Genomic DNA, 72,089 nt, shown 5'->3' on the forward strand with positions numbered 1-72,089 from the left:
CTTGGTACCCTTAAGTGTTTATCCCTCAATCAATATGCCGGTTAACCACACACGCTCCATCGATACTATGATAAACATTAAGTTACCCTTTGCCTACCTTGTTAAATACGAGTTAGTGTGCCGGTTAACCACACACGCTCCACTAACCGACTTAAACAAAGTGCAAAGTGTAATTTCATGGATTAGCACCTTCTTCACATTTTCCTAAGTAACTAAGATTGGGTATTTATAAGAGTTTAGTTACTTAGTATTTATCATTAATACTTTTAATGAAGGGAGAATTATAGTCCTGTCAAACCCGTTCGGCTAACGACCCTCCACCAGTCAAGCAAGCGGTGGGTGAGAGTGGACACCCATTAAGTTGCCATTTTATAGGCAACAACCTTATACCCACCTTATAGACCGGCTTCGTGAATGAGGCGTACTAGCGGTAAGACCGACTTTACTCTTATACATGTATATATTATTAACTTATAATATTATAAAGTATAAGGGTTGAATTTTAACTTTTAAAATTCTAAGGGCTAACTTGGAATTAAAGTATTCATAAGAGAAAACTTTACAAATTCCAAAACTTGAGGGCAAATTTTGAAACTATTCAAAACTAATTAATTCCATAACTTATGTATTTAAAGTAGTTTTAATCTAAAAACTCTTCAAGTTCCATAACTTGAGGACAAATTATGGAAGACTTTAAACTAATAAAGAATTAACTTTTCTTTATTTTATAACTTATGGAATTAATTAAGGTTACATTATTTTTTTTATTTATTATTTAGTGAAGAGACTCTTGGTCCTCCATAACTTGAGGACTGTAACACCGTAAATTTCAAGACAAATTTTTCATTTAAAATAATCATTTTACTCTTAGAAAACCAAGATCCTCCAAAATATGACTCTTTCTCTGGTGTGTACAATCAAGCCGGTGCCGTCCCGTGATACTGAAAGAAACCTGTAAAACATAAAACAAAACACTGTAAGCACGAAGCTTAGTGAGTTCCCCAAAATACCACACATAACACATATTAGCCACTCGAGGCTATAACTCTGTGGGTCCGTGCACCCAAACTCTGTGAACCCTCAGGTTCTAACTCTAGGAACCTTCCGGTTCCAACTCTATAAACATGCACAACATAAATCACATAGAAATAATGCAGTACAACACATCACGTACATATAGCATACAAATACTCTAATCACATAACTCTGGTTACCTACTCAAGGTAAAGTATAGTGAGAAGACTCACCTGGCAAGTAGAAAGCAGATATCCCCACACTTGAATCTCGAACTCGCCACCGCCTAACACGTAAGGCAAATACTCTCATGAATATAACTCTCGAGGCTAGAATAAATCCTCTCATAACACCCTCTTATGGGTAAAAGACTATTTTACCTCTCTCTTGGCCCAAAGGCCACATCGCTGTCCAAACCCTAAAACTCAACGGCCAACCCTTGGTCGAAATCAAAGTCCTCAGTCTAGGTCAACCCTTGACTGACTCTACTCGCCGAGTCAACCCTGTGACTCGTCGAGTTCCCATAATCAGAACTTCCCCATATCGCGACTCAACTCATCGAGTCACCACGAGACTCGCCGAGTCCCACAACTCTGAGTCCACTCACACCCAACTCACCGAGTCATCCCTTGACTCACCGATTCTCGACTCAACCAGGAAATATTTGGGACTCTTCGTCAAGACTCGTCGAGTCCAAGAACAGACTCGCCGAGTCTACGGCAATCTTCAACCTACTCGCCGAGTTGTTCATACAACTCGCCGAGTTCCAGGCCATCTTCATCCAACTCGTCGAGTCCACCCATGTGACTCGCCGAGTACCGCCGGTCTGAATACATTCTGAAGCATTCCAGGCCATGCAACTGCTCCAAAACATAGATCTAGCCTCCTACCACTCATCCATCACGTAAAGTGGCAAACTTTACGTGAATCCAAAGAGATCTAAGCCGTTTGCACATTGCGGCTAGGGTTTGGGACATGCAAGCTTCACTAAACACTCCAACACAGGGACTTTCATGCTCTCTGATTCTTCTCCCTTCCAGATCTGAGGTAGCAACCTCAGATCTAACCTCTAGACTTCCCATTTCATCCATAGACAATTTCTCACAAACCCCAAAATGAAGAAACAACATAATCAACAGGTCAAAAACGAGATACTACCTCTAAGTGATGCCCCAACTGCAATGCAATTCGAATCCAAGCAAAGCCCCTTGCTCCAAGCCTTCAATCTTCCCAAAATTCCTTCAACCATTACTTCTCCAAGCTCCAATCCACTCAAAAATGGTGCTTCTCCGCGATTTAGGGTTTTCTGGGGCTCAAGGGGTGATAAAGAGGCTGGGAGGAAGACATAATGATCATTATATAAGGCTCAACCCCGAGAATTAGGGTTTTCTCCACTCAGCGCCTAATCGTCGAGTCCAATACACTGACTCGCCGAGTCGGCCACTTAACACGCGACCAAGTCGCGACTCTACTCGCCGAGTCCACACATGGACTCGCCGAGTCGCTCTTTCCCAATTTACTCTTTTAGCCCTTCAACTCTACTCTTGATATTTCGGGATGTTACAAGGACAAATTATGGAGTCATAACTCCAATTAATTAGAACTAGACTCTTCATTTTTGTAACCTTTGCCAACTTTATGAGTTTTATGAGTCTTTAATGTGACTCTTCATGTAACTTGAGGATAAGTTACACAAACACATTTTATACTCAACTCTTAGATTAAAATGGATTGAAAACAACTATTTCACTCAACTTTTCTATTAATCTAAGAAACTCATAAGAACAAGATAATTCAAATCAAACTTTTTCATGTAATTAGTCTAACCTTTAAACTAATACAAAACATGAATCTATTGATAATTATCTTTGAAAATGGATTAACATGAACATTACCACATTAAAAAACAAGTTTATAAGTTTAAAAACAACTTAGGGTAATGTTCCTAGTCCATTTCTAGCCAAAAAACTCGAAAATATGCTGTCTGGGATCCAACTCATCGAGTGCATGAACACAACTCGGCGAGTTGGATGCATTTTGCCTTGGACTAGTCGAGTCCCTTCATGGACTCGGCGAGTCTGCTGGGCTGACAGCACCAATTTCGATTTTTCAGCTTCTATTGCAGGTATAACAAGAAAACAAGCCTAGGCTTTGATACCACTGTTGGGTTATGAGCATTCTAACACTACTAAGTGTACATGCAACCCTAAATACCTTGGATCTATGTTTTCTCTATTATACATGCAAATATGAACATCCAAGGTATTATCCTAATCTAGCATACAAAATAATGGATATAACAAGATAGAATACATACCTTTTTCATGTAGAAAGTCTTCATGAAGCTTGAGTGCCTAGTGCCCCAAGTGTGACACCTCAAATGGTTCACACAACACCAAATACACTTGGAATAACTTGAGAGAATTCTACACTTCATAAAATCGGCTAGCCCTCTCTAGAATAATACTAGTGGCCGATTTTCCTCAAGAATAAGATGCTTATATAGTTATACAATTAGGGTAAACCCTAATTGTCATGACTTTCCATTTCCTTGGATCCATAGGTTCAAATACACCATGGAGCATCCATGGAGCATCATATGGGTTTTGGCCCAACTAGATAATCCATAGAGCATTAGCCCACTAAACAAGTATGGATGATTTACACAATCAACCCATATATTTAATTAGTCTTCTTTTGATCACTTAATTAATCCTAGATTAATTCTTGATCAATACTAATTAAATAATCTCATTATTCTTATTATTAATATACTAGAACTTATAATATATTAATAACCGTAAGTGTCTTATTTCTCTCATTATAGTCTATCCAAGTGCATGATGCCATGCAACCCAAATGGACCATGCCGGGTCGGGTCAAGTCTTACCAATTATAGTTATGGACTTAGACATTAATCCAACAGTAACCTGCTACAAGTGTGGAAAGGTTGGACATTTTGCCAATGAATGTTCGAACAACAAAAGGATGTGTTTTGGTTGTAATGAAGAGGGGCACATTTTGAAAGACTATCCGAAGAATAAAGAGGCAGCTAAGCCCAACATTCCACCAAAGCCGAAGGCGAGAGCATTCCAGATGACACTGGAAGCTGCTAAAGATGAAGCTGATGTCGCTTCAGGTACCTTTCTCGTAAACACATTGCCTGCCCAAATTTTATTTGATTCTGGAGCCAACTACTCCTTTATATCGCATGAATTTGGTAGAAAACTAGCTTTGCATGTTGATAGACTAGATAATGCTTTATTAGTCGAAGTTGCTAGTGGCAAGTTTGTACCTGTTAGCCATCGTATGAAAAACATCTTAATCGATCTGAATGGGAATAAGTTCCACGAGGAATTATTGCCTATCGAACTTAACGGTTTCGACATCGTTTTGGGAATGGATTGGCTTAGCGCCAATGACGCCGAGATTTTGTGCAAGAAGAAGATAGTGAAAGTGAACCCACCTGGGAAGGAATCGTTTATGGTTTATGGGGACAAACGCAGAGTGAATTCTGGAATCATTTCCCTAATGAAAGCAAGAAAGTGTTTGACCAAGGGATGTACATCATATTTAGCATTCGTGATTGATGCTAAGAAGGAAAAGAAGGTGATGCAGAGTATTCCAGTTGTGTGTGATTATCCGGAAGTATTTCCCGAAGATCTTCCTGGATTACCACCTGATAGACAAGTGGAATTCCGAATTGACTTGTTGCCCGGAACAACGCCAATTGCAAAAGCACTTTATCGATTAGCACCGACGGAGATGAAGGAGTTGATGATGCAACTTCAGGAGTTATTGGACAAAGGTTTCATTAGACCTAGTTCATCACCCTGGGGAGCTCCGGTGTTATTCGTAAAGAAGAAAGATGGAAGCATGAGGATGTGCATTGATTATCAAGAGCTGAATAAGGCAACAATAAAGAATAGATATCCGTTGCCGAGGATTGATGACCTATTCGATCAACTACAAGGTTCGAGCTATTTCTCGAAGATCAACCTAAGGTCAGGATATCATCAGCTGAAAGTAAGAGAGCAGGATATAGAGAAGACCGCATTCAGAACCCGATATGGACACTACGATTTTTTGGTTATGTCGTTTGGACTAACCCATGCTCCAGCAACATTCATGGATTTAATGAACAGAGTTTGTAATCCGATCCTTGATAAATCTGTGATAGTGTTCATAGATGACATTCTGATTTACTCGAAAAGCCAGGAGGAGCATGGCAGACACTTGCGAGAAGTGTTAGAAGTCTTGAAGAAGGAGAAGTTGTATGCTAAGTTCTCCAAATGTGATTTTTGGATTCGTGAAGTCCAATTCTTGGGTCATGTGGTCAACCAAGAAGGGATAATGGTTGATCCAACAAAGATTGAAGTTGTAATGAAGTGGGAACAACCTAAAAGTCCCACAGAGATCCGAAGCTTTTTAGGATTAGCCGGATATTACTGAAGGTTTATCCAAGGTTTTTCTTTGATTGGTACTCTGTTGACAGCTTTGACCCACAAAGGAGCTACTTATGCTTGGAGTAAGAAGCATAAAGAAGCATTCGAGAAGCTAAAGAAGAAGCTATGCGAGGCACCGATACTTTCTCTACCCGATGGAGTTGAAGACTTCGCTGTTTATAGCGATGCGTCTGGTGTTGGATTGGGTTGTGTTTTAACCCAAAGAGAAAAAGTGATAGCATATGCATCTCAACAGCTGAAGGAGCATGAAAAGAATTACCCGACTCATGATTTGGAGTTGGCGCGATAGTTTTCGCTCTGAAAATATGGAGGCATTACCTCTATGGCACGAAGTGCAAACTTTTCACTGATCATAAGAGTCTCCAATATCTCTTTAATCAGAAGGAATTGAATATGAGGCAACGACGCTGGCTGGAATTACTCAAGGACTACGACTGTGAGATACTTTACTATCCTGGTAAAGCTAATATTGTTGCTGATGCTCTCAGTCGGAAAGTCAATCTTGAAAGGAAAAGGCCAAGAGCGTTGAGAATTGAAGTTGTCTCGACCATTGTGGAAAGTATAAAGAAAGCTCAAGAGGAAGCTTCTGAAAAGAATGACCGAAAGGAGGAACGTTTGGGCAAAACGTTGGTGTTCGGTGTAAACAGTCATGGACTGAAGGTGTTCTAAGATCGGATTTGGATACCTAAGACAGGAGGAATCAGAGATCTTCTGATGGAAGAAGCTCACAAAACCATGTACTCGATTCATCCCGGTAGCACTAAAATGTATAGGGACCTGAAACCCTACTATTGGTGGCCGACGATGAAACTTGATGTTGCAAAGTATGTGGCTAAGTGTGTGTGACTTGTGCAAGAGTCAAGACACAACATCAGAAACCATACGGGAGTTTAGAACCATTGCCTGTGCCTATGGGTAAGTGGGAAGACATTGCTATGGATTTTGTCACTAAACTGCCCAGAACAAAGAATGGTCACGACATGATATGGGTGGTCGTTGATCGATTCACCAAGAGTGCGCATTTCATAGCAGCCAAGGAGAAATGGTCTATGGAAAAGCTTGCAAATTCTTACGTGAAAGAAATTGTGAGGCTTCACGGTGTTCCGTTAACGATTGTATTGGATCGTGATAGCCGTTTCACCTCAAGGTTTTGGAAAAGTCTACAAGAGGAAATGGGTACCAAGTTATGTTTAAGTACAGCTTACCATCCGCAAACTGATGGTCAGAGTGAAAGAACGATACAAACACTTGAAGATATGCTGAGAGCATGTACCTTGGAATTCCTAGGTAAATGGGATGAACATTTACCATTGGTAGAATTTTCCTATAATAATAGTTTTCACTCGAGCATTAAGATGGCACCTTACCAAGCTTTGTATGGACAAAAGTGTCGTACGACGTCTTGTTGGCTTGAGGCTGGGGAAAAGCAGTTTATGGGACCGGAGTTGGTTCATCAAACTGCTGAAAAGTTGAAAATAATTAGGGAAAGAATGTTAGCGGCTCAGGATCGTCAAAAGAGCTATGCTGACAAAAAGCGAAGACCGATGACTTTTGAAGTTGGGGATTCGGTTTTGCTTAAAGTCTCGCCGTGGAAGGGACTTATAAGATTTGGAAAAAGGGGAAAATTAAGTCCAAGGTTTATTGGACCGTTTAAAGTTCTTCAGAGGATTGGGAACCAAGCTTACAAGCTCGAACTACCAGAAGAACTGAATGGAATTCATAACACTTTTCATGTGTGTTATTTACGGAAGTTCAATGGGAAATTCCCGACATGATTCCACTTTCGGAGTTGAGAATTGATGAGAACAAAAGGTTGATTGAAGAACTAGAGGCAATTGTTGACCGAAAGACTAAGAAGTTGCGACGCAAGATGGTCGAGTTAGTGCTTCTCCGATGAAAACACACGAATGGGCCGAATCTCACCTAGGAGACGGAGAGTGACATGATGGGTCGCTATCCGCATTTGTTTGTTGATGTGTGATTCCGGGGACGGAATCATTCTAAGGTGGAGAGAATTGTAACGCCTGTGTTTCTGGGCCTGTCATTAATGATGATATAATAGTCTAGGTTAACCTTTGTAACCCGTTTTGAAAAAATAGAAGTGTATTATTTGAGTATTATGTGTTTTGTGCTTAATTGCTTAATTATGTGGTTTGATTAATTAAGAATAAAAATAAGCGTCAAAATTTAAGTGTAAAATAAACTTGATATCTTTAGATAATGTTGTATTAGTTGAAACAAGGTTTCTGAAGATATAAAGAATGCCGAAATCCGAGTTATAACGAAGAAGTTATGATCTGTCGAAGTTTCGTGACAAAACCGACAATGCTGAATGACGTAAAAAGTGAAATTTACGTTAGAGCGATATTTAGCCTTAGTGATCTAAACGAGAATCGAAGATCTCGTTGTTAGTATCGAAGCGATAAAAAAGTTAGGCGAGAACGGACGTCAAACGAAGAAGTTATGAATTTATAACGAAATTTTCTGTCCCGGTCTATTAAAAATAAATAATAAAAATAAAGTCAAAATTAGCCGACAGAGTCTAAACTAAAGTTATAGAGCGTAGTCTCACCTTCGCGTGGATATAAAGAACGTCGAAAGCGGAGTTCGTATGAAGAAGATATGAATTTTCGAAGTTTATTAAATAATTAATAATTAAATTTAATTAATAAATCCGACATTATCCGAAGAGGAGTCACCGGAGGCATCCGAAGTACGCCCCGCGTACCCAAGGTATGTCGACACTCGCACTCGAGTTCTTCGGATGACGCATGCGCTTACGAACCGAGGCGTACGCCTCGCGTACCCTCGTACGCCCCGCGTAAACCCGAGGCCCAGCCCCTATAAATAGGATGCGAGGGCAGCCAGTTCTTTTGCTATTTTTCTCCCTTCTCTCTCCCGTTTTGCATCGATTTGCGTGCCAGAAGTACCCCGAAGCTCTGGTAATATTCCCGAGTCCCGAAGCAAGTCCCGAGATCCTGAAGATCCCGAGAAGTGCGGTTCCCGAGCCGAAGCTCTGCCCACGAGAAGTTCGATTTTTGTAGAGATCTTCCAGATCTGCTGAGGATTACTACTTCTACGAGCCGTAGTGCTGTCCGATCATCTTCTGATCAAGTGAGTGTGTAATTACTTTCTTCTAACGCATAATTATGAAGTATTTTATACGAAATACGTGTTATGTGTATATTTTGTTGTTATGTGTGTGAATGTATATTCACTTTCTTCTATCTTATAGATCTGATTATTTCTCTATGAAATACGTGTTATGTGGGTGTGCCTCATCTGTTATGTGGAAAATGTATTGATTGAGCATGTTATACAGGTTTTGAAACTATGTATAAAAATGTATGTTTTATCTACTAATATGTTGGGTAGAACATGGGTAGATAGTTGGTGTGTAATAAACAGATGAGAGGCCTCAATTTTGTTTTGATCCAGTCATCTAGCGGAATTTAGATGACGACCACGGACTTTTCTAAACAGTCCCGTGGAACGCTAGCAGGCTCATAACCTGTAGGTGTTAATGAACTTGGGTGTTCATTCGTTGTATTCCATCCCCCTCATGGTTGCCTTATTTGACTTATATTGCTGAGGAACCCCCGAAGCATGTGTTGTCACCCCAATGAAATATTCTTAGGCTAGGTACCTTGTGTTAGTTATTTTAGGGACATAAAGTGAGAATAACGGGAATGGGTAATTGGGTTATTGTTGGTTGATGAAAATTAATTTAATTATTTATTGTGGGTTGAAAACCCTATATGCTCACCAGGCTCCCAAGCCTGACCCACTCAGTTTTATTTGTATTACAGGAAGTGGCGCGAGGGCGTAAGATGGATGAACCATCAAGTTGTTTTGTTTACAAGTCTCTATATGTATATATTTGTTGAATGACTTGTAATGTTATCGTTTATGCTTATTGGTCTGTATCGGAACATGACACCCAGAGTTTTGATTATATAATGAAAATACATTTCTTTTATGAAATGCTTTGGTAAACATTGTTTTATCATGTTTTGTTTTTGGGAAAAAATTCCGCAACTCTTTCAAATCAAAAGGATTTACTCTGAAATTATTTTAAAAGCATAAATGAAATCGGTCTTTTCTGGCCGAGATTTTAGGGATGTCACAGAATGACTATTGTTTTCTATAATTAATATTGCCAACTTGCAATACCTGCCTTAATAATCATACAATCATAACATTTATGCTCCCACTATCATGATGATTATTATAAACATAACACTTATGCTCCCACTAGCTTTGACATGTATTCATAAACATCTTAACTTCCAGAAAAACAATACCTATTGAATTTCTTAAGTCCATGTTTCTAATACTTAATGCTTTGAAAATCTTTTATCAAGGCTTCTTGAACTTATACACCTTTGCCTTAGATAGTTCATATGTGTGTCTAAACAATTAAGACTAATTGCCAAACCTCACAACTCAAATCATGGAAAGGGATACCGTAACCATAATCGAATTTGAGAATGCAATTTTACAATCACTATCTTCTTAAAATCTTTCTTAGTGAAAGCATTTCCTCACAATCATTTTCATGAAGGAGGAAATCTTATGACACTTAGATTTAAATGGTGTATGTGTTCCTATCCATGTGAATTTGTTAAAACCAAAGTTTACGACAAATTCAAACTCATATGGACCAAACTTTCTTAATCTTGATTTCTTGCCTTATGGTAGCACAACTGCCCACCATGTCTTCCAAGTAGTTAAGCAGCTCACCCTTTCCTATCAATGTACCTTTCATTGATTAAGGTGCATTGCCTTTTATGCGTTCAAAATGAGAACTCATAGGACTCACATGCATAATTAACTCAATTGGAACAGCACAGAAACAAAATAATGTCAACATGATAGGTTGTAAACATCAACTCGTGTGCTAGTGATGATCGATAAGGTTTATTTGATTTGTTCTTTAAACTTTTCAAGACCATTAAGACTCCCACTGTCTCCTTGACATATAAGATTCTCTTGTCAATAAACATTTCTTGACAAACTAATATTCAAGAGTTAGTGTAGTTTTTATCAAAACACTTCATAAATTGGTCCTAGTTGGTCTTTGTCTTATCCAAGACATCACAACTTTCCACATTTAATGAATGTCATAAACCTTCTTTATACTTGTCACTTATTGCCACAATCTTAACTTTAAGACTTGTTATTGGAACGAAGTATGATTGACCTATTGATCTAACCATTTCTTCAATTCTTGATTCCTCTTCTTAAACATACAATTGTACTAAGACTCACTTAAAGGATCAATTGAGATATGGTTCTTAAACATACAATTGTACTAATACTCACTTAGAGGATCAATTGAGATATGGTTCTTAATCATTAAGACCTATCATAAAGCATAAACGATACTCTCCCTTCTTCCTAGAATGGAGAACCTTTTATCTTTCTGCCTACTTGATTTTTCTTATTCGTTCTGCCATTGATTTAAACTTTTTCAATCAATTCAGAGTTACACTTAATCTTATAAGTATAATCATATTTACTAAACCTTTAGTAAATCATGATGAATATCTTTGTTACTCTTATGGTGACCTTGATCAACACACAACTTTGTGTGCTCGATCTCCTAGTCCTTCACTTGACACTTTGTCAATGAATTAGTCTAATTTCCAAATATGAAATTTCTCATTCATCATGCAACCAAGTTGCGTGATTCCAAATTTCTGTCCAATTGAAACTTGGGTGATGAGAAACTCTCCCTATTTGGTAAATTCTCGACCTTACCATAAATTAGAATCATATCCATTTGTTGTAGAAATATTCAAACATCAATTTTCATAACGATTTCATTGCAAGGAAGTAAACAAATAAATAAATAAGTCAAACCAAAATTTATTTTATTTATAAAAACAGCGGAAAACATTTGTCCTTACAATGCAAAATCCATTGAAAACTATGTATTTCAAAAGGAAAATTTCTAACAACTCTATCATGACTATCTAAGCTCAAAATCTAATCTTCAAATTCATGCGATCGAGATCCATTTCTTTGTGATTAGACTCATCTTGCTCTATCACCAAGCTTCCTTTCTTTTCATCGATCCTGCAAAAACATTCATTTGCAATCTTATCACATCATGTATTTTGTATCAATGAATGGGAACTTAAAGAAGTTAGATAGTGAATTTTACCTGAAGCGCAGTCATACTCTTTGACTCTCCTATCTTTGGAATTTTCAGGCTCTTGGGGCAGACTTCTATCCAACGCCCTTTCTCTTGGCAGCAAACGCAGGTCGCTTCTCTTAGAACGTCCTCGGAAGCATGGTCGGTTAACTTTCCCAACAAATACGCTCCATTGCTTTGCCAAATCATTTCTGATTCGGCATCAATGAGCATGTAAGTTAGGTCAATGAGGTTGTCGTCATGATCCATCATATAATACTTTCTTTTGAACTCATTATATGATTCAGGAAATGACTGCAAAACCCAATTTACAGCCAACTCATTCGGGAATGACACACCCAACATTATCAACCTATCAATGTGTGATTTCATTCCTAGAACGTGGGCACACATGGGTTTACCATCTTCATGTTTCATTTCCAATAGGGCTTTAGTGATACTGAACCTTTCAATTCTTTGATCTTGTGGGTTAGGGAGAACAATTGGAGGAGGTGGAGGAAGTGAAGCATGATTTCTTGTTCCTCGATCAAATCGTGGAATACCATCTTCATGTGGAATGCTTGTTCCACGGGATTTGGGAAGACCATAGTTGTCGAACTTAGACATCTACAAAACGGGAGAAACAAATTCAAGTTAATTGATTGATTGAGTCCTTAGTAAATCACCCAAATGAGATACTAAGGCTAGGACCCAACACAATATTCTACAACTCGGGAGAGGGATGTCGTAACCCAAATTGCAGAACATTTGAAGGTAAGTGAATGACGATTCACTAATTTCCACCATGAAAGCTGAAAAAGAAATTTAAGTTTTAAATCTATGAAAACTCCTAGAACCTTTGAGATTCATTGAACATTTCAATGGCATGTCTAAATCTCGATATTCCCCTCTTGTTTGTGATTGGGATGCCGAGGATCACAAAGCGGGTGTGAATAACCATGCAAACTTACATGGTGCCCTCACATGTTACAGTCACCTATTCGATGTGCTGGTAAACCACATACGCTCCACCGAACTATGACAAACATTAAGTCACCCTTTGCTACCTTTGCTTAGAACCATTTAGTGTGCTGGTAAACCACACACGCTCCACTAACGTCTTTGTTGGGTTATGAGCATTCTAACACTCCTAAGTGTACATGCAACCCTAAATACCTTGGATCTATGTTTTCTCTATTATACATGCAAATATGAACATCCAAGGTATTATCCTAATATAGCATACAAAATAATGGATATAACAAGATAGAATACATACCTCTTTGATAGTGCTTGTCTTCATGTAGCTTGAGTGCCTAGTGCCCCAAGTGTGACACCTCAAATGGTTCACACAACACCAAATACACTTGGAATAACTTGAGAGAAATTAGAACACTTCATGAAATCGTCTAGCCCTCATACATACACATAGTCACGATTTCTTGAGCCATGGGTTTCTTTTATATGGTGGCTATTAGGGTTACACCATGTAACTCATGACTTTACCCATTCCTTATGCTCCATGGATTTTAACCTCCATGGAGTATCCATGGGTCACCCCATGGACTTAGTCCAACATAAGGAATCTTGGATCACAAGCCCACATATACAAGAATGAATGATTTACACAATCAACCCATATATTTAATTAGTCTCCTTTTGATCACTTAATTAATTCCAAATTAATTCTTGATCAATACTAATTAAATAACCTTATTAATATATTAGAACTTATAATATATTAACAAACCTTAAGTGTTATTTCTCTCATTTTAGTCTATCCAAGTGCATGATGCCATGCAACCCAAATGGACCATGCCGGGTCGGGTCAAGTTTTACCAATTATAGTTATGGACTTAGACATTAATCCAACAGTCTCCCACTTGGATAAGTCTAAAACTATTATTGCAAGTATGACTTCAAAACCCGACTAGCAATTGTAGCTCTCAAAAGCTTCTGTCGAACTCTGATCTTGTAGATGAACTCTGACCTTTGTCAATGACTTGTCCATTAGATAAGGGATCGTATATTCCTCCATTCTAGATATCATAAGGACTGAGACATGAATTATAATCATTCTCTCTGTCCATTTGTTGTTTCCCGATTTCCGATTTATGACGAATGACTAATTGAACAAATCAAATCAGTCTTGGCCCGGCCGAGCACTTCCATTTGTCATCATCAAATCATCGAGGGGCCCACAGATATCGCTTTTATCCCGAAGGTAAAAGGAATGGATAAACTTCGACTCATATGGCTTGTTCTACTACTTGTTGAATCATACACAAAGACACGTTTTAAAACATCGAGTAACCAATGCGTTTCGTGTAATCAATGTACTATCAACTCATAGTAACAACTCATATCTCTAGGTTTGAAGAATATAAGATATTATCGTCTCATGATCACTCGTGATAAAATCCATGAAGTGATTCCAATGAGCGCGGGTTGAATCCAATACTCAGAACTTATGAGCACTCATGAGTGTTGTAGCCATTTGTCCAACACCTTAGACCTCTACAAGCCAACCCATGACAGTCTTAATTCATATCTACTTCCAACATATGACCGACTGTGGATGGTTTGAATAACTTAGTCATTCCGGAAGAATAACCTAGTTTATTCGGGAAGTCAAAACATGCAAAGTGAAACACAATAATAATTGAATCCAATATGGTCTCAGAGCTTATGAATATAAATAAAACACTTTTTATTTATCACCATATGATTACACATTATTTATTGTATATTGTTTCAACTATCAACATTATTCTTGAATTTAAAACAATAGTTGTCCCATGCTCCAAGCATGTACACTATGTTTTCTAAACACTAGTCATGCCATACACCAAGTATGCATACTATGTTTGTCTATGATCTTTACTTTGTGAACTAGATCAATTGAACATAATCTTCAATGATTCTCTTTTCACACTCCCAAATCCTTACTGCAAATGCAAGAATTCCAAATTCATGTCATTTACTGAAATCTGTTAGATTCTAAACTTATATGCATTGATCCTCATGTAATGATTATGCACAAAGTCAGAAAGACTTAACAACAATCATTACAGAGCATTCCAAAGGAGATCAAGTCCTTGGAACCATCCTTCTTGCATTAAGTTTCCTTAATCTTACACAGATTGAAAATTCTAACTTTGAAACATTTCCGAATTCATTTCGACTATCACTTCTGAACAAGAGTTGCCTCCTTACAGATTATGTCAATATGGTCCTTCCAGAATTATCACTATACTTCTAACTGTCCTTGAGCAACCAATCTTTGGTAAACCTTAGATTGTCCTCGACAATTGTTTAATCCTTTTAGTCATATCCAGTTCTAAACCTTTTCCCTTCTTAATGCCCCAGGCATTTGGAAATTTTTAGAAAGGATGAATATAGCACATGTAATCGATCCTATATCCGAAGCATATGGGACACGATTCATGATGTCTCACATAAAGACTAAACCAGTCTTTTGCTATAACATTTCCATTTCAATTTGCCAAGTTCTCATAATTCAGATTATGAAAAGGGATGCCGTAATCATAATCGAATTTAAGAACGCAAATAATGGACCCATATACAGAATTTCCTTATGTTGAGCCATTCCAACATGAAATTCATATATATCCTTGACTAAATGATGAAAACCTCACGATCTAAGCTTATAGATTTGAGATGAAGTATAATTTCCTCTCCCTTAATTATAGCAAAACAACTTTTTCCCAATTGAAACCTTTTGTTTTCTATAATTAACATTGCTAGCTTGCAATACTTATCGTAATTATCATGCTCCCACTAACATGATGATTATTAGCATAACACCTATGCTCCCACTAGCTTTGACATGTACTCAGATAGCTCGACTTCTAGAAATCAATACTTTATTGACTTTCTGACCAAAGTTCAGATTTCTGATACTAGATTGTTTTGATAAGACTTTATCAAAAAACATCCACCTTCCTTTAGATAGCACATTTGTGTGTCTAAACAATTATGAAGAGGGATGCCGTAATCATAATGGTTAGACCTTTTTGCCACTTCTCACAAGTCCAAGTTAGTGTGCCGGTAAACCACACACGCTCCACTAACGACTTTGAGAATGCAAATATCCCAATTGCTATCTAGCTAAAATCTACTTAGTGGAAGTGTTTCCTCACCATCATTTTCATGAATCAGAGAGAAACCTTATGACACTTAGATTTATTGGTGTATGAGTTCCTACCCATATGAATTTGTCAAAACCACAGTCACAAGACAATGACAAATCCAAACTCATATGGACTGAACTCAATCTTAATTTCTTGCCACCTGGTAGCTCAAGGGCCTACCATCGCTTCCAAGTTGTTGTGCAACACATTGAGAACTCTAAGACCTCATATGCAAAGCCAACTTTAACTGGAATGGGCACAGAATATGTCAACACGATAGGTTATAAACCTTAAGTCGTGTGCTAGTGAAGAACTTTAGGTTTCATTCTTGATTAGTTCTTGAGACTTTCAAGACCTTTAAGACTCCCACTGTCCTCTTGACATATAAGACTTCCTTGTCAAACATTCAAGAGATAGTGTGGATTCTAATCAAGACAAACACTTCACATAATTGGCCTAAGTTGATCTTTGTTTTTATCCAAAACATCACAACTTACCAATTTCAAATGTACAAGAGTAGAAAACTTTTACTCTTACATTTGACACGTGTTTTTAAACCTTCTTAAAGACATGTCACTCAAGTTACAATCTTGGAGTATGACTCTAAGACTTGTATTGGAACGAAGTATGACTCATCTTCTTGATTTAACCATTTCAACAATTCAAGATCCCTTCTTCTTAGTCATAAGAATGAACTAAGACTTCCTTAGAGAACTAATTTTGATATGGTTTCTTAATCATTAAGATGATCACAAAACTGATACTAAAGTACTCTCCCATTTTTTCTGATTTGAGAAACTGTTATCCTTCTGCCTAAGTTGATTCTTTTATTCGCTCTGCCTTACATTGGAACCTTTTCCAATGTCTCAGAGTTACACTTAAGCTTGTAAGTATAATCATATTTACTGAGCTTTAGTAAACTATGATGAATAGTCTTATCAATCTTTTGTGGTGGACTTAATCAGTGCACATGACTATGTACTCGATGCCTTAGTCCACTACTTGACGCACACATCCATGTGAATAAGTAATTAGTCTTAATTTTTCCAATACTTGAAAGTTCTCATTCATCATGTTATACAACTTGCATGATTCCAAGTTCCGGTCCAACTGAAACTTGGGTGATGAGAATCTTTCCTTTATTTGATAAATTTAGACATTACCACAAATGAAAGAATCAATTTCATATTTCCACTCTTGCTATTAATGGAATCATATAAGCAACAATTTTTCCTCAAATGCCATTGTAAGGATATTTTAAAATAAATAAAATCAAAAATTTCTTTTATTTTAAAACTATGCGGAAAACTTATCCTTACAATCCATATGAAAACTTGTTGTTATCTATTCCTTAGCAATATCTCATAACTCCTAAGAAGTAGCTCAAGAATCCGATCTTCAAACTACGCGATAGAAATCCATCTATGCGATCAGATTCAGCATATTCTTTCTTTAAGTTCCTTTACTTTTTCTTTGATTCTTAAAACATTACCATGTGACCTAGTCACATCATGTATCAGGAATCTGAAAATAGAAACTTAACAGAGTTAGATTAGTGGACTTTTACCTGAAGTAGAGTCAATCTTATTGACTTTAACATCCTTAGGTAAATCAGGCAGCTTCGCAACCAATGCCCCTTCCTTTGGCAATATAAACATATGGACCCTTTGATAATGGTACACGGGACTATCACAGACTTAGCTTTTCTCTTTACCATTTGTTCAACCGAGTTGACTATGACCGATCCCTTTCCATTGGGAAGAGAATGCTTTTTCTGTATTTCCAGTGTCACCATTGTCAATGTCCATAAAGTTTCAGGAAGTTGATCTTAACAATAGATAAGATCATTAAGGGTCTTGTCATAGTCTATTTCATAGGTGTCCCAAAGGAACTCACTATGTGACTTAGAAAGTGATTGAACCACCAACTTTCTCAAGACTTTAACACCCAACTCTCCCGGCTTGTCAATATGTGACTACATCTCCAAGATGTGACCACACCAAGACCTTGCCTTGCCAATAGGGCTCGAGTGACTTTAAACTTTTAAAGAACTTGTGGGGTAGGGAGAATAATTTGGAGGAGGTGAAAGAAGTATGATTTCCATGGGACATCATCTTCATTTAGGAAAGCTTGTTTCAAGAGATTTGAGAAGATCATAAATGTCTAAACCAGACATCTTTTTGGGAGATATTCAAGATAGTTGATCTAAAGTCCTTAATATGACACCCAATATGAAATATTAAGGCTAGGACCCAACAAACTATTTTATAACTTAGAAGAGGTATGCCGTAATCCAAGCTATAAAACAATTTGAAGGTAGGTGAATGACGATTCACCAATTTCCACCAAGATAAACGAAATGTATTATTAGGTTTTAATTGGTTTTTGAAACTCCTAGATCTTTTGAGATTCATTGAACTGTTCAATGGCATGTTTCAATCTCGAGTGTGCCCTTCAGGTTTTGTGACTGGGATGCCGAGGATCACAAAACAAGGTGTGAAGTAACCATGCAAATTACTTGGTACCCTTAAGTGTTTACCCCTCAATCGATGTGCCGGTTAACCACACACGCTCCATCGATACTATGATAAACATTAAGTTACCCTTTGCCTACCTTGTTAAATACGAGTTAGTGTGCCGGTTAACCACACACGCTCCACTAACCGACTTAAACAAAGTGCAAAGTGTAATTTCATGGATTAGCACCTTATTCACATTTTCCTAAGTAACTAAGATTGGGTATTATTAAGAGTTTAGTTACTTAGTATTTATCATTAATACTTTTAATGAAGGGAGAATTATAGTCATGTCAAACCCGTTCGGCTAACGACCCTCCACCAGTCAAGCAAGCGGTGGGTGAGAGTGGACACCCATTAAGTTGCCATTTTATAGGCAACAACCTTATACCCACCTTATAGACCGGCTTCGTGAATGAGGCGTACTAGCGGTAAGACCGACTTTACTCTTATACATATATATATTATTAACTTATAATATTATAAAGTATAAGGGTTGAATTTTAACTTTTAAAATTCTAAGGGCTAACTTGGAATTAAAGTATTCATAAGAGAAAACTTTACAAATTCCAAAACTTGAGGGCAAGTTTTGAAACTATTCAAAACTAATTAATTCCATAACTTATGTGTTTAAAGTAGTTTTAATCCAAAAACTCTTCAAGTTCCATAACTTGAGGACAAATTATGGAAGACTTTAAATTAATAAAGAATTAACTTTTTCTTTATTTTATAACTTATGAAATTAATTAAGGTTACATTATTATTTTATATATATATATATATATATATATATATATATATATATATTATTTAATGAAGAGACTCTTGGTCCTCCATAACTTGAGGACAAATTATGGAGTCATAACTCCAATTAATTAGAACTAGACTCTTCATTTTTGTAACCTTTGCCAACTTTATGAGTTTTATGAGTCTTTAATGTGACTCTTCATGTAACTTGAGGATAAGTTACACAAACACATTTTATACTCAACTCTTAGATTAAAATGGATTGAAAACAACTATTTCACTCAACTTTTCTATTAATCTAAGAAACTCATAAGAACAAGATAATTCAAATCAAACTTTTTCATGTAATTAGTCTAACCTTTAAACTAATACAAAACATGAATCTATTGACAATTATCTTTGAAAATGGATTAGCATGAACATTACCACATTAAAAACAAGTTTATAAGTTCAAAAACAACTTAGGGTAATGTTCCTAGTCCATTTCTAGCCAAAAACCTCGAAAATATGCTGTCTGGGGTCCAACTCGTCGAGTGCATGAACACAACTCGGCGAGTTGGATGCATTTTGCCTTGGACTCGTCGAGTCCCTTCATGGACTCGGCGAGTCTGCTGGGCTGACAGCACCAATTTCGATTTTTCAGCTTCTATTGCAGGTATAACAAGAAAACAAGCCTAGGCTTTGATACCACTGTTGGGTTATGAGCATTCTAACACTCCTAAGTGTACATGCAACCCTAAATACCTTGGATCTATGTTTTCTCTATTATACATGCAAATATGAACATCCAAGGTATTATCCTAATCTAGCATACAAAATAATGGATATAACAAGATAGAATACATACCTCTTTGATAGTGCTTGTCTTCATGTAGCTTGAGTGCCTAGTGCCCCAAGTGTGACACCTCAAATGGTTCACACAACACCAAATACACTTGGAATAACTTGAGAGAAATTAGAACACTTCATGAAATCGTCTAGCCCTCATACATACACATAGTCACGATTTCTTGAGCCATGGGTTTCTTTTATATGGTGGCTATTAGGGTTACACCATGTAACTCATGACTTTACCCATTCCTTATGCTCCATGGATTTTAACCTCCATGGAGTATCCATGGGTCACCCCATGGACTTAGTCCAACATAAGGAATCTTGGATCACAAACCCACATATACAAGAATGAATGATTTACACAATCAACCCATATATTTAATTAGTCTCCTTTTGATCACTTAATTAATTCCAAATTAATTCTTGATCAATACTAATTAAATAACCTTATTAATATATTAGAACTTATAATATATTAACAAACCTTAAGTGTTATTTCTCTGATTTTAGTCTATCAAAGTGCATGATGCCATGCAACCCAAATGGACCATGCCGGGTCGGGTCAAGTTTTACCAATTATAGTTATGGACTTAGACATTAATCCAACAGTCTTCGCAAGGGCACAAAGTGTAATTTCATGGAATTGCATCAATTCACTTTGCCTAAGTAACTAAGATTGGGAATTTGTAAAAACATTTAGTTACTTTTGTATTTCATTATACTTATAATGGAAGGTTTCGTCCTATCCTACCCGTTTGGCTAACGACCCTCCACTAGTCAAGAGTGCGGTGGGTAAGAGTGGATACCCATTCAATCGCCATATTATAAGCAATTTCCTTAAACACCCCTTATAGACCAGCTTCGTGAATGAGGCCTACTAACGGTAAGACTGACTTTTACTCATACATATATATATATATATATATATATATATATATATATATAATGTTAGACTTTTAATGTTATATATAGTATAGTGTGTATTTTACACTTTTAAAATACTAGGTGGTCTAATTTAACAATTATACTTTTAATTCAATTAAATTGTAAACCTAAACTTTTATGGATTTATTAAATCTCTTTTAATTATACACCTTAACTAATTAATAAAACCATAAGGAGTGATTTGAACTTTTCAAAACATTACTAGGGTTTTAGAATTTAACATTCCTAATTAAACTTTTAATCAACTTTTAAATTCCAAAACTTGAGGGCAAGTTTTGAAACATTTCAAAACATTAGGGTTTAGATTTTAGAATTTAAATATGCATCAAAATTAAACTATTAATTCAAAATTTAAATTCCAAAACTTGAGGACAAGTTTTGAAACATTTTTTTCAAAACATTAGGGTTTTAACTATTTAAATTTCAAAACAACAAACTTTTGGGTTCAAATTTAAACTATAAAACCTAAAGGGGAAAATATTAAACTTTTCATAACAACAAGGATCAAATAACAAATAATCTAAATTAACATTTAATCACATAATTATCCATATTTGATTTATTTAATGATTTCTTGCAAAAAAATTTACTAATTTAATCAAAATAATTAATCAATTATCACATAAGGAAACAAATATTTTTATTAATTGATAAATATCTTCAGTTAGATCAAGAATATACTCATATATATCATAAAATCGGATTTATATTGATCTAATATCATAAAGGCAAGTATCTCAAAGATAAACAACAAGAAATCCCGAAAATAACTCCATCTGACGCTTGAACTCACCGAGTACCCCCATGGACTCACCGAGTCCACAATGAGACTCGCCGAGTCTATGATGCAGAACCACAAAAATCGAATTTTTTTCAACATACAAGGCATCAATATAATAGAAACCAATCTAGGCTTTGATACCACTGATGAGTTTTGGTCATAAGAACATCCTATGTGCTCATACAAACCCTAATGCTTGGATCTAGGTTTCTCTATTGTACATGCAAGTTATCCAAGACTATAAACCCTAATTCTAGCATACAAGTAATCATATTAACATAAGAATGGGTTTAAGACATTACCTTGATTGTTATGTAGCAATAACAATCCAATTCCTCCTTGTATTGACTTTAGAAAGCCTAGAGTCACAAATGGCACTCCTCTAATGGTTTACAAACACCAAGAGCAAGAGGATGAAGAGGAGAGAGAATGGAGGCTGCCCAAAACGTGTTCTAACCCTAGAAGAAGTCTTCCCGACGTTTTTGGGTCATAAGGGGTCTTTATATAGTGAGGTTATTAGGGTTATCTAACAAGGAAACCCTAATTTGGATGCTTAAGCCCTAAGCAACCCATAGACTCCTTTAATTAAGACCTTGGACGATTTCCTTATGGGCTTCCCCATAGAATTCGTCCACTCCTTAATTTAAGACAATCCATAGCCCAAATTGCAATTATCTTACAATTACAATTCCATTCCCTTAAGTTTAATTAATCTCTTTTAGTCACAAAACTATTTACTAATTAATTCTTGACTAATATTAATTAAACAATATGATTTCTCCTTTAATATATTATTCTCATAATATATTAATAAATCATATTTAATCATTTCTCTCCATAATTCATCCTATCAAGTTGCTTGGGTAAAGGCAACCTAAAAGGACCATGCACCATCGGATCAAGTACATACCAAAATAGTTATGGACTTAGACACTAATCCAACAGGTGTCCCATAGTTGTGTTATCTGTTATATGATATACATGTATGGTATGTGGTAGTTTGGGGGAGATCACTAAGCTTCGTGCTTATAGTTTTCAGTTTGGTTTAAGGTACTTCAGCTAGCAAAGGGAAGGGCTCAGGATGATCGCATGACACACATCATAATTTTCTAGCCTAGGAGATTTACTCTGATATTTGATATGAGATTTTGATATAAATACTTAAAAATACATTTATAAATTTAAAATACATAAAAAATGTACATATACACATAAAAACTTAAAATAAATACCTAAATATGTAAAAATAGATATAAATATGTAATACATAAAATATAACAAATAAAAATACATAAAAAAAATATAATACTTAAAAAATACATATAAATACATAAAAAATACGTTTATACATTTAAAATACATAAAAATACGTAAATATATACATATAAAAACTTTAAAAAATACATAATTACGTAAAAGTAAATATAAATGTGTAAAAAATATGTTTATACATTATATACAAGTTTTGATGAAATCTATTATATTGGAAAAATTAATGATTTGGTCTCATAATCTGCTAAACAAGTCAAAAAATATTAAAGTGAATAAATTAGTCGGGTTTTTTGGTTTTTCTATTTACAAAGTTAAAAAAAATTAGAAACTTTTCTGTTAAAAAATAAAATTTAAAACTTTATTAAAACCAGATTGGGAACCCCCGCGTTGCGGAGGTCGGATGCGATAATTTTTTTCGTTGTTTGTTCTTTGAAAATGTTTATAGTTTGAGTTGTTCATTCCTTCCATTTTTAACTGATCTATAAACAAATAAATAAATAAGAAATAAAAAAACATAAATGAATCTGTAAGCAAAACTAATAAAGTGACAAGTAAACGAAAACATAGAAACCTATAATGCCACAAATAACCAACGGAAAGAAAGCAACTTTAAAATAACCCAAATATAGTTGAGGGACCATTCCTGCCAAAAAAATATTAATATGACTAAATACTAATAATATGTAATAAAATGTAAGGGTTATGAAAAATTCAAATGAAAGTAAAAAGATTATTTGTGAACAAAAACATAAAGTTGAAGGGTGAATATTATAACATTAATTGAAAAAAGAAATTTCAACAAATCAAATATATATATATATATATATATATATATATATATATATATATATATATATATATATATATATATATATATGTATAGATCCGGTAAGAAATTTTTGTTGGTAGGAAGGTAAGAAGTTTTTTTTTCTGCATACTTTGATGACGAACAAAAGAAATGAATTACTAGATGAATCAAAAATAACATGATTCACCAAAAAAAAATCTCCAAAAAACACACCGATGATTCATTTATACAATGATTTCGTTGTTATTTATTAAAATTGTCATAAAAGTGAATTTTTTCTTAATTTACTTAAAAATGAATTATGAAGATGTTTGTTTGGAAATTTTTTCTTGTGAATCATCTTAACTTTGAATCATCTAATGATTCATTTTGTATGTTCGCTAAAAAAATATGTAAAAAAAAAACTTCTTACTTTCCTACCGAAAATTTCTTTCTTATTTGATCTTAACTCTCTCTCTCTCTCTCTCTCTCTCTATATATATATATATATATATATATATATATATATATATATATATATATATATATATATATATATATATATATATATATAAAAGATTTCTTAATAATAATAGGCCTAAACAAACTTTTGTTTTTGCTTTATTCTCCTACATTTTTCTTTAACAAAATCATGCAACCGAACACCGCCATTCTTCGCGGAATTAAAAAGAAAAAGGCTACACGTAGCTCCCCCTCGAGGTGCTGACTGATATTTCCCCCTCATTTTACACACCAAAAACCAAAGTACACGAAATCCATATCCGTTATTAGGGTTCAAGATCATGCTTTGCTAGTTACACATTTGTCAATGGAAACTTCTTCTAAGGTATGTAATCTCAACATACTGTCACACGAACTATTACACATGAATCGGTTTACGAAATATATGTTTTTTCTTTTTGATTATGTGCAGAAGGTTGGGGTTTTGGTGCCTCTGAATGCTAATCTAGAGGAAGACACTTCGAATTCAATCCCTAGAGTTGAGATTAGTAAAGGCATTAACTTATTAGGTCGCGATGTTATACCTATCACTGACAAGAGACTAAGCCGTAAACATGTCTCCGTTATCGTCTCTGCTGATGACTCTGCGGAAGTTCTTGTGGTATAACCTTTTTGAGTATTTCTCACACACTTATGTTCACCTCCATATAAGAATGTGTTTGGATTTCGGAAAAAAAAAGTCTTCTCAATATGTGCAAATTTACCCAAACAGATAATGGGATCGATCCTAGTAAACAATTTTGTCATAATGAAACTTCCAGTGATGACGATCAACATGAATATATCATATACCTTCTTCCATTCAAAGAGAAAGTATGAAACTTGTTAGAAACTGAGTTTGATGGAAATAGAACAAACTCTTCACAGCATGATACAATATGCACTTTCAGCTATGAAAGGTTTTGCATTTGACATATATAAACTGAAACAAGACTATTTTTAACTGTCAGACCATAGAATTCGGATATAGCAATGTTAAATGACCAAAATACCCCTCTGTTTGATCCCTTTAACACCTTAACCCTGCCAAAAATGCAACGTCTGTTTGACACAAGGTATGTGCTTGTAGGAAGGAACAAACCCAGTTGTGATTAGATCACAGGATCAAAGGAAGAAGCTCTTATCTGGACAAAAGCTAACAATCAGAGATGGTGATATAATAGAACTAATCCCTGGGCACTACTTATTCAAATATAAAGCTCTTGATGATGTAAGAAAAAAGTCTTCCCCAAACAAACAGAAAAGACCTTTAACTGAAGGAGTTCAAGATGAGCCACTTACTCAAAAGAGATTAAGACAAGTTTCTGAAGATGAGGCCCTTGCTAGAAGATTACAGGTACTTTTGTTACTTATAGTACTGCAGCTTCACTTGTTTAAGTTGTTTTTTTTCTTTTCGACTTAATGGGGACAAAACTTAATCTGGACAAATAAACAGTGGTGTTTCTTTTTGATTTGTTATGACTCATACAATGGTATTTCTAATAGGGAAATTCCTTTTTTTTTTCTGGTTCATTGAATCTATATGAATTATGTTTATGTATTCCACTTTTACATACAGACTGAGCTGAATGAAGATACCCAAGATACAAAGAACTCTGCTGAAGCAATCCGCAATTTCAAGCCCTCAGAAGATAAAATACCACAAACTTTTCGACTTATGAAAGTCAAAGGTCTGCAACCATGGGCTAATACTAGTTCTGTATCAATTGCAGATGTAATTCAGGTATTCTTTTGAAATATATCGAAATTTGTTCATTCCCAAAAAATATATATATATTGAAAATTGTCATCTTAAGATGAGCCACTTTTGTATTTTTGTTAGGGGAATGTGGTCATTGCTGTTCTTTCAAACTACATGGTTGACATTGATTGGTTGATGTCAGGTAAGAAAACATCCACCCAAGTGTGGCCTTTGGTGGCATATTGTCATCTTTAGGACCTGTGGAATTTTCAATGATGAGGATGAGGGTATTTCCGTCTTTTTTACACAAAAAGTTGCAAATTTTTTCTCATTAACATCAGTCATTGTCCCAGTCCAATGCACACCAAACAAGATCCAAATGTTTTGTTCTTTCTTCTTAACTTTTTTTTTTTTATCATTTCTCTAATTTTAGATGATTTATGATTTATAACATTTCTTTCTTTGGTTTATAATAAAAAGCATGTCCAAATTTAAAGAATATTCCTCATGTTCTGGTGGTTCATGGAGAAAGTGATGGCAGACAGGCGAATATGAAGGTGTGCAATTGGTTTAATTTGTCACACATGCAAACAAAGCTTCTTGTTGACATAAAAAGTTTTAACTTTTTTTTTTTTTTTTGGCAGAAACACAAACTTGAAAATTGGATTTTCCATAAACCTTCTTTACCAATAGCATGGGGGACACATCATTCGAAAGCTATGTTTCTGGTGTATCCTGAAGGAGTAAGAATTATTGTTCATACAGCAAACTTAATCTATGTTGATTGGAATAACAAAAGCCAGGGTCTATGGATGCAAGATTTCCCATTGAAGAATCAAGATTGTTTGAATAAAGGAAGTGGTTTTGAAACTGACCTCATTGACTATCTTAGTGCATTGAAGGTACTATGTGTATTTCATCTCTATCAAGGATTATATGTGCATTTATGCAACAATAAAGTTTCACCTTTTTCCACAACTCATGCAACAAACTTGTTTTTTATTTTAGGATCTGAAGATGCAATGTTTTAGGATAATTTGCGTGTTTGGTCCCTAATTTTTTTTTTTTAACTCGGAAGGTCCTTACTGTTTGTTTTTGTTACGAGCTTCATCGTTGTCTTCACTAAAAAGACTATCTTACCCTTGATTTTTTAATTTATTTAAATAACCACACCCCCAACCCCAACCCCACCCTCCTCACCTTACCTTACCTATCCCACCATTTTTTTTATTTAAATAATAGTCTTTTTAGGTAAGACAGGGACCAAAAGTATAACAAAAACAAACAGTAGAGACCTTTCGAGTTAAAAAATTAAGTTAGGGACTAAGTACGCAAATTACCCCAAACCATAGGGACCATTCGTGTAATTTACTCCTATTATAATAACAGTTTGGTGGCTAAATTGATGAAGTGAAATTTTTTTATGCTTTTCTGTATTTTGCCTTGATATCAAAACGGAGTAGCCAAGAAAATTGTTTATTTAAAAAGCCAAAAAAGTATAATTGTTTAGTCACTATAGAAAATAGTCAAGTGACTAAATTTATAAAATGGTGAAACTATCTTTGCTTTTTGCATTTTACCCAAATTAATAAGCAATATTAGGGTATTAAAATTGTGTTAATTAACATTATGTGATATCAGTTCCTTTAATTAGTGGTTATCTATTTGAATAATTGCAGTGGCCTGAGTTTTCTGTGAAGCTTCCAGAACTGGGCAACATCAGCTTCAACTCCTCTTTCTTTAAAAGATTTGATTACAGCAGTGCAACGGTAACTCTCTCATCTGTGCAAAAGACGTTAATGCCCTTCTCACCCTCATTATCCAAAATACCCCTAGAAACCTTTGTCCCATGTAACAAACACACGGGACAAGAATGGATAAGCAATTTTGATTGGGAGGGCGTTAATGTCTTTTGGCTAATCAAACCCTTTCAATGCTTTCTACTTAAAAATTGTTTTTTCTGAAATTTCAGGTGAGGTTAATAGGTTCTGTGCCTGGGTATCATACAGGTTCAAACATTAAGAAATGGGGACACATGAAGCTAAGATCGATTCTACAGGATTGTGTTTTTGATAAAGAATTCCAAAACTCTCCCCTTATTTATCAGGTAGATAATTTTACAATGAAAGTATGGATTTTTAATTTATGGTTTGTTATAAATATAAATAAATACATTGATATGTTTGCATTGTAACAGTTCTCATCCTTGGGTTCTTTAGATGAGAAGTGGATGTCTGAATTTGCATTCTCAATGTCATCAGGAGTTTCAGATGATAATAAAAAGCCTCTTGGCCTTGGGGACCCTTTAATTGTATGGCCCACTGTTGAAGATATCAGATGCTCTCTAGAGGTAAATATATATATATATATATAATTAAACTTTTTATTTATTTTTTTTAATTATAAAGGAAGAATGTTGAGTTTCTTTTATTTAACATTTGTACTTAACAGGGTTATGCTGCAGGGAGCTGTGTTCCAAGCCCTCAAAAGAACGTAGAGAAGCCATTTTTGAAGAAATATTGGGCAAAATGGAAAGCAACCCACACTGGTCGCTGGTATTATATATATATATATATATATATATATATATATATATATATTTTCTGAAATGTTTTTTTTTTTCTTTTTCTTAAATATTACTTGTTTTAGATAATACTGATATAATTTGAATTCTTTGTTGCAGTCGTGCGATACCTCATATAAAGACATTTACTCGTTATAATGGTCAAAACCTTGCGTATGTAAATTCTTTTCTTGTCTTGTCTCTCTATGGTTTGCTTGTTGACTATTTGACCATATGTGTATATAAATATTGTGAATCCACTTAATTACAGATGGTTTTTGCTGACTTCAGCAAACCTCAGTAAAGCTGCCTGGGGGGCTCTTCAGAAAAACAATACACAGCTCATGATTCGTTCATATGAGGTATTTGCTCCTATATATCTTAAAATAATTTTTTTTTTCTTTTAATTTCCAAGTTTTAAAGAATTATCTTATTTCTATGAGTTATTAATGGCAGAATATGAGAATTTCAAATAGTAAGTTTTTGGAACAGGTAATCATTAAAGAGACATGTGCCAGACAATTAACTATTTTGACCATTAAAAAAAGATATTTCTAGGTTACCCGATTTATTGAATTAGCCGTTGGATTTTTTTTTTTTTTTTTTTTTTTTTTTTTTTTTTTTAAATTTTAATATTTCATTTTTTTTATAGAATTAGCCAATCATAAAAACACAGTAGTTCAGTGGCTAAATCGATAAAATGGTGAAAGTACCTCGTGTTTTTCTGTATTTTGTCCTCAACTGGGAAATTTTTTTTTTTTTTTTTTTTTTTTTAAATAGTAAAAAAAGTAATGATGGTTTAATGACCAGTAGAAATAGTTAAGTGGCTAATCTATAAAACAGAGAAAGTGTGTTTTTCTGAAATTTTCCTTTGAAGCTTTAATAGTGTAGTATAGTTTTTGTGTGTGAAAAATGTTATTGATTTTGTTCCTATTTTTTCCTACATGATGAATAGGCAATCCAGCATTTGTCTGTTTTGGTAAAATTAACCTTGTCTGTGACAATGGCAACATGTAGATGTGGGTAATTTTGATCTAAAATCACCCAAACCCAAACCATGATTGCAAATTTTCTTCTGGGTAGATTGGTAATTTCACAATTTCACCCATATGTCTTGAGTTGACTTTATTTACCCTTTTGCAGCTTGGTGTGCTGTTTTTACCATCTTCAACCATACATGCTCATGCGTTTTCTTGTACAGAAAACCGGACCCCATCAGAGGTAAAAAAAAATGCTTGTTTTCCACCGGACTGAACTGGACAAACTTTCGAGGGCTGAGGATTACAAGGGCATTTACGTCTTTTCATATTTTCTAGGGCTACTGAGGGCATTCACGTCTTTTGCACACTTTCTAGGTCTACTTTTTCGATTGTGAGGATGAGTAGGGCATTTGCATACTTTCTAGGGCTGTTCTTGATGATGAGGGCATTCATGTCTTTTGCACATATTCTAGAGCTACTGATATGATTGTGTGAATGAGGAGGGCATTTACATACTTTCTAGGTTTATTTTCCAAGATATGAGCATTTGTGTCTATTTAACATTTTCTAGGTCTATTGAGGGCATTCATGTCTTTTTGCACACTCTCTAGCTCTATTTTTTCGATTGTTTGGATGAGGAGGGAATATACATACTTTGTAGGGCTACAGGGCATTCATTCACCTCTTTTCCACGACTTTCTAGGGTAAATGATATATTTATTCTAAGATGAGGGCATTTGTGTCTTTTTATTTCACAGAATGTTCACGTCTCATCTTCAAAAACACATGAAGAAAAAAGAACAAAGCTAGTAACATTGTCTTCATTACATACCAACAAAATGTCGGATGTCATCACCTTACCAGTGCCTTATGAACTCCCTCCTCAACGTTACTCTTCAGAAGGTCATCTTAATTCTTTTCTCACTACCCATAATATACTCTTTACATTTCTTTACCCATAATAGCAATGTACTTTATTTGTTACATATTGTCATATCCATAAATAAAATGTGAGTAGGTTGTTATTATGGGTAAATATATAAAGTACATTGGCTATTTTGGTTAAAAAGTAAAGTAGGAGGCTATCTTATGTAGTTTTTGTCAAGTTGTATAATTTGTGTTTGTTGTATACTATGTGCAGATGTTCCTTGGTCTTGGGATCGACAATATAAGAAGAGGGATGTTTTTGGTCAAGTTTGGCCTTGAAAAGCTCTGTTGAATTTGAATTTGAATTTGTAAGTATGTCTACGTTTATTTTCTTCATTTGAGAACATGAAAATATTGGGGTTTAAAAAAAAAAAAAAAAAAAACTTTAAAAGATGTTGATTTCTTCCATTTTAAAGTAGATTTGATTTGGTAATTGGTTATATATAGTTGTATTTTTGTTTTCTGCTGATAATTGCGTAGAATAATAATAGTAAAAAAATTAACTAAAAAAACCGGTTAAAAACTGTATAAATTATTTAAATCAGTTATTTGACGTGAGTATATAATGTGCATAAACATTCCTTAAGGCTATTCGGTCCACATAAAAACAGTTGACCAAGGTTTGACTTCGGGTTTAAGACCCAGCTCTCAAAACTCCCAAACTTAATGGGTGTTTTTGATGCATGAGTTCTCAAATCAAAATGAAATCAAAGAGGATTAACAATATTTAGCATCATATACATTGAATTCAAGGTATTCACTTTTGATCTTTCAATCCAATTACTTACAATAGAGATTTGAAGTGTGATTATGAAATGTGACTTTTGATTTTGGGTTTACATGTTATAGTTTAAGCTTAGATAATGGAAGCTCGACTAAGGATAACATGTTATTGTGCTGAATTAACATGTTTTCCAAAAGTCTTCATATAAATGAGATCAAGAATCCTAATTTGGATAACAATGATATGAGCTATCTTAACATGTTATCTACCATTATTAACAAGTTGGAGCTATCAGCCATATTTGTTTTATAAATTAGGTTGAAAATCATCAAAGCTTATATAAATGGCATTATGTAATAATACATATGGAGCAATAAAAGGCATTACCATTGGAGTGATAGTTGAAATAACGGGGCTAGAAACTCTTTGAAATTGTGTTTCATTTTGATAAATAAAGTCCAATTGGATTATTAAAATTAGATCAAGAGTATGTCGCTAACAAGATCTTTATAATGCGTGGAAACTCAATGATATCAAGTATTGTAAATTAGAAAAGATGTAATGCATCTCTATATGCATGTTATGATGAAAATACAAGGGACAAGTGTGAAAAGGCATTGATTTATCGATAAATTACCATGTTTAATATTATAACAAACATATGAATTGCTAAACAAGGTTGTTATAACAATTGAATATGATTGGAGAAGAGTTTGGAGCAAGAACAAAGGACAAGGACAAAATCAAAGTGTTCTAGTTAGTTAATACTAACTACCAAAGTTGAGTACATATGAATAGTTACTTGGATAAATCTCACAAGTGCTTAATTATGAACATATGCTTTTATTATGAAATAAAATGTTTATGATTGAGGAATTCTATGAATAATTATTATGTATTGCTATGTTACTTTGTGTTTTGTATAATAAGAATACCATGATTCACGACACATCACTTTGTATGTGAGGAATGTTTGCATTTTCAAAGTGTGTTTGTAGTATGTTCATCATACACACAAATGTAATTACATTGGTTTGGTAGTATGTCTATAAACTCATCTCAATAAGGATTCGTGGCACCAGTAAGAATTATGGAAATAAGCTCATTATGATTGATATGTTCATCGTAAATGGCAAGGAGTGAGTGATTACAACACCAAGGACGTGGACCGCTTAAAATTTACTTATTTAGAAATCATGCATTGCATTACATATCATTGAGTGTAACATGAGAGTATGTTTATCTAATTATGTTTTTAATACTGAAAGATAACAAAAGACTTTGGTATGCAATTGATTAATGATTAAATACTTTTTTTTTTGGTCTAAAACCCATGTATCTTACAAATTCTTTTTTATTTTAAATGGCATGTACATGTAATTAGTATTGACATAGACTACTAACATGTATTTTGTAAAAACTTGAAGATGTATATTTTAGGACTTAGAGGTAGAGCATCATAGTTAGTTATTTTGTATCGTAAATGTATGCGATTTACTTTTTGAATGCTATCGATGGTTTCGTATATTAGTTTGTAACCCTTGTGAAATGTGTTATCATGTTTTGGAAAAAATTTTACAATTATGACTAAATTTCGCAATATGAAAGGTTTTGAAAAAACAAACATAAACAAATATTATTTTTAAAAATAGAGTAAATTACTGAAATCATCCCTATAGTTTGGTAAAAATTGCATATTTGGTCCCTAACATTATTGTTGCACTCGAATCGTCCATGTGGTTTGATTTTGTTGCGTTTTTCGTCCCTTACATACATAAAGTTAGGGACCAAACGTGCAAAATTTACCAAACCATAGGGATGAAAAACGCAACAAAATCAAACCACAAGGATGATCCGAGTGCAAAAAAAAGTTAGAGATCAAACTTGTAATTTCGATCAAACCATAGGGACGATTTCAGTAATTTACTCTTAACAAATAATATAAATTTTAGGGTGTTACGAGTTGATATTAAAGTTATAATTTAAGCAAAGTAAGTTGAGATTTTTCACAGAGAGACATAAAAGTGTGAGGAATATGAAAGTAGAGTAACTTACTACCACTATTATTGACAACGTTATGTCCTATATGCTTATTAAAATTTATAGATTTGCATTGTTAGGAATTATCATGCTATATAATTTGGGTACACACTTTTAGTTGATAATTTGGATATAAAATGTACTAAATTTGGAAATATTATGGAAAGTTATAACAATAATAAATGACTTCATGTCTTAATGAGATGAACAAATTTTGAATAGAAAATCTTATCAAGGAAGACGCTCACCCTATATTTATCTTGAAGACAACTCACGACTAATGAAAGTTCTAAATTGGCCATTTTAAAGCTATCCAAAAGATTCTTAGTGATGCGTAAAGAAAGAACAACAAAGAGATACATAATAATAATATAATCAAAGAAGGATGTGTACAAAATAAAAGAAGAATAAATTATTATTTATTATAATCAATAATGAATAAATATGTGGAACGACATAGAGCTCAATCATATGACAAAGACGCTTTCAAACGAGTTGTAGAATATTTTATTTCCCTACAGATTATTATTATTATTATTATTATTATTATTATTATTATTATTATTATTATTATTATTATTATTATTATTATTATTTAAAGCATTAAACTAAATTCATAAGAAATATATGGTCAAGAGGAAGACAATGTAAGTTTGGTTGCGAGAAGAGAATACATATCATAATAAATTAAGGAAATTATTATTTTATTAAATGTCGATACGTAAACAAGGTGTGTTTGATAGATGGAAATTTAAAATGGAAATGACAATCAACAAGATATCAAGTACAAGAGTAAAACATATAGATATATGATTAAAAACCCTTTCACACATAGAAAGTTTTAAAAATTTAAGTCATAAGAAAGTCAAAATTATATTAGAGATAAGATAAAGTGTAATGACAATTGAGGTTGAATGATCAACATAATATAAACATCAAAGCATATGGAAAAGAATAATAAAAAAAGTTATGTGAAAACTCCAATATCTATAAAGAATGAAAGGTAATTTCTAAAATGAAAACAAAATAAGCTTAAAATTGGAATCATTAGGAGCAAGTGAGAATTTGGAAAGAATAGATCATAGTACCTTGATAAAGGAAATGCAAAGTATAAAAGAGAATCAAAATACAAATAGGTAGTTGAAAGTCAATTGAAGAACAAATACAGATGGGTGGTTGAAAGTAACTTAAAGGACAAGTAAAAATGTAATTCTTATTTATGGATTTTAATATGATTTCGATGAAATAATTTTAAAAGGGGTTTATATATTTTATAACGTCTCCATATTTTAATTTCATATTTCATGATACGTATGGTAGTTAAATCTTTAACATGATAACGTCTCCATATTTTAATTTCATATTTCTTTTGAAGATAGACTAACCCAAAAGACATTCTTTTAATTTTAATGAATCTCTTAAATAACGTAAAATATCTCATAATATTAAATTTAAATCTTTAACATAATTAACTCGTTATCATCATTTTATGAAATAAAAAATTGGAATTCGCCTTCCTATATCTAGAATCTTCCCAAACCAAGAACCCAACGGCACCTCATAAAATATCATAAAGGCGGTCCACTCTTTCCGCAAGCTTCCGAACCTTGGCCTTGGCGTGCGGCAACAGATAGCGTCTACATCGATACACGTGTCACATTCTCATTGGATCTCTCTCACCGCCTCCCGTTTTATTCTCGTTGAATACTCTCCTTCATTGCCCTATAAATCAACCCCCAAATCCATCACCTATTCCTCACAATTGCAATTTGAATCAATCTTTTCTCGACAGACTTCTTCAATTCTCTCAAGGTTAGTTATTTGATTCTTCTTTTGTTGGTTTAATTGGTCTAATTGATTCGGTATTTTTATATACCCTTTGTTTGTTTATGTGTTCGAATTGGTTTGTGATATTGATTTCACGTTTATTTCCCGATCATAGGTTTTGTTTTATATCTTCGTTTGATTTTATAATCAACAAATCTCTTAGATCTGTTATATTCATATGGAGTTATAGTACCAGTTTGTTTACAATTAATTGTAGTCAGTTTTGTTCTTGTGGTCGATCGGTGCTCATCTCTTGTTGCTTTTAGAATCAACAGATCTTGGATGTTCATATGATTTTTTCGAAACCAGGGTGTTTATGATTTATAGAAACGCTTCTTATGTTTCAATTGGAAAATCAGCAGATCTATTAGATATAGAAATCACTTTTTAGAAACGATCATATTCAAATTCAATTTTGGTTTATCGTTTTTCAATTTTACTTGCTTCATTCCAATTTAAGTCTGCTTCGACGATCGCATCATCAATTTAATTAACTAATTCATGATCGCAAACATAGGATTTGTGTAAACTGGTTATATATGCATTAATAGTACTTGCAGATAGGATTTTAGTTGATTTTGTTCTTAATATTATGGTGTTTATATACACAGATGCAGATCTTCGTAAAGACTCTCACCGGAAAGACAATCACTCTCGAAGTCGAGAGCTCAGATACCATTGACAACGTAAAGGCAAAAATCCAAGACAAGGAAGGGATTCCCCCAGACCAACAAAGGCTTATCTTCGCCGGAAAGCAGCTAGAAGACGGCCGCACCTTGGCCGATTACAACATCCAAAAGGAATCAACTCTTCACCTTGTTCTTAGATTGAGAGGAGGGATGCAGATCTTCGTCAAAACTCTCACCGGAAAAACTATCACCTTGGAAGTCGAAAGCTCTGACACCATCGACAACGTCAAAGCTAAAATCCAAGACAAGGAAGGGATCCCACCAGACCAACAGAGGTTGATCTTCGCCGGTAAACAGCTTGAAGACGGCCGCACCCTCGCCGACTACAACATCCAGAAAGAGTCAACCCTCCATCTCGTCCTCCGCCTCCGTGGTGGCATGCAGATTTTCGTCAAGACTCTCACCGGTAAAACAATCACCTTGGAAGTTGAAAGCTCCGACACAATCGACAATGTCAAAGCTAAAATCCAAGACAAAGAAGGTATTCCCCCAGATCAGCAACGACTTATCTTCGCCGGAAAACAGCTTGAAGATGGCCGGACCTTAGCCGACTACAACATCCAGAAGGAATCCACCCTCCATCTCGTCCTCCGTCTCCGTGGAGGTATGCAGATCTTTGTGAAAACCTTGACCGGAAAAACCATCACCTTGGAAGTGGAAAGCTCCGACACCATTGACAACGTCAAAGCTAAAATTCAAGACAAGGAAGGTATTCCCCCAGACCAGCAACGTCTCATCTTCGCCGGAAAACAGCTCGAGGACGGCCGGACATTGGCGGACTATAACATCCAGAAGGAGTCTACCCTCCATCTTGTCCTCCGTCTCCGTGGTGGTATGCAGATCTTTGTGAAGACCTTGACCGGAAAAACAATTACCCTGGAAGTTGAAAGCTCCGACACCATTGATAACGTGAAAGCAAAAATTCAAGATAAGGAAGGGATCCCACCGGACCAGCAGAGGCTTATCTTCGCCGGAAAACAGTTGGAGGACGGCCGGACGTTGGCGGACTACAACATCCAGAAGGAGTCGACGCTTCATCTGGTTCTAAGGCTCCGTGGTGGGATGCAGATATTTGTGAAGACGTTGACTGGAAAGACGATTACATTGGAGGTTGAGAGCTCTGACACGATTGATAATGTGAAAGCGAAGATTCAGGATAAGGAAGGGATCCCACCGGATCAGCAGCGGTTGATCTTTGCAGGGAAGCAGTTGGAGGATGGTCGTACGCTTGCTGATTATAATATTCAGAAGGAGTCGACTTTGCATTTGGTTCTCCGACTTCGTGGTGGGGTTTTTTAGGGTTCTTGTGTTGGTATGGTTTTCTTTGTGGTGATGATGATGATGTTTTTTTTTTTTTAATGTTTATGGTTGGATGTTGTTGGTTGAAGTATGAACAGCTCTTTGTGGTTTAATAAAAAAAATTGATAAATTTTTTTTGTGTTTGTCGATAAAATTTAGATTTGCATCATATATATAGGGAAAATTCAGAAAAACCCATATGTATAGGGAAAATCTCGATGGTGGATGCAGGCAGATGGCTTAAGGTGGTTTTTAACCTCACCACCTTATACCTCTCCATTTACCCACCTTATATCAACACCTTTTGTTTCACTGTAAACCACTAGTCAAACACTAACCTTCATCAGACCTCCAAACACACACCTTGGTTAATTCATACAAAAAAATTATATACGAGTTTTATGGGGTTATTACTAGGTTTTCCAGTTTTCATATTAACTTTGAATAATATTTATATGAAAAATAATATTTATAAGAGAATTTTAAGAAAATTGAGCAAAAGTAATGAGTGTTTTAGAAATGAAATTTTGTTTTATCACCAGACTCTGAAATGCAGCATTGGTGGTGGTTATGCCGGAGACTAAAAAACAAATGAATCAAAAATATGGAGATTATAATTATATGATGCGTAATTATTAATTATAACTAATAAATTATAGTATTTACCCAAGCGTTAGAAGCTTAATAGAAGCTTATTGTATTCATGAAAAACTAATCTGTTTGCTTCACTTTGCAGACTGGGTGATGCAAGAATCACCCCACCGGTTAAAAACAACCTTTTCAATTCCATATGATTTTATTTATTTTTTTGTTTATTTTCTTATTTATTTTGGTTGTTTTTAATTATTTATTATTATTATTATTATTATTATTATTATTATAAATTTAGATAATCATATAAAAATCGGACGACATTTATAAAACTAGTATTGGATCATATTTACCTAAATGTTAATAATTTTTTGTTTTGTATTTCACTGACTTCACTTTAAAAATGAAGATCTGTTAAGTAGATAATGATTTTCTTTTATCTATAAGTCATTTATTTTGTACTTATTTTTGGAGATTATATGCATTTGTATAAGAAAGCAAAGTAGTGATACTCTAACTAAAATCGCAACAGAAATCAGAAATATTTTGAATTCATTTTTTCGGTATTTTTTATTTTATTACCAACATACTTTAAACCCAACAAAATTAATCTTCATGATTAGCTCTAATTTTACCCGACCAACTTCTCTTTCTTGTTTCTTTGAACCTGCAGGATAATAAATGAAGAGTTTTTTCTCCCAAAATAAATTTACTGTTAAGAAAAAAAATGTCATTAAATAAAAGATAAACAACAAAAGGATACAAGAAAACAAAAGCTTGGTCTCCTTGCAAAATCCACAATCACCTCAACACAAAACACTAAAGGATACCTTCCTTGTAAAATCCACAATCACCTTAGCACAAGACACTAAAGAATCATATGTATCTCTCTAGACTTGTACTAAAGAAGAGGTAGAATTGCAGACACCCACAAACGATAAAATATCAATAATTTAAGCATTAGATGTCCTTAAATACTCCATTGGATCCACTAATTCTTGCAAATCCCCATCCCAAAACTAAGATTTTGGAATTATTTAAAGGGCAGGAAAGTAATTATGAAACATTTACCTTAGGATAATTGGTAGTTTGTAGAACCCATGATTCATAGACTGTTTGTGATGAGTTGTTTGGATATTTAATCTTTAAAATTTGACTGTAGTTTGAACCCATGTTTAAAAGACCAGAATACCCTCATAAATAATTTTTTTTCTCTTTACCAGTGGTAAGCATGAAAAAAATATAGTAGGGGCCACCCTGGTGTAAGCAGTTAGGATGCATGGTGAAGGTCAATGTAGCACCCGGTTCCTGGTATGTATTTCATTCAAGTATTTTTCGCAATTTGGAATGAGACTCGGTGAGTAGATGTCCCAACTCGTCGAGTAGTAACGGTTGGACCCGGGGGTTAAGTGGCGGACTCGTCGAGTTGGCGGCAAGACTCGACGAGTAGGCTCTGGCTGGGTAAACCCCTAATCTGAGGGTTTGCACCCTATTTAAACGACCTTATACAGCTTCAATCGCCCCTTTATGCTCCTAGAACACTCCATTTCGAACCCTAGCTGTGTTGTAAAAGATCTAAGGGCTTTTTGGTGATTCTTGGTGGTTTGTGGTGGCAAGAAGGAAGGAAAAGCTTGAGGAACCAAGAGGTTGGCCAGAGGAGTCAAGCTTGTGCATCATCTACAGTTCTTGGAAGGTATAAAGTCGACACCTTGCTCCTTCTTGTATTAGATCCCTTTTTGGGGAGATTTAGGGCTTTTATAAGCCTATTCTTGTTGACCAAGCATGGTTGGGAGTTGAGGCTTCAGATCCAGGATCTCTAAGGAGTTAGAAGGCAGAAAGGGACTGCCTTTGCACCCATGGAAAGCCCCATGCAACTTAAGAGCTTCTTTTAGGGTCTTTTTAGCTCATAGTCCCATGCATGCACGTAAAGTTCGTAACATTACGTGATAGATCGATCTTAGGAGCCTAGATCTATCATTTGGACAAGTGTCGTACATTAGAAATCGAGAAATGAGACTTGGAAAACCTCGACTCGGCGAGTCCAAGGCTCGACTCCCCTTTTCTGTTAGGGTTCAAAGGAACCCAGTTGAGTATTAGAAGGGTTTTAGAGGGTCCAAGGGAGTGACCCAACGTATTGGACTTAGCCATAGACCTGGAGTTCACAGGACTCGACGAGTGCATGAGCAGACTCGGCGAGTCCAAGGCAATCTCCCAACTTTTGAAGATGAACTCGACGATTTGTTCATACAACTCAGCGAGTCAAGGACATGACTTGTTTGTAGGACGAGGATGAACTCGACGAGTTGTTCATACAAATCGCCGAATCGGATGAAGGTTCATTCGAGGTTGATTTAGAAGGAGAACTTGTTGAGTCATTGCTAAACTCGACGAGTAGAAGCGTGAAGAAGGGCAAATGAAGGGTAGGGACTTGACGAGTTGGAGGCCCAACTCGGCGAGTCAGGTGAACTGGAAGTTGACTTTGACTTTGACTTGTAAAGATTCAATTAAGGTTTTATCAAAAGCAAGAAATAACTTCAATAAAGATATGACGGCTCCTACAGATTCGATAAAAGCGGAAACCCTAAACAGATTCTTCTAACAGAAGAGATGCGCATGAATTACACAGTCTCCTGCTCTGATACCAATTGATGAGAATTAAACTCTATAAGATCGATAGATTCAAACAGATATGAATAATAATTAACAAAAGACAATGAACACCATAATGAATCAAACGACTTTCGAATGATTAATATGCTCCACTTTAGAAGAATTCAAAGAGAATTGCTATTGTAGAGGTGTGCTAGGGTTATAATACTTAATCTTCAAAATAATAATCAAAAGCGTATTTAATATAATGCATGCATGCACTATATATATACAAACCCTAAAACTGAACATGGTTGGACAGACCCAAACCGTGAGTACAAATGGACCGAACCACCAAGGCCCAATGGTGCAATCACTTTAGACTCAACAAACCCAATTAGGAACTAATTCCAAACTCTCACTCATTACGTCTAAAGGTAGTCCACTAACCATCCCATCAATAACCTAAAACCCATTCGGCCCACCAAGGCCCAATAATAAATGGGTTCTTCCGAGGCTCAACTCTCGAATCCAAATGGCAAGCCCAACTCAAGGGACCAAATCACCTATATATATATATATATATATATATATATATATATATATATATATATATATATATATATATATATATATATATATATATATATTCCTCTGGTCCAAAGCTCTATTGCAACAAACCCAAACTCCAATCCCAACACTCAAGGCCCAAAATGAGACTTAGCCCAAAAGTCCACAGTGAGGTTACGTGGGGCGTACCTCCCTTGGTACGCTCAACGTACTCACGAATCCAGATTAGCCATTGGGGACACTTGGTTAGTACGTAGGGCGTACTGGAATTACGCTCAGCGTACTTCCTATATTCACTCTTTCTACTCATTTGGTCTAATCTCCGTTAAGACCTTGGCTCATATCACAAATATGGACTCCCTAATAGCTCTTACTCCATAAAGTCAGTGACTTTAAGCCTTGGCATGGCTGATAAGGTCACAAACACACAAAACTTCACTCTTTTATCACAAAATGCTCATATCTCATGCATGGCTTGATTTCAACGTCCAAGCCTTGATTTTTATGACATTACAACACTAAATACACTCAAAGGGGTTGGTCAAAGTCTTTGGAGCTTAATATCTCATAAAGTCTCTAACTTTTGGGACAAAACCCTAAAATGCTCTACTAAGATACACAAATCAAAAGAGTGAGAAAGCTTGAAGCTTTATACCTCTATATGAAGCTCCCAACATAGATATGCTCAGATCCAAGGGCCTGAACTCTCACTCCTTCTTCTCTAAAGCTTCTTATTCACACCATGTCACACCCCAAAACCAGGAACGGCGGAAACGTTCTGGGGTGGAGGACGTCATGTATAATATCAACAACAATGTAAAGTAGTAAACAAGCAACAACATCATCCATTGCATTAATAATATAATTATTATACAACTGTGTTCTGTCAAATTTTGATAAACACTAAAGCATAAATCAAAATGAAAGATAAGTCTTGAACAAGCTCCATCTTCCTTTCTCCTTGCATCGGTACCTGTCTATGATGACCTGAGGATACAAGTAATTTTGAAAGCGAGTATCAGCTTTAAAGCTAGTGAGATCATAAGTATTTAGTGTCTTAATTTGTATGTAAGAATATGTAAGTATATGTATGGAAAGTATTGAAAGTGTATATGAACTGTAAGTGTTTGAAAAACCCTAGAATCCCTATGATTCCTATTAGTAACAAAAGGAGTCTTCTACCAAGACCTAACTGTTCTGAATGTAGTCTTCTACCAAGACCTAATTGTTCTGAATGTAGTCTTCTACCAAGACCCAACTGTTCTGAATGTATGTGTGTCTCTTGTAAGATGATGTATTTTCCAAAGTATAACTATCATTATTCAAAAATATAGCTTGTACAATAATGTTTAAGTGAGGTTATCACTAAAAATATGTAATGGAAAATCAATGTAGTACTATGGTGTAGTGTCGAACTACAACCGTACCTATTACCTTAAATCTAGGGTAATACTTCCAAGTATTGTAGTATTTAATAAAAATAACTACATCGGTACTCAACTGCCTTATTTGAGGGATAAGGTATAATGTGATGTCTAGATCCCAGACTATACGCTCCCCTATCAAAGGGATTTTGGGACCTACCCACGACCACTGCATGAACGCAAGCCGTGAGCATCCACATTACCGAATGATCATGTATACTCGATATAACTATCACAATTGTGGTGTGATTCATCAGTATAGTTAGATCCTGAACTGGTTCCGTGCTATAGCACCTAGTGACGTCTGTTCTATGTATATGTAAGTGTACTCATGTAAGTGTGATCATGTAATTGTACTCAAGTAAGAGCGATCATGTAATAGTACAATAGTGTACTGTAATGTTCTACGTCTGTTAGCTGTAATGTGTGTTCTCTCTATCTAGCAAGTATTGTAACGTAATCGTTCTAGTATAGTTGTATATATTCTCGTCCTAGTATAGTTGTATATGTTCTCGTCCTAGTATAGTTGTATATGTACTGTATTGAAATGTTCTAGAAAGTATTGACTCATGAATGAACTGACTCATGAATGAACTGACTCAATCTATAAAACAATTTGAAGGTATAAGTTTAATAAAACAGTTTAAGTATAAGGAAACATTTGTTTGAAACACAGTTGTAAATAAGTTTGAAAGGAAATGTACGGAGTAAGCTGTACAGTGTAAAAAAGGAGTTTAAAACATATAAAATGTTTATAAAAATTCATTTGAAGGAAACTGTTTGGTAAAACGGCTAATGAGTAGCCAAATCATTTGAATGTTGTATATTAATCACATGTGATTGATGTAATAAGTAATATAATCCTACTTACTAATCACATGTGATTGACATAATAAGTAGCATGATTCTACTTGTATCCCCCCATAAAACATTTAAAAAGAGTTTAAAACATTAGTTAAGGGGTATGAACTCACCTGCATTAAGTGACTGGAATTGAACGGACTGTTATCGTACGGAAGGATCGGACAAGTGCTTGGTGTCAAGTGGAGACTTAGACACACACAATGATCCTAATTACATATGAAAACATATGTATATACATAATTAGTGATTATAACACTAATTATACAAGTAATAACATTTAAGCGCGAGGAAAACACTTTTGGTCAAGTGCTAGGAGGCTAAAGGGTTGCAACAAAGGAGTGCAATGCCCCTAATGTGAGTTTAAGGTCAAAAGACCATATTCATTGGAGTTTACGGCCCAAGGAAGTAAGTTCCTGGCCGTAAACTCCCAACCAAGGCTTGGGATGGTACTTTCAATTACTGCAACCTTAGTGGGAATTGTTTCAAGGCATATACAAGTGTTTGGGCACCATATTGACTCCTTTGGGGAGTTTACGGCCCAAAGACCCTTTTGCCCTTGGAGTTTACGCCCGTAAACTCCCTTGGGAGGGTGATTATGGTGCTATCAAGTCCCTATAATAAATAGGAACAATTCTAGGCTTTTGTACTTGGCTTTGGAAGAGTTTATGGCACCATTTGGTACCATTTCTTGGAGTTTACGGCCATAGAACATCTTGGGCCATAAACTCCCTCAAACATGGGGTTCTAAATGTTTTAGCTAGTCCCTAAATCATCTAGGTACTTGTCAAAATTGTCCCTTGGCCTTAGGAAGTGTTTAGGGTGTCCTTTGACCCCTTAAAGGAGTTTACGGCCCAAGAATTACTCTTGGCCGTAAACTCTTCAACACATGTGCTTTCCTTATGTTTTATAGGTCCTAGATACTTTAGGGTATTTGTCTAACATGAAGTCCAAGCTTTAGGGGCCTTAAAAACACCATTTGAGCATGTTTTAAGGGAGTTTACGGCCATAGAACATTTTGGGCCGTAAACTCCTAACTTTTGGGTGTTTCTTGGCTGATTTCTTGTATCTAACACACTCCTATACATGTCCAAGGTAGTTACTAAGCACGGGGGACAATCTAGGCTCGGTTTCGGGAGTTTACCGCTCAAGAACACCTTGGGGAGTAAACTCCTAAATCGGATGATTTAGCTATGTAATCTATGTTATGAACACATTTAAAGCTTTCTAACACTACTAGAAAGAGTTACTCACAATTTGGGATAAAAACCCGAAGATCCGTCAGAGAGAAAATGGCTTTTCTCTAGTTGGAAATGTGAATAATGAATGAATTTGGTTCAGAAAACTATTTATAGTCCTGAAATATTTTGACAGAAAATATTTCTTTTCTCGGAATGGATTCTAATGATCTAGGGTAATGGAATTTACAGTGTTGCACAAAATCCTAGTGCAACCACTCTCTGAATAACCCTTTTTGGTGTAAAACCCTGAAACTGCCAAACTTATATTCTAAGTCTGAATTCTTACTGTAACTGCTCTACTTCTATTGGATTGAAATGGTTTGATTAGAATGAAAAATTTCAGGTTGTCACATCATCCCCCTGTTAATGGGAATTTCGTCCCGAAATTAGAATTTAGGCAAGGAAGTATGCACGAATGATCGAGTCGCGAGGAGAAAACTTCCTAATCGATTGGTTCTAGCGCACTTAAGTGAAATCGGGCTCTCGGTTGGCATTCCAACGAACCTTCACTAATTGGCGATGGCGTTGCTTCGTCCGCTTGACCTCTTGGTCAAGGGTCACTACGGTTCTAATATGAAGGCGAGGATCTCGACGAGTGAACTTGCAAGAGTCCTAACGGAAAGGTATAGTTTCACGATCGAGATGTGAAGAGTAGAAAGTATGTTACTGCGTTCGCGGAGTATATCTAGTTTGTGCGAGGCACAGGACCGATTCTGATAAGAATTCCGGAGGTCCTTTCTAACTTGGATTTAGCTATCCACGCTTTACGAAGCGTATTAAGCCATTCCCAGAGTGAGTTATTCTAACAAACTTGGTCACTCACTTGGAATCTCAAAAGTTCCTTTTCTTGCGTAACTTCCCAGTCAAAGGTCAATCCTTGCTGGGTCAAAGTCGTACGAGTTTCTGTAGCTTGCGAGGAGTTCTGAATGAACTAAGGTGGTAGGTCGGTAAGACCTAGAATTTGGCGAAGGAATGTCGGCGTCTCTGATGTCGATAAATGCTCAACAGTTTTGACAAATCGAAAGAGTACTCAAAATTTCCCTCACTACTAATAGTGGGTCTTAGAAATTTGACTCTTCAATTTCAAAACTCGTGCTTTGAGAACATCGTTAAAAGTTTCTCTGAAGGAGATGTTTTCCCATGGGCTCCTTCTTACTACAAGGGTAGATAAGTAAGTCATTACATGGAGAAATGACGAACTGATCCGGGTAAGAAAGACGTACCCTACCCGTTTTAGCTCATAAAAGCTATGGGTGCATTGGTCCTATCCGAAGGGTATCACTACGGACTCGAAGTGTCCGCATCGAGTTCAGGAGATAGCCTTCCGGACATCTTTCCCTAACACTCGAACTGGTGATATTCGGATCCCGGATCCATTCCTGGAGGTAGTTTCTTTCTTTGCGTTTGCTCAACCATTTTGTCTACGCGCGGCAGAGATAACGATTTCAAATGAAGAATCTCGACGGAGTCCTCGATAACTGAGGTACATGCAATGCGATTCGTCGATCTCTGGAAGAATATGACCGAGGTTCTCTAGGGTGAGAAACCTACTCTTCTAATTCTATTTATGTGTAGTTCGCTAAGTTGTCCAAACTGTTCTTGTATCTCCATGGGTGTTTAAACTATAAGGTGATCTGTTTACGAGAGTCGTACCGGGTTCTATGCTTTTTCTCATGACGATGTGATTACTCGTACTTAGGCAGTTCTTCGTCCTGAAGTTCATATTAGAATTCATACCTAGTTTCACAATCACACTTTCATTGTGACATCCCCAAAATCACGGCCAGAAAAAACCGGTTTTGTTTATACTTTATTTCAAAATCAGAGTTATCTTTTAATAAAAGGGTTGCGGAATTTGTCCCAAAACAATAATATGATAAAGATTTATCAAAAGCATTTCCATAGAAATGTATTTCATTAAAAGACTCGGGATGTCATGTTCGTACAGATCAAAAGTATAAACAGTACAATATAAGCCTTACTACATTATTTCATATCTACAGGCCTATATCCGTAATCCCTCGTCCAAAACATCACACCTATGCTCATGCGCCACTACCTGTAATGCATAAAGCTGAGTGGGTCAGGCTTGGGAGCCTGGTGAGCACATAGGGTTTTCAACCCACAATAAATAAGTTTATTAATTTCATCAATCAACAATAACCCGATTACCCGTTCCCGTTATCCTCACTTTACGTCCCTAAACACCTATCATAAGGGACCTAGCCTAAGGATCATCATCGGGGCGAACACTACTGCTAAGGGGATTCCTCAGCAATAAATGTCCTAATAGGCAACCATGTGGGGGATGGAGTACACCGGTGAACACATCGTTCACAACACCTACAGGTTGCGAGCCTGCTAGCGTTCCACTGGACTGTCTAGAAGAGTCTGTGGTCGTCATCTATACTCCGCTAGATGACTGGATCAACAACAACAACATCGAGGCCTCTCATCATTTTATCACGCATCACCTATTACATCTACCCATGTTTTACCCCAACATTTTCGTAGATATAAAATACATATACAGTTTAAATCATTGAAAACATGTATAACAACGTCCATCTAACGTAGATAGCAAGTATTCAGATAATATGCACACATAGCACGTAATTTATATAAAATACTTCATATCTATGTGTAAGCTGAAAGTAACTATGCACTCACCGGAAAAGGTGGTGATTCCGAACTCAGACAGCGCTTCGCTTCTTAAAAAGAATTTTTTCTTCGACGAAACCTAGTCTTATTACCACTAGAGTTTAGTTTATTATTCGTCGAGACTAATTAATAGTCTAGCTATTATTATTATTATTATATAAGCGTCAAAAAAATACTTATATAACCCATAATAATAGCCCAAGTATTTATTATAAGTTCCTAATAACGTTACTATAATTAAATAAAAGTTATATTAAAAATAGCGTAGGCGTAGCTCACTTACAGCGGGTTTTATAGAAAACCGGGCTTTGCTTGGAGCAGCGTTCCCGAGCCGAAAAGCTCTTCTTCTCAGAGCCTTCGAGCACTCCGGGGCTTCTGCCTCGTGCTAGGGAGGTTCCCTAGGCTTTTCGGAGGATTTCGGGGCTAGAGAGAGGTTCTAGAGAGAGAGAGAGAGTAAAGAGAAGAAAGAATGGGAAAGGTGTGAAGAAAATGAGGGTGGGAGAGGTGGTATTTATAGGGTGAAATGTGGCTGAACTTGGTGCCACATGTCACCATCTGGTGGCAAGCCTTGGGGAGAAAGCAATGGCCAAGATTGTGCAACATCACCCATTTTCGCACAGCACACTTCCGACTTCTAAAATCCGTAACTTTCACATACGACCTCCGTTTTTGACGTTCTTTATATCCACGCGTAGGTAATAATAAGATCTACAACTTTCATTTTGACACCGTCAGCTAATTCTCGACCGATCTTAAATTTAACAGTACAAGGAGATTATACTGTTAAACGTCTGCGTAAAATTAATAACTTCTACATACGGACTCTGTTTTTGTCTGTCTTTTTACCGTTAATTTCCTATCAATGAGATCTTCAACTCTCATTTACGTTGCATAAGCCAAAAACCGCTCGAACTAAAATTCGAGTTTCAGGCCGTGCACTGCTAAGCCGAATCTTAGAAAAATCATAACTTCTTCATACGAAGTCAGATTTGGGCGTTCTTTTTATCGATGTTCTTAGTTTAACATATTCTACGACTTTTGTTTAGATTGCTAAGGCTAAAAAGTCTTCTATCGTAAATTCACTATTTACGTCTCCCGGTGTCGTGCCGGTTTTGCCGTAAAACTTCGGCGGGCCATAACTTCTTCGTTATAGCTCGGATTTCGGCATTCTTTATATGTACGGAAACCTTGAGACATATTCTACAACTTTATGTAGAGATATCGGGATTATCTCACACTTTAATTTTGACGCTCATTTTTATTCTTTATTAATTATACATTTATAATTAAATAATAAACACATAAACACACATAATTCACATAATACTCAAATATTTCATATTTATTACTTCAAAAAGAGTTACAATAGTTGACCTAGAGTATTACATTGACAAAAATGCTTAGCCCTGAAAACCTGGGCGTTACAATTCTCACCCCCTTAGGATGATTCCGTCCCGGAATCATGCATCAGCAAACAGATGTGGATAGCGACTCATCATGTCATCCTCTGTTTCCCAAGTGAGATTCGGCCCATTCGAATGTTTCCATCTGACTAGCACCAAGTCGACCATGTTGCGTTGTAACTTCTTAGTCTTACGGTCAATAATTGCCTCAGGCTCTTCGATCAGCCTTTTATTCTCATCCATCCTTAATTCCGAGATTGGAATTATGTCGGGAACATCTCCCATGAATTTCCTCAAATAACACACATGGAAGGTGTTATGAATACCATTGAGTTCTTCGGGCAATTCCAGCTTGTAAGCTTGGTTCCCAATCCTCTGAAGAACTTTGAATGGTCCAATAAACCTTGGACTCAACTTTCCTCGTTTCCCAAATCGTATAAGTCCCTTCCACGGTGAGACTTTAAGTAAAACGGAATCCCCAACTTTGAAGGTTATCGGTCGTCTTTTCTTGTCGGCATAGCTCTTCTGACGATCCTGAGCTGCTAACATTCTTTCCCTAATCACCTTCAATTTCTCAACAGTCTCATGGACTATCTCGGGGCCCATAAACTGCTTCTCTCCGGCTTCAAGCCAACAAGACGGCGTACGACACTTCTGCCCATACAAGGCTTGATAAGGAGCCATCTTGATGCTCGAGTGAAAACTATTGTTGTAGGAAAATTCTACCAGAGGTAAGTGCTCGTCCCAATTCCCTTGGAATTCGAGGGTACATGCTCTCAGCATATCTTCCAACGTCTGAATCGTTCTTTCACTCTGACCATCAGTTTGCGGATGGTAAGCAGTACTCAAACACAACTTTGTACCCAACTCCTCTTGTAGACTCCTCCAAAACCTCGATGTGAAACGACTATCACGATCTGACACAATAGTAAGAGGGACACCGTGAAGTCTTACAATTTCCTTCACGTAAGCATTTGCGAGCTTATCCATAGACCACTTCTCGTTGGCTGCTATGAAGTGTGCACTCTTGGTGAAACGATCCACGACTACCCAAATCATGTCGTGACCATTCTTCGTTTTGGGCAGTTTAGTCACAAAATCCATGGTGATGTCTTCCCATTTTCCCATGGGTACAGGTAAGGGTTCTAAACTCCCATACGGTTTTTGATGTTGTGCCTTAACCCTCGCACATGTTACGCACTCAGCCACATACTTCGCAACATCGAGCTTCATCGTCGGCCACTAGTAGTAGGGTTTTAGGTCCCTATACATTTTAGTGCTACCGGGATGAATCGAGTACATGGTCTTGTGTGCTTCTTCCATTAGAAGATCTCTTATTCCTCCCGTCTTAGGTACCCAAATTCGATCTTGGAATACCTTCAGTCCTCGACTGTTCGTACCGAACACTAACGTTTTTCCCAAACGTTCTTCCTTTCGGTCATTCTTTTCTAAGGCTTCTTCTTGAGCTTTCCTGATACTTTCCACAATCATTGAGACGACTTCAATTCTTAACGCTCTTGGCCTTTTTCTTTCAAGATTGACTTTCCGACTGAGAGCATCAGCAACAATATTTTCTTTACCTGGGTGGTAAAGTATCTCACAGTCGTAGTCCTTGAGAAGTTCTAGCCAACGTTGTTGCCTCATGTTCAACTCCTTCTGATTAAAGAGATATTGGAGGCTCTTATGATCAGTGAAGAGCTTGCACTTCGTGCCGTAGAGGTAATGCCTCCATATCTTTAAGGCAAATACTACCGCAGCCAACTCCAGATCATGAGTGGGGTAGTTCTTTTCGTGCTCTTTCAATTGTCGAGATGCGTATGCTATCACCTTTTCTCTTTGGGTCAGAACACAACCCAACCCGACTCCAGATGCATCACTATAAACTGCGAAATCTTCGACTCCATCGGGTAGAGAAAGTATCGGTGCTTCACATAACTTCTTTTTTTAGCTTCTCGAACGCCTCATCGTGTTTCTCACTCCATGTATACGTATCTCCTTTATGGGTCAAAGCTGTTAATGGAGCAGCTATCGAAGAAAAGCCTTGGATAAATCGTCGGTAATATCCGGCTAATCCTAGAAAGCTTCGAATCTCCGTGGGACTCTTCAGACGTTCCCACTTCATTACAGCCTCGATCTTGGCGGGGTCAACCATTATTCCCTCCTGGTTAACAACATGACCCAAGAATTGGACTTCCCGTATCCAAAAGTCGCATTTGGAGAACTTTGCAAAAAGCTTCTCCTTCTTTAACACCTCCAACACTTCTCGTAGATGCTTGCCATGCTCCTCCTGGCTTTTCGAGTAAATGAGAATGTCTTCGATGAACACTATCACAGATTTATCGAGGAATGGTTTACAAACCCTATTCATCAAATCCATGAATGCTGCGGGAGCATTGGTTAGTCCGAATGACATAACCAAGAACTCGTAGTGTCCATATCTTGTTATGAATGCAGTCTTCTCAATATCCTGCTCTCTCACCTTCAACTGATGATATCCTGACCTAAGATTGATCTTTGAGAAGTAGCTCGAACCTTGCAGCTGATCGAATAGATCATCAATCCTCGGCAATGGATATTTGTTCTTCACTGTTGCCTTATTCAACTCTCGGTAGTCTATGCACATCATCATGCTTCCGTCCTTCTTCTTCACGAATAACACCGGAGCTCCCCAGGGTGATGAACTAGGTCGAATGAAACCGCTGTCCAACAGCTCCTGAAGTTGCGTCATGAGCTCCTTCATCTCCGTCGGTGCTAATCGGTAAGGTGCCTTTGCTATCGGTGTTGTTCCTGGTAATAAGTCTATACGAAATTCTACTTGCCTATCAGGTGGTAATCCGGGAAGATCTTCGGGAAAGACATCCGGATAATCGCACACAACCGGTATATTCTGCACCTCTTTCTTTTCTTTCTTAGCATCGATTACGAATGCCAAGTACGATGCACATCCCTTGGACAAACATTTCTTGGCTTTCATCAAGGATATGATTCCAGAACTCACTCTGCGTTTGTCCCCGTACACCATAAATGATTCCTTTCCGGGTGGGTTTATCCTAACTATATTCTTTCGGCATAATATCTCGGCATCGTTGGCGCTAAGCCAATCCATACCCAAAACGATGTCGAAACCGTTTAACTCTATGGGTAATAGTTCCTCCTGGAATTCATTTCCGTTTAGGTCAATGACGATGTTCCTAATACGATTACTAACAGGTACGAATTTGCCACTGGCAACTTCTACAATTAGGGTGTTATCAACTTTTTCTACAGGTAATGCTAATTTCGCACTAAATTTATGCGACACAAAGGAGTAGTTGGCTCCGGAATCAAACAGTATATTTGCAGGCAAACCATTTACAAGAAAGGTACCTGAAGCGACGTCTGCTGCCTCCTTTGCAGCCTCGAGCGTCATCTGGAAGGCTCTCGCCTTCGGCTTTGGTGGTATGTTGGGTCTTCCTGCCTCCTTCTTCTTCGGGCAGTCCTTCAAAATGTGCCCTTCTTCATTACACCCATAACAGGCCTTCTGGTTAAGGGTGCATTCATTGGCATAGTGCCCAGGCTTTCCGCATTTGTAACAAGTGACCCCTCCATCACACTTCCCAAAGTGCTTCTTCTTGCACTTGTCACACCACTTTGCTTCTGATCCTCCTCCTCTCGAACCAAGTTTCGAGAATCTACTCTTCTTGTTGGACTTCGAGGATCCATCGAACTTCCGTTTCTCACCGACCTCAGCCCTTTCCAGACCTCTTTCCTTTTGTTGGGTCTCCACATTCTTAGCTGCTCGAACAACTGATTTCAGAGTGGTTGCCATCTTGACTGTTGGGCCAAAGTCAGCCGGCAGTCCGTTTGCGAATTTCTTAATTTTAGAAAGTTCGGTTGGCACTAGGTATGGAAACAACTTCATCTTTTCCATAAATGCAGCAGCATAGTCATCGATGCTCATTCTCCCCTTCTTCAAATTTTGGAACTCATTGTTCAGATCAATCAGGTCTATCTCTGAACAGCACTGCGCCTTTAGTTGTTCCAAGAACTCATCCCATGACATTTTCAGGGCTTTTCCTCGTGGCATCGTATCTGCCAATAGCTTCCACCAACTCAAGACTCCAGTTTTCAATTGTCTCACAGCAAAGACAGTCTTCTGCTTTTCGTTGCAGTCGCAGCTCTCAAACACCATCTCCATCTCGGAGATCCAGTCCATAATCTCAACAGGCTTTGGGCTTCCTGAGAGACTTGGTGGTTTTGCACCCAAGAAATTTTTGTACATCCGCCCATCCTTGTTGTTTCTTCCTTCTGGGCCATCCCTTTGTTCACCTTGAGTCCCTATTTGACTCACTTGACGGCTATAGTTCCCTTCCTCAGATGGCTCGGGAACTAGCTCCGTCGGTTCAACATGTATGGTAGGTTCGTCTCTATTCTCGCGGAGCATCCGTCTCATTTCTTCCCTTTGTTCAGCTAGCATAGCCTGAATCATGGCTTGAACTCCAGCCATGGTAACTGGCTCAGGTGCAACTTCTTCAACAATAGGTATTTGCTGAACTACTGGGGGTTGGTTCCTACCTCTATTTGCGTTCACGTTTCCGCTACGGGTCCTTGCCATCATGATCCATACACCGAATAAGGTGAATTCAGATCTTTATTTAGGAGAGACGTTTTAAATCGTCCTTATCACTCCGAAACGTTTACATGCTAGTTCTAATATCGTAGTCGTACATTTAGAATCCTAAACACATAAGGTTTCCAGATCCGGTCGGCAACAGACCATAGATCCGAACAAAATAACGGCATATCATGCATAAAGCATTTAGCACATAAAAGCATTTTAGGCACAATTCCTAAAATAAGCTAGTACTCACACCTCACAATCATCGCTTAGCATTCTAAGTTTAAGTCTAGAAATCCTACAAATTCCTAGTTCGCTTAAACTAATGCTCTGATACCAACTGTGACATCCCCAAAATCACGGCCAGAAAAGACCGGTTTTGTTTATACTTTATTTCAAAATCAGAGTTATCTTTTAATAAAAGGGTTGCGGAATTTGTCCCAAAACAATAATATGATAAAGATTTATCAAAAGCATTTCCATAGAAATGTATTTCATTAAAAGACTCGGGATGTCATGTTCGTACAGATCAAAAGTATAAACAGTACAATATAAGCCTTACTACATTATTTCATATCTACAGGCCTATATCCGTAATCCCTCGTCCAAAACATCACACCTATGCTCATGCGCCACTACCTGTAATGCATAAAGCTGAGTGGGTCAGGCTTGGGAGCCTGGTGAGCACATAGGGTTTTCAACCCACAATAAATAAGTTTATTAATTTCATCAATCAACAATAACCCGATTACCCGTTCCCGTTATCCTCACTTTACGTCCCTAAACACCTATCATAAGGGACCTAGCCTAAGGATCATCATCGGGGCGAACACTACTGCTAAGGGGATTCCTCAGCAATAAATGTCCTAATAGGCAACCATGTGGGGGATGGAGTACACCGGTGAACACATCGTTCACAACACCTACAGGTTGCGAGCCTGCTAGCGTTCCACTGGACTGTCTAGAAGAGTCTGTGGTCGTCATCTATACTCCGCTAGATGACTGGATCAACAACAACAACATCGAGGCCTCTCATCATTTTATCACGCATCACCTATTACATCTACCCATGTTTTACCCCAACATTTTCGTAGATATAAAATACATATACAGTTTAAATCATTGAAAACATGTATAACAACGTCCATCTAACGTAGATAGCAAGTATTCAGATAATATGCACACATAGCACGTAATTTATATAAAATACTTCATATCTATGTGTAAGCTGAAAGTAACTATGCACTCACCGGAAAAGGTGGTGATTCCGAACTCAGACAGCGCTTCGCTTCTTAAAAAGAATTTTTTCTTCGACGAAACCTAGTCTTATTACCACTAAAGTTTAGTTTATTATTCGTCGAGACTAATTAATAGTCTAGCTATTATTATTATTATTATATAAGCGTCAAAAAAATACTTATATAACCCATAATAATAGCCCAAGTATTTATTATAAGTTCCTAATAACGTTACTATAATTAAATAAAAGTTATATTAAAAATAGCGTAGGCGTAGCTCACTTACAGCGGGTTTTATAGAAAACCGGGCTTTGCTTGGAGCAGCGTTCCCGAGCCGAAAAGCTCTTCTTCTCAGAGCCTTCGAGCACTCCGGGGCTTCTGCCTCGTGCTAGGGAGGTTCCCTAGGCTTTTCGGAGGATTTCGGGGCTAGAGAGAGGTTCTAGAGAGAGAGAGAGAGTAAAGAGAAGAAAGAATGGGAAAGGTGTGAAGAAAATGAGGGTGGGAGAGGTGGTATTTATAGGGTGAAATGTGGCTGAACTTGGTGCCACATGTCACCATCTGGTGGCAAGCCTTGGGGAGAAAGCAATGGCCAAGATTGTGCAACATCACCCATTTTCGCACAGCACACTTCCGACTTCTAAAATCCGTAACTTTCACATACGACCTCCGTTTTTGACGTTCTTTATATCCACGCATAGGTAATAATAAGATCTACAACTTTCATTTTGACACCGTCAGCTAATTCTCGACCGATCTTAAATTTAACAGTACAAGGAGATTATACTGTTAAACGTCTGCGTAAAATTAATAACTTCTACATACGGACTCTGTTTTTGTCTGTCTTTTTACCGTTAATTTCCTATCAATGAGATCTTCAACTCTCATTTACGTTGCATAAGCCAAAAACCGCTCGAACTAAAATTCGAGTTTCAGGCCGTGCACTGCTAAGCCGAATCTTAGAAAAATCATAACTTCTTCATACGAAGTCAGATTTGGGCGTTCTTTTTATCGATGTTCTTAGTTTAACATATTCTACGACTTTTGTTTAGATTTCTAAGTATAAAAAGTCTTCTATCGTAAATTCACTATTTACGTCTCCCGGTGTCGTGCCGGTTTTGCCGTAAAACTTCGGCGGGCCATAACTTCTTCGTTATAGCTCGGATTTCGGCATTCTTTATATGTACGGAAACCTTGAGACATATTCTACAACTTTATGTAGAGATATCAGGATTATCTCACACTTTAATTTTGACGCTCATTTTTATTCTTTATTAATTATACATTTATAATTAAATAATAAACACATAAACACACATAATTCACATAATACTCAAATATTTCATATTTATTAATTCAAAAAGAGTTACAATAGTTGACCTAGACTATTACATTGACAAAAATGCTTAGTCCTGAAAACCTGGGCGTTACATTCGTGTATACGAGTCATATATAATTAAGGTTGAAAAGGTAGTCGAATAACTGATTCTTCTTTAAGTTCGCATCCCATCGGGGAAAAAGAATTTAAAGTGGAATCATCAATTCTAAACCTGTAGAACCTTGATTATATATCACTCTTATGCATACATTCTTCTGTGATAGATCAACCGCATGAATCCCTGGATTAAACTTGACGTACTGCACAAGTGGTACTTCAGGGATTTCTTCAGAAAGAAAATAACTAATAGGTACTCCTGGCATGAGTACTTCGGTGTTCTGATGTGACGGTTTCGCTGGAAAAGTGATCTAGAAGAAAGAGATGTACGTATGAAGCTGTTTTCGTGAGGATCAAATTGAATCGAGTCGTATGATAATGTCGAAATCATACCGAAACTTAAAGACATTAGATTTGAACATAAGACGTTTACAGACAAAACACAACCGTGCAACCATGAACAGAGTTACAGTACTTTAGGTTTACCACAAGACTATTGCTACGAATAAGGTATACTGCAAAAGACAGGTATACGCAGCACGAGAGTCCTTATACAGATAGGATCTCGCAAAAGGTAAGACTCTGGTTGCACTAGTTCTAGATAATTTATAAGTCTGATACAACGAAACGCCTAATTCATATATAACGTGGTTCCGGAGCAGACTCTCCTGCAACTGTGATCCTGAGAATTCTCCCATCTGCGCCAGAGTTCGTTGCTATCGGGCAATCTTTCTTGAAGTGCCCTACTTCCCCGCATTGGTGGCATGCCTGGGTAGTACTAGCTTTGGCAACGGGATTGCGGTGTTTAGCCAGAGTTATGTGGACACGAGTGCCCTCCTCGTTACTCCACCTTGAAAATTGTTTCTTAAATTGTTCTGCGTTATAACTCATCTTGTGTGTGGGGTTAGTCCCAATGAAAGGGACTTGAGTGATGGGTCATTTCGGTGCTCCACAGTCACGAGCATGATGCCCTATGCTTAGGCAATTGCAACATTGCATCTCATGGCAAGTTCCATGATGATGGAAACCACAAGTATCACACTTAGGGAGTTTTCCCTCGTATGGCCTGCTCGGCACTGGGATGGCAGGGTTTTCCACTTGTTGCGGTTGCATAGCCAGCTTATGGGATTTCTTGCGTTCCTTCTGGGCTTGACGCTTTCGTTTCTTGTTCTTTGTCTTTCGGCTTTGCGAGCCGGTGACTGTTAATGTTTGTTGGTTTCCCGGTTTGGTACTACCATCTACACTCTCGAGTCCTGCTTCAGTCTTATTGGTGTTGCCTGAGTTGATGTGTGTAAGGAAAGTTGTCACCGCAGCTGTTACTGCAGCTTGTAATGTAGCGGCGTCGATATGGAGGATAGGGATTTCGGTGCTCGGCTGATCGTTTTTGGATGACAACATGATTCTGTAATATGAAAATAAGGAATTTGTGAGCGATTCTGGTTGACCCTGATGTACTTAGATTGTTCATTTAAAGAGTAGAAGTATGTTCTCGAAAGTTGGACCTACATCCCCATGATGCAGTCCTAGTCACGGGTGGAAGTAAGTTCGTAGTATGGTCTCAAGACGTTTGTTGTTCAAGCTGAGGTATCGTGGGTGGGTGAATAACAAGATCCAACCACTGAAAGAGACTTGGAAATGTCTCCGAAGATAGATCGCTATAGTCCAATGACTTGACTAAAGCATGATTCAGATAGACTCATATGAAAGAATGATAAGAGTACTTAAACGAAGAATGACACAGAAGTTAGCCGGCTGTCAATATCTTTGATATTCACGATGTAAAGATTCTAGAAAATGACCTTGTAAAGGTCTCACATCATATCCGGAGAAGATAGTTCCTGACAGCATAAAGACCTAACTAAAGTACTTAAGGTATGAGATAATTTCATAGAAAATGCCACATCCGGCATAGACAGAAAAACACGATTCCTTTTTATAAGGGAAATAAAGTAAGGCGTCCACTACTGGCGACGGTCATCCCTCTGGTGAACTCGTAGTTCAACCAATTGACGTTCCATGTCAAGTAGGTGTCTTTCGCACACCATCTGGCGTACCCGGAGCTCTATGACTTCGGCTCGTGATTCGGCCAGTGCTTGCAGCAGGGTTTCCTGGTTTCTCTCTGATCGCTCGTGTGCATCTTCTAGAAGAATGGTGTGGAGGGTATGCATTTTAGCATAGGCGACTACTTCTGTAATCTGATGTAGGGCTGTCCTGCCTTGAATCTCACTTCGGGCCACTCTGCGGACCAAGATTGGCAAGACTATATCTGCTAAGCCCTCATTGCTCCAGTCATAAAAGCTTCGGTCGCCATCAAATAACATAGACTGATCTTATCCTTGGCTCCTTGTTTCCAAGCATTCCCCTCACTCAGGGGGGTCGGGCCATGAAAAGCTGGACGAGGGTTAGGAATTGGAAAGGAGCTGCTCGGGGTAGGTTTTCAAACTCTGGTTCGTAGTTAGCATCATACGAAAGGTCTTCGTCATGGTGATCATTCAAGGGGAGAATGATGATCATTTTTCTGGTTATTCTCCAAACCAACTAGCTATGACTTCTTTAGGAAGATACTGGTTTTTCGAGGGGATGGAGTCCAGTCATGTTTTCTACGCGAGAATTTAGGGTAAGAGAATAATTATTAGACGAACTATCTAGATAATTATTTATAAAATCTTCATCAGTTACATCGCTATTTGTGAAGTGCATACCAGCTATGTGTAATCTAAACAGGATAGACCTTCGAATAAGTGACCTTAATTCCAAATTCACACAGAATAGGGTAAGGCAAAATTTATCACAGATTCTAAGTCTATAACATCCTAATTACATGTAGCCTTAGTGTATCCACTTAGCAACTATCAACTTAGTAATGAAGATCCCGTTTTAATTCTCAAGTATAAAGTACTTATAGTAACAACAAATACTCATATAGTATTTTAAATTTTAATGTTATGTTCTATTGTTCTCATTGTGGTAGGGTTGGTAAGATTTTTGCATTGTTGCAACCACACACTTAAACTTAGGCACATGCTAGTCAACCCTCGGATAATATAGTGTAAAAAAGGAGTTTAAAACATATAAAATGTTTATAAAAATTCATTTGAAGGAAACTGTTTGGTAAAACGGCTAATGAGTAGCCAAATCATTTGAATGTTGTATATTAATCACATGTGATTGATGTAATAAGTAATATAATCCTACTTACTAATCACATGTGATTGACATAATAAGTAGCATGATTCTACTTGTATCCCCCCATAAAACATTTAAAAAGAGTTTAAAACATTAGTTAAGGGGTATGAACTCACCTGCATTAAGTGACTGGAATTGAACGGACTGTTATCGTACGGAAGGATCGGACAAGTGCTTGGTGTCAAGTGGAGACTTAGACACACACAATGATCCTAATTACATATGAAAACATATGTATATACATAATTAGTGATTATAACACTAATTATACAAGTAATAACATTTAAGCGCGAGGAAAACACTTTTGGTCAAGTGCTAGGAGGCTAAAGGGTTGCAACAAAGGAGTGCAATGCCCCTAATGTGAGTTTAAGGTCAAAAGACCATATTCATTGGAGTTTACGGCCCAAGGAAGTAAGTTCCTGGCCGTAAACTCCCAACCAAGGCTTGGGATGGTACTTTCAATTACTGCAACCTTAGTGGGAATTGTTTCAAGGCATATACAAGTGTTTGGGCACCATATTGACTCCTTTGGGGAGTTTACGGCCCAAAGACCCTTTTGCCCTTGGAGTTTACGCCCGTAAACTCCCTTGGGAGGGTGATTATGGTGCTATCAAGTCCCTATAATAAATAGGAACAATTCTAGGCTTTTGTACTTGGCTTTGGAAGAGTTTATGGCACCATTTGGTACCATTTCTTGGAGTTTACGGCCATAGAACATCTTGGGCCATAAACTCCCTCAAACATGGGGTTCTAAATGTTTTAGCTAGTCCCTAACTCATCTAGGTACTTGTCAAAATTGTCCCTTGGCCTTAGGAAGTGTTTAGGGTGTCCTTTGACCCCTTAAAGGAGTTTACGGCCCAAGAATTACTCTTGGCCATAAACTCTTCAACACATGTGCTTTCCTTATGTTTTCTAGGTCCTAGATACTTTAGGGTATTTGTCTAACATGAAGTCCAAGCTTTAGGGGCCTTAAAAACACCATTTGAGCATGTTTTAAGGGAGTTTACGGCCATAGAACATTTTGGGCCGTAAAATCCTAACTTTTGGGTGTTTCTTGGCTGATTTCTTGTATCTAACACACTCCTATACATGTCCAAGGTAGTTACTAAGCACGGGGGACAATCTAGGCTCGGTTTCGGGAGTTTACCGCTCAAGAACACCTTGGGGAGTAAACTCCTAAATCGGATGATTTAGCTATGTAATCTATGTTATGAACACATTTAAAGCTTTCTAACACTACTAGAAAGAGTTACTCACAATTTGGGATAAAAACCCGAAGATCCGTCAGAGAGAAAATGGCTTTTCTCTAGTTGGAAATGTGAATAATGAATGAATTTGGTTCAGAAAACTATTTATAGTCCTGAAATATTTTGACAGAAAATATTTCTTTTCTCGGAATGGATTCTAATGATCTAGGGTAATGGAATTTACAGTGTTGCACAAAATCCTAGTGCAACCACTCTCTGAATAACCCTTTTTGGTGTAAAACCCTGAAACTGCCAAACTTATATTCTAAGTCTGAATTCTTACTGTAACTGCTCTACTTCTATTGGATTGAAATGGTTTGATTAGAATGAAAAATTTCAGGTTGTCACATCATCCCCCTGTTAATGGGAATTTCGTCCCGAAATTAGAATTTAGGCAAGGAAGTATGCACGAATGATCGAGTCGCGAGGAGAAAACTTCCTAATCGATTGGTTCTAGCGCACTTAAGTGAAATCGGGCTCTCGGTTGGCATTCCAACGAACCTTCACTAATTGGCGATGGCGTTGCTTCGTCCGCTTGACCTCTTGGTCAAGGGTCACTACGGTTCTAATATGAAGGCGAGGATCTCGACGAGTGAACTTGCAAGAGTCCTAACGGAAAGGTATAGTTTCACGATCGAGATGTGAAGAGTAGAAAGTATGTTACTGCGTTCGCGGAGTATATCTAGTTTGTGCGAGGCACAGGACCGATTCTGATAAGAATTCCGGAGGTCCTTTCTAACTTGGATTTAGCTATCCACGCTTTACGAAGCGTATTAAGCCATTCCCAGAGTGAGTTATTCTAACAAACTTGGTCACTCACTTGGAATCTCAAAAGTTCCTTTTCTTGCGTAACTTCCCAGTCAAAGGTCAATCGTTGCTGGGTCAAAGTCGTACGAGTTTCTGTAGCTTGCGAGGAGTTCTGAATGAACTAAGGTGGTAGGTCGGTAAGACCTAGAATTTGGCGAAGGAATGTCGGCGTCTCTGATGTCGATAAATGCTCAACAGTTTTGACAAATCGAAAGAGTACTCAAAATTTCCCTCACTACTAATAGTGGGTCTTAGAAATTTGACTCTTCAATTTCAAAACTCGTGCTTTGAGAACATCGTTAAAAGTTTCTCTGAAGGAGATGTTTTCCCATGGGCTCCTTCTTACTACAAGGGTAGATAAGTAAGTCATTACATGGAGAAATGACGAACTGATCCGGGTAAGAAAGACGTACCCTACCCGTTTTAGCTCATAAAAGCTATGGGTGCATTGGTCCTATCCGAAGGGTATCACTACGGACTCGAAGTGTCCGCATCGAGTTCAGGAGATAGCCTTCCGGACATCTTTCCCTAACACTCGAACTGGTGATATTCGGATCCCGGATCCATTCCTGGAGGTAGTTTCTTTCTTTGCGTTTGCTCAACCATTTTGTCTACGCGCGGCAGAGATAACGATTTCAAATGAAGAATCTCGACGGAGTCCTCGATAACTGAGGTACATGCAATGCGATTCGTCGATCTCTGGAAGAATATGACCGAGGTTCTCTAGGGTGAGAAACCTACTCTTCTAATTCTATTTATGTGTAGTTCGCTAAGTTGTCCAAACTGTTCTTGTATCTCCATGGGTGTTTAAACTATAAGGTGATCTGTTTACGAGAGTCGTACCGGGTTCTATGCTTTTTCTCATGACGATGTGATTACTCGTACTTAGGCAGTTCTTCGTCCTGAAGTTCATATTAGAATTCATACCTAGTTTCACAATCACACTTTCATTGTGACATCCCCAAAATCACGGCCAGAAAAAACCGGTTTTGTTTATACTTTATTTCAAAATCAGAGTTATCTTTTAATAAAAGGGTTGCGGAATTTGTCCCAAAACAATAATATGATAAAGATTTATCAAAAGCATTTCCATAGAAATGTATTTCATTAAAAGACTCGGGATGTCATGTTCGTACAGATCAAAAGTATAAACAGTACAATATAAGCCTTACTACATTATTTCATATCTACAGGCCTATATCCGTAATCCCTCGTCCAAAACATCACACCTATGCTCATGCGCCACTACCTGTAATGCATAAAGCTGAGTGGGTCAGGCTTGGGAGCCTGGTGAGCACATAGGGTTTTCAACCCACAATAAATAAGTTTATTAATTTCATCAATCAACAATAACCCGATTACCCGTTCCCGTTATCCTCACTTTACGTCCCTAAACACCTATCATAAGGGACCTAGCCTAAGGATCATCATCGGGGCGAACACTACTGCTAAGGGGATTCCTCAGCAATAAATGTCCTAATAGGCAACCATGTGGGGGATGGAGTACACCGGTGAACACATCGTTCACAACACCTACAGGTTGCGAGCCTGCTAGCGTTCCACTGGACTGTCTAGAAGAGTCTGTGGTCGTCATCTATACTCCGCTAGATGACTGGATCAACAACAACAACATCGAGGCCTCTCATCATTTTATCACGCATCACCTATTACATCTACCCATGTTTTACCCCAACATTTTCGTAGATATAAAATACATATACAGTTTAAATCATTGAAAACATGTATAACAACGTCCATCTAACGTAGATAGCAAGTATTCAGATAATATGCACACATAGCACGTAATTTATATAAAATACTTCATATCTATGTGTAAGCTGAAAGTAACTATGCACTCACCGGAAAAGGTGGTGATTCCGAACTCAGACAGCGCTTCGCTTCTTAAAAAGAATTTTTTCTTCGACGAAACCTAGTCTTATTACCACTAGAGTTTAGTTTATTATTCGTCGAGACTAATTAATAGTCTAGCTATTATTATTATTATTATATAAGCGTCAAAAAAATACTTATATAACCCATAATAATAGCCCAAGTATTTATTATAAGTTCCTAATAACGTTACTATAATTAAATAAAAGTTATATTAAAAATAGCGTAGGCGTAGCTCACTTACAGCGGGTTTTATAGAAAACCGGGCTTTGCTTGGAGCAGCGTTCCCGAGCCGAAAAGCTCTTCTTCTCAGAGCCTTCGAGCACTCCGGGGCTTCTGCCTCGTGCTAGGGAGGTTCCCTAGGCTTTTCGGAGGATTTCGGGGCTAGAGAGAGGTTCTAGAGAGAGAGAGAGAGTAAAGAGAAGAAAGAATGGGAAAGGTGTGAAGAAAATGAGGGTGGGAGAGGTGGTATTTATAGGGTGAAATGTGGCTGAACTTGGTGCCACATGTCACCATCTGGTGGCAAGCCTTGGGGAGAAAGCAATGGCCAAGATTGTGCAACATCACCCATTTTCGCACAGCACACTTCCGACTTCTAAAATCCGTAACTTTCACATACGACCTCCGTTTTTGACGTTCTTTATATCCACGCATAGGTAATAATAAGATCTACAACTTTCATTTTGACACCGTCAGCTAATTCTCGACCGATCTTAAATTTAACAGTACAAGGAGATTATACTGTTAAACGTCTGCGTAAAATTAATAACTTCTACATACGGACTCTGTTTTTGTCTGTCTTTTTACCGTTAATTTCCTATCAATGAGATCTTCAACTCTCATTTACGTTGCATAAGCCAAAAACCGCTCGAACTAAAATTCGAGTTTCAGGCCGTGCACTGCTAAGCCGAATCTTAGAAAAATCATAACTTCTTCATACGAAGTCAGATTTGGGCGTTCTTTTTATCGATGTTCTTAGTTTAACATATTCTACGACTTTTGTTTAGATTTCTAAGTATAAAAAGTCTTCTATCGTAAATTCACTATTTACGTCTCCCGGTGTCGTGCCGGTTTTGCCGTAAAACTTCGGCGGGCCATAACTTCTTCGTTATAGCTCGGATTTCGGCATTCTTTATATGTACGGAAACCTTGAGACATATTCTACAACTTTATGTAGAGATATCAGGATTATCTCACACTTTAATTTTGACGCTCATTTTTATTCTTTATTAATTATACATTTATAATTAAATAATAAACACATAAACACACATAATTCACATAATACTCAAATATTTCATATTTATTAATTCAAAAAGAGTTACAATAGTTGACCTAGACTATTACATTGACAAAAATGCTTAGTCCTGAAAACCTGGGCGTTACATTCGTGTATACGAGTCATATATAATTAAGGTTGAAAAGGTAGTCGAATAACTGATTCTTCTTTAAGTTCGCATCCCATCGGGGAAAAAGAATTTAAAGTGGAATCATCAATTCTAAACCTGTAGAACCTTGATTATATATCACTCTTATGCATACATTCTTCTGTGATAGATCAACCGCATGAATCCCTGGATTAAACTTGACGTACTGCACAAGTGGTACTTCAGGGATTTCTTCAGAAAGAAAATAACTAATAGGTACTCCTGGCATGAGTACTTCGGTGTTCTGATGTGACGGTTTCGCTGGAAAAGTGATCTAGAAGAAAGAGATGTACGTATGAAGCTGTTTTCGTGAGGATCAAATTGAATCGAGTCGTATGATAATGTCGAAATCATACCGAAACTTAAAGACATTAGATTTGAACATAAGACGTTTACAGACAAAACACAACCGTGCAACCATGAACAGAGTTACAGTACTTTAGGTTTACCACAAGACTATTGCTACGAATAAGGTATACTGCAAAAGACAGGTATACGCAGCACGAGAGTCCTTATACAGATAGGATCTCGCAAAAGGTAAGACTCTGGTTGCACTAGTTCTAGATAATTTATAAGTCTGATACAACGAAACGCCTAATTCATATATAACGTGGTTCCGGAGCAGACTCTCCTGCAACTGTGATCCTGAGAATTCTCCCATCTGCGCCAGAGTTCGTTGCTATCGGGCAATCTTTCTTGAAGTGCCCTACTTCCCCGCATTGGTGGCATGCCTGGGTAGTACTAGCTTTGGCAACGGGATTGCGGTGTTTAGCCAGAGTTATGTGGACACGAGTGCCCTCCTCGTTACTCCACCTTGAAAATTGTTTCTTAAATTGTTCTGCGTTATAACTCATCTTGTGTGTGGGGTTAGTCCCAATGAAAGGGACTTGAGTGATGGGTCATTTCGGTGCTCCACAGTCACGAGCATGATGCCCTATGCTTAGGCAATTGCAACATTGCATCTCATGGCAAGTTCCATGATGATGGAAACCACAAGTATCACACTTAGGGAGTTTTCCCTCGTATGGCCTGCTCGGCACTGGGATGGCAGGGTTTTCCACTTGTTGCGGTTGCATAGCCAGCTTATGGGATTTCTTGCGTTCCTTCTGGGCTTGACGCTTTCGTTTCTTGTTCTTTGTCTTTCGGCTTTGCGAGCCGGTGACTGTTAATGTTTGTTGGTTTCCCGGTTTGGTACTACCATCTACACTCTCGAGTCCTGCTTCAGTCTTATTGGTGTTGCCTGAGTTGATGTGTGTAAGGAAAGTTGTCACCGCAGCTGTTACTGCAGCTTGTAATGTAGCGGCGTCGATATGGAGGATAGGGATTTCGGTGCTCGGCTGATCGTTTTTGGATGACAACATGATTCTGTAATATGAAAATAAGGAATTTGTGAGCGATTCTGGTTGACCCTGATGTACTTAGATTGTTCATTTAAAGAGTAGAAGTATGTTCTCGAAAGTTGGACCTACATCCCCATGATGCAGTCCTAGTCACGGGTGGAAGTAAGTTCGTAGTATGGTCTCAAGACGTTTGTTGTTCAAGCTGAGGTATCGTGGGTGGGTGAATAACAAGATCCAACCACTGAAAGAGACTTGGAAATGTCTCCGAAGATAGATCGCTATAGTCCAATGACTTGACTAAAGCATGATTCAGATAGACTCATATGAAAGAATGATAAGAGTACTTAAACGAAGAATGACACAGAAGTTAGCCGGCTGTCAATATCTTTGATATTCACGATGTAAAGATTCTAGAAAATGACCTTGTAAAGGTCTCACATCATATCCGGAGAAGATAGTTCCTGACAGCATAAAGACCTAACTAAAGTACTTAAGGTATGAGATAATTTCATAGAAAATGCCACATCCGGCATAGACAGAAAAACACGATTCCTTTTTATAAGGGAAATAAAGTAAGGCGTCCACTACTGGCGACGGTCATCCCTCTGGTGAACTCGTAGTTCAACCAATTGACGTTCCATGTCAAGTAGGTGTCTTTCGCACACCATCTGGCGTACCCGGAGCTCTATGACTTCGGCTCGTGATTCGGCCAGTGCTTGCAGCAGGGTTTCCTGGTTTCTCTCTGATCGCTCGTGTGCATCTTCTAGAAGAATGGTGTGGAGGGTATGCATTTTAGCATAGGCGACTACTTCTGTAATCTGATGTAGGGCTGTCCTGCCTTGAATCTCACTTCGGGCCACTCTGCGGACCAAGATTGGCAAGACTATATCTGCTAAGCCCTCATTGCTCCAGTCATAAAAGCTTCGGTCGCCATCAAATAACATAGACTGATCTTATCCTTGGCTCCTTGTTTCCAAGCATTCCCCTCACTCAGGGGGGTCGGGCCATGAAAAGCTGGACGAGGGTTAGGAATTGGAAAGGAGCTGCTCGGGGTAGGTTTTCAAACTCTGGTTCGTAGTTAGCATCATACGAAAGGTCTTCGTCATGGTGATCATTCAAGGGGAGAATGATGATCATTTTTCTGGTTATTCTCCAAACCAACTAGCTATGACTTCTTTAGGAAGATACTGGTTTTTCGAGGGGATGGAGTCCAGTCATGTTTTCTACGCGAGAATTTAGGGTAAGAGAATAATTATTAGACGAACTATCTAGATAATTATTTATAAAATCTTCATCAGTTACATCGCTATTTGTGAAGTGCATACCAGCTATGTGTAATCTAAACAGGATAGACCTTCGAATAAGTGACCTTAATTCCAAATTCACACAGAATAGGGTAAGGCAAAATTTATCACAGATTCTAAGTCTATAACATCCTAATTACATGTAGCCTTAGTGTATCCACTTAGCAACTATCAACTTAGTAATGAAGATCCCGTTTTAATTCTCAAGTATAAAGTACTTATAGTAACAACAAATACTCATATAGTATTTTAAATTTTAATGTTATGTTCTATTGTTCTCATTGTGGTAGGGTTGGTAAGATTTTTGCATTGTTGCAACCACACACTTAAACTTAGGCACATGCTAGTCAACCCTCGGATAATATAGGTGATCAGGCTATATCTTCCCAATTTTGACCATATGTCTCTAAGCCCACTTGTGTTGCCCAACAATCGTAATTCTTTTGTACTGTCCTAGTGACACTGATTTTAGCATGAATGCAGCACGTATACTTACTTAAATATTTTACTATTTAAAGTATAAACTCTTGGTCATAATATTTTTAATCCCTTATGTATTTATAGTTAGTATATCTTTTATGGGTTGATATACTTAATTCACTATAAACAATGCTCTGATACCAATCTGTCACACCCCAAAACCAGGAACGGCGGAAACGTTCTGGGGTGGAGGACGTCATGTATAATATCAACAACAATGTAAAGTAGTAAACAAGCAACAACATCATCCATTGTATTAATAATATAATTATTATACAACTGTGTTCTGTCAAATTTTGATAAACACTAAAGCATAAATCAAAATGAAAGATAAGTCTTGAACAAGCTCCATCTTCCTTTCTCCTTGCATCGGTACCTGTCTATGATGACCTGAGGATACAAGTAATTTTGAAAGCGAGTATCAGCTTTAAAGCTGGTGAGATCATAAGTATTTAGTGTCTTAATTTGTATGTAAGAATATGTAAGTATATGTATGGAAAGTATTGAAAGTGTATTGTAAGTGTTTGAAAAACCCTAGAATCCCTATGATTCCTATTAGTAACAAAAGGAGTCTTCTACCGAGACCTAACTGTTCTGAATGTAGTCTTCTACCAAGACCAAATTGTTCTGAATGTAGTCTTCTACCAAGACCCAACTGTTCTGAATGTATGTGTGTCTCTTGTAGGAGGATGTATTTTCCAAAGTATAACTATCATTATTCAAAAATATAGCTTTTACAATAATGTTTAAGTGAGGTTATCACTAAAAATATGTAATGGAAAATCAATGTAGTACTATGGTGTAGTGTCGAACTACAACCGTACCTATTACCTTAAATCTAGGGTAATACTTCCAAGTATTGTAGTATTTAATAAAAATAACTACATCGGTACTCAACTGCCTTATTTGAGGGATAAGGTATAATGTGATGTCTAGATCCCAGACTATACGCTCCCCTATCAAAGGGATTTTGGGACCTACCCACAACCCCTGCATGAACGCAAGCCGTGAGCATCCACATTACCGAATGATCATGTATACTCGATATAACTATCACAATTGTGGTGTGATTCATCAGTATAGTTAGATCCTGAACTGGTTCCGTGCTATAGCACCTAGTGACGTCTGATCTATGTATATGTAAGTGTACTCATGTAAGTGTGATCATGTAATTGTACTCAAGTAAGAGCGATCATGTAATAGTACAGTAGTGTACTGTAATGTTCTACGTGTGCTAGCTGTAATGTGTGTTCTCTCTATCTAGCAAGTATTGTAATGTAATCGTTCTAGTATAGTTGTATATATTCTCGTCCTAGTATAGTTGTATATGTTCTCGTCCTAGTATAGTTGTATATGTACTGTATTGAAATGTTCTAGAAAGTATTGACTCATGAATGAACTGACTCATTGTATGATATCGCGTTCTAGTAATGGTTCTAGTATCTTCCTGAACTACCTATATGGTAGCTTTCTAGTAATCTAAGTGGTACGTATGGACATGGATGTATACCCTTGCTACCCAAGGGCATATGTTGAACTGGAAGGACCTTTTATGACTATATATGTACACATGATATATAACTAATATTTAAACGACCTTCGGACGAATACCCAATATCCCACCAGACCACATCTCAAGGTGCGAAAAGGAAATAGGGTGGATAGCCTTCCTAAGTCTTTTAAATATTTCTTATATAACTATACATATAGAGGCATGCAATTTATAATATAAAAGCATAAATAAGTTTTGTAATACATTTGAAATATAAGTATTATTTTAAGAAAAGATCGACTTGATGTCAATCTATAAAACAATTTGAAGGCATAAGTTTAATAAAACAGTTTAAGTATAAGGAAACATTTGTTTGAAACACAGTTGTAAATAAGTTTGAAAGGAAATGTACGGAGTAAGCTGTACAGTGTAAAAAAGGAGTTTAAAACATATAAAATGTTTATAAAAAGTCATTTGAAGAAAACTGTTTGGTAAAACGGCTAATGAGTAGCCAAATCATTTGAATGCTGTATATTAATCACATGTGATTGATGTAATAAGTAATATAATCCTACTTACTAATCACATGTGATTGACATAATAAGTAGCATGATTCTACTTGTATCCCCCCATAAAACATTTAAAAAGAGTTTAAAACATTAGTTAAGGGGTATGAACTCACCTGCAGTAAGTGACTGGAATTGAACGGACTGTTATCGTACGGAAGGATCGGACAAGTGCTTGGTGTCAAGTGGAGACTTAGACACACACAATGATCCTAATTACATATGAAAACATATGTATATACATAATTAGTGATTATAACACTAATTATACAAGTAATAACATTTAAGCGCGAGGAAAACACTTTTGGTCAAGTGCTAGGAGGCTAAAGGGTTGCAACAAATGAGTGCAATGCCCCTAATGTGAGTTTAAGGTCAAAAGACCATATTCATTGGAGTTTACGGCCCAAGGAAGTAAGTTCCTGGCCGTAAACTCCCAACCAAGGCTTGGGATGGTACTTTCAATTACTACAACCTTAGTGGGAATTGTTTCAAGGCATATACAAGTGTTTGGGCACCATATTGACTCCTTTGGGGAGTTTACGACCCAAAGACCCTTTTCCCTTGGAGTTGACGGCCGTAAACTCCCTTGGGAGGGTGATTATGGTGCTATCAAGTCCCTATAATAACTAGGAACAATTCTAGGCTTTTGTACTTGGCTTTGGAAGAGTTTATGGCACCATTTGGTACCATTTCTTGGAGTTTACGGCCATAGAACATCTTGGGCCGTAAACTCCCTCAAACATGGGGTTCTAAATGTTTTAGCTAGTCCCTAACTCATCTAGGTACTTGTCAAAATTGTCCCTTGGCCTTAGGAAGTGTTTAGGGTGTCCTTTGACCCCTTAAAGGAGTTTACGGCCCAAGAATTACTCTTGGCCATAAACTCTTCAACACATGTGCTTTCCTTATGTTTTCTAGGTCCTAGATACTTTAGGGTATTTGTCTAACATGAAGTCCAAGCTTTAGGGGCCTTAAAAACACCATTTGAGCATGTTTTAAGGGAGTTTACGGCCATAGAACATTTTGGGCCGTAAACTCCTAACTTTTGGGTGTTTCTTGGCTGATTTCTTGTATCTAACACACTCATATACATGTCCAAGGTAGTTACTAAGCACGGGGGACAATCTAGCCTCGGTTTCGGGAGTTTACCGCTCAAGAACACCTTGGGGAGTAAACTCCTAAATCGGATGATTTAGCTATGTAATCTATGTTATGAACACATTTAAAGCTTTCTAACACTACTAGAAAGAGTTACTCACAATTTGGGATAAAAACCCGAAGATCCGTCAGAGAGAAAATGACTTTTCTCTAGTTCGGAATGTGAATAATGAATGAATTTGGTTCAGAAAACTATTTATAGTCCTGAAATATTTTGACAGAAAATATTTCTATTCTCGGAATGGATTCTAATGATCTAGGGTAATGGAATTTACAGTGTTGCACAAAATCCTAGTGCAACCACTCTCCGAATAACCCTTTTTGGTGTAAAACCCTGAAACTGCCAAACTTATATTCTAAGTCTGAATTCTTACTGTAACTGCTCTACTTCTATTGGATTGAAATGGTTTGATTAGAATGGAAAATTTCAGGTTGTCACACACCAAGAACACAAAAAAACACTCAAAGGCTCTCAAATGCACTCACAAGCTCCATGAACGAAGGTTTAAGGTTTAAGAGGGTTTGCAATATGAGGATGGTGGCCAGGAGTGAGGCCATCTCATTCTTTATATAGGGGACACACCCAAAATTAAGGTTTTCACTCTGTGCCTAGTACGCCTAACGTACCATCTGGAACGCCCATCGTACTAGGTGGCCCCGCTTAAAAATCATGCACATGAGTACGCTAAGCGTACACACATGTACGCCCAGCGTACTCAGCTGCCACCTTTATCAAATAAGGGACTTATCCTGCCACAAACTTCAAACTTCCATTGCTTCCTCGATATGACTTCGTTTCCAATGTACCTTATATCCACGGAAAGGTGACGAGATGCCCTATGCTTCTAGCAACTCGTCGCAACCCCAAGACTTCCTCTTGCACGGGTTGCAGCTCATGAACCCTAATCACGGACGATCCGAAACAAGATGTTAGCAGTCAAAGGACAATATGTACCGATTAAGGAATGACATATTTATATGTTGTGTGAAAATACAATGGATTTAACATCATAACGACCAATCAACAATTCCAAATAAGACAAAAACTACATTTTAAGTTGTAGACAGACGACTAAGTGGTAACACTCCAAAGTGCAAACTATCATATACACGGAAATAAGTCCATCACGACTATTTAACGATAAACTTTTATATGACTGAATGTATGTATGGAGCAGGCAAAACGTTAATATCTGTAAAGAAAAAGTGAGGCTACGAATCTTTATCGAGTCCTATTAGATAAGGACCGAGAATCTACCGAGAATTGTCTTCGCAAAGAACAAATGTTATTCGCTTACGAATAACTTTTATCGGTTTGCTTTCTGTCACATATTTCCCACTAATTCGCGTTCGTATTTTTGCTCTATTTCTGATTTATTTATTTATTATTTATTTCCTTTTTAAGTTAAAAAAAAAAAAACGATTTATTAACTATATTGTATTGAAAATATGGGTTGAACTTAAAATCGTTGCTAGAATCTAAAATACATCAAGTTTTTGCTGCGACAAAGTGGGTAACAACTGTGAAGTGGGCTCTACCACAATGAGCCTTTGGCGTGCAAAACAGGCGTAAGCTATTAAGAAAGTTTGGCGTATATATAACGCTTCTCAACTCTCAAGTCCCAACTATCTGTCTCACACCCTTATCCCCAAATACACATCCATCTGGCTCTAGATTTGA

The 72,089-nt window shown here is 37.0% G+C and overlaps 3 protein-coding genes across 3 annotated transcripts in view; all 3 read left to right on the forward strand.

Annotated features, from left to right (window-relative positions):
* The first annotated feature begins 24,306 nt into the window (after window positions 1–24,306).
* On the forward strand, window positions 24,307–30,719 carry TDP1 (tyrosyl-DNA phosphodiesterase-like protein). Its single transcript, XM_078994935.1, has 16 exons — window positions 24,307–24,502; window positions 24,590–24,778; window positions 25,247–25,513; window positions 25,736–25,900; window positions 26,000–26,060; window positions 26,339–26,415; window positions 26,503–26,760; window positions 27,538–27,627; window positions 27,831–27,965; window positions 28,056–28,208; window positions 28,310–28,413; window positions 28,542–28,595; window positions 28,693–28,783; window positions 29,565–29,642; window positions 30,160–30,304; window positions 30,543–30,719. Exons 1-16 carry the CDS (start codon window positions 24,485–24,487, stop codon window positions 30,605–30,607), a joined length of 1,950 nt encoding a protein of 649 aa, XP_078851061.1. The 5' UTR covers window positions 24,307–24,484; the 3' UTR covers window positions 30,608–30,719.
* A 4,046-nt stretch (window positions 30,720–34,765) lies between these two features.
* Window positions 34,766–37,044, forward strand: LOC145046659 (polyubiquitin). Its single transcript, XM_078994943.1, has 2 exons — window positions 34,766–34,904; window positions 35,531–37,044. The coding sequence occupies exon 2, from the start codon at window positions 35,531–35,533 to the stop codon at window positions 36,905–36,907; it is 1,377 nt and encodes a 458-aa protein (XP_078851069.1). The 5' UTR covers window positions 34,766–34,904; the 3' UTR covers window positions 36,908–37,044.
* A 34,939-nt stretch (window positions 37,045–71,983) lies between these two features.
* The window catches only part of LOC145046669 (protein translation factor SUI1 homolog), a 1,969-nt gene continuing 1,863 nt past the window's right edge, over window positions 71,984–72,089 (forward strand). The window contains exon 1 of the mRNA XM_078994950.1: window positions 71,984–72,089. This exon is cut by the window's right edge and continues 16 nt beyond it. The gene's annotated coding sequence lies outside the window, so the exon portion shown is untranslated.

This window comes from Lactuca saligna, chromosome 1 (genome assembly GCF_052625555.1).
Source record: "Lactuca saligna cultivar CGN05327 chromosome 1, ASM5262555v1, whole genome shotgun sequence".
NCBI classification, from domain to species: domain Eukaryota; kingdom Viridiplantae; phylum Streptophyta; class Magnoliopsida; order Asterales; family Asteraceae; genus Lactuca; species Lactuca saligna.

What these genes read in the sequence shown, in the direction of transcription:
- TDP1 (XM_078994935.1), top strand. An exon ending in CCCTTGCTAGAAGATTACAG is followed by an intron (nt 25,514 to 25,735) that starts GTACTTTTGTTA and finishes TTTTACATACAG; the next exon opens with ACTGAGCTGAATGAAGATAC. An exon ending in GCAACCCACACTGGTCGCTG is followed by an intron (nt 28,414 to 28,541) that starts GTATTATATATA and finishes TCTTTGTTGCAG; the next exon opens with TCGTGCGATACCTCATATAA.
- LOC145046659 (XM_078994943.1), top strand. Translation starts at nt 35,531, where the DNA reads ATGCAGATCTTCGTAAAGACTCTCACCGGAAAGACAATCACTCTCGAA.